General features: G+C 37.4%; 2 protein-coding genes across 2 annotated transcripts; both read left to right on the forward strand.

The window, feature by feature from the left end:
* Nucleotides 1-20,041: 20,041 nt before the first annotated feature.
* Nucleotides 20,042-35,813, forward strand: LOC125238928. The gene is made up of 8 exons (XM_048146423.1): nucleotides 20,042-20,189; nucleotides 28,163-28,267; nucleotides 28,696-28,936; nucleotides 29,392-29,534; nucleotides 30,600-30,744; nucleotides 32,507-32,633; nucleotides 34,442-34,570; nucleotides 35,637-35,813. The coding sequence occupies exons 1-8, from the start codon at nucleotides 20,042-20,044 to the stop codon at nucleotides 35,811-35,813; spliced, it is 1,215 nt and encodes a 404-aa protein (XP_048002380.1).
* Nucleotides 35,814-39,811: 3,998 nt separating this feature from the next.
* On the forward strand, nucleotides 39,812-46,338 carry LOC125238939 (UDP-glucosyltransferase 2-like). Its single transcript, XM_048146434.1, has 5 exons — nucleotides 39,812-40,627; nucleotides 41,541-41,760; nucleotides 42,451-42,534; nucleotides 43,134-43,269; nucleotides 46,041-46,338. The coding sequence occupies exons 1-5, from the start codon at nucleotides 39,812-39,814 to the stop codon at nucleotides 46,330-46,332; spliced, it is 1,548 nt and encodes a 515-aa protein (XP_048002391.1). The 3' UTR covers nucleotides 46,333-46,338.
* The last annotated feature ends 25,751 nt before the right edge of the window (nucleotides 46,339-72,089 follow it).

Genomic DNA, 72,089 nt, shown 5'->3' on the forward strand with positions numbered 1-72,089 from the left:
CAACGATAGCGGTGCGCCGGTCGAACGCTGGCGTTGCGCCCAGGGGACTCCGGCGGGAACTAACGAGCGCGGATTGCGAGCGGAATGCGCGCGCATTGCAAACAGAACACCAGCGTTCCGCCGGCGCACCGCTATCATTGCACTCCGCTACGCTCCGCTAACGCTACGCTATCAAAACGCTTTATGTGTGGCGGGGGCTTTAATGAATACCTAATGTAAAACAGCGGCTGCTCGAACGCATTCTTGGGTATAGTAATAGATATCCGTAAACCGAACTGAACTCAGGCATTGAGCCTATAATAACAAATAGATTCATAGCTGGCGTAGCCGAATGCCAATCGTCGACGCTAGACGCCGACTGAAATGCAGTCTGGCTCTAGTGTGTCGCGCCAATAAGCAAGAGCGATAGAGATAGCTACGAAATATTATCGTGAGCGTTTGTGCATTAGGCTACGTAAATATATTTTTGGAAAGAGCTGCAGGGGAAGCTTCAGGAGAAGTCATGTCGCGATTCCTACTACGTTATTGCTACGCCCTCATAACTACATACCCTGGAGCAACTGTCTTAAAATTGTTACAAGCTGTCCCGCTGTATTTTACATAATTTTATATCTTTATAGAGGAGTCTATCTAGCAAGCTCGATGTTGGTAGCAAGTGTAGCAACGGAGTAACATACATCCAATTATGACTAGCGTCCACCTTGAGCCCTAACAATAATGTGAACAAAGGATCGCTAGCGCCGAGGTTCGTAAGCAATTCGGCCACTAGAGGTTTCCTCAGGTAATACGAGCAATAGGTAACCGGCGCACAATAGTACTTAGTAGTAATAATACAAAGTTCATGACTATTGTATCCCCTTTTCCTTTGCAGAAATTTTCATAGTTATTATGTATAGGTACAGGGAAATGCAAGAACTTATCGGAATTAGGTTGAAAGAGAATAGGAATTAAACAACTTAGTTATATTTAGGTTTTTCTGCTTTTAAAATAAAACGGTAGTTTCGGTAACAATCACAAATAAAAATCGTTTCCTTTTGTGTTTTGGGCACTGGTCCCACCGCGAGCTAGTAGGCTATGAGCTATCGGCTATAAAAACGAACAAAAGATAAGAGATCAAATAAAAGATACACGGCGATAATGATAGCTCACCGCTTGGCGAGTAACTATAAACATCGCCGTGTCTCTTTTATTTACACGGGAGTGATTATCTTTTGTTCGTTTTTATAGCCGATAGCTCATACTTTACTAGCTCGTGGTGGGACCAGTGCCTTGTACTTTGAAATAATTAAGGTCCGACCGAGATTCTCGGCCGCGAATAAATTGTATGAAGTCTCGGCCGGTCGAGACCATTCGGCCGAGACTTCATAAAATCTCGGTCGGACCTTAGAAATAATATTTTAATGCTAAGTATTCTGGAGTCTCAATTGACATCTGAACTTTTATTTTAATGCCTTTCATAGTAAGTAGTTCATATGGATGATAACATCCATATGAACTATGTACTTACTTACAAAAATGTTATTAAAAAAACGCATTTTGTTTACCTAATAACAAATAAAATGTTAACTAATTATGATAATCCAGATGTATATTTTTGCACGGTTCCTATCTGAAACTTATATTGCAAAAGCTTAATGTAGTTGTGATCCAGTTACAGTTGTTCGTGCAATCTGCAAGCAGTTAAAATGCGATTATCTTGTTCAGTAGTTCCTGCCTATCACAAAGTTCGATGCACCTACATAGGTAGACCCCAAGATTTGCTTCACTCGTATGCAAGCCAAGGTCAACTATATGTTGGTTTTAGTGGCATTGCGCATCGTGAGGTGTGTAATAGCAGTCTAGACATTAGCCAGAGAACGTGCACGACGAAGGACTTTTGTCCTCATATTTGAACAGGATAAGGACGGTATTTTTTAAATACATACCTCCCTTCATAAGACTATCACTAGAACTACTAGAAATAAGCATAATCTCGCAGTCAGTAGAACTACAGACACTAGAAATTAGCATACGCTCGCAGTGCCCTTCACCCGACTTAATAAAATAAAAAAAACATTAATGGTTAAGTAATTGTGTAAGATTTTATAGCAAACTTCCTAATGCCATCAGAACTGTATTTTGATCGATTTAAACATCATATTAAGAATATACTAATTTCTAAATTAATATATAATTAACAATATATATTGTATTTTTTGAACTAATAAACTATAGTGAAATAAAATATTTTTTGAGATACCATCTTCCATTTCTCCACATGATAAAATGAATGACAGAACTACCGAACATACCGAGAAAACACTTTATGACAACGACCGATGAAAATGATACACGCAACATAGAAGAATCATTTTCATCAACATATATGAAAATGACTCTTCTATGTTCAGGCGACATCATGTCGCGCCAATCATTTGTTAGTCCTTTTGTTCAATACAAGCAATAAACGCGGTATTAACAAGAAACACTGACAGAGAGCAAATCGCGGAGCACGCACGGAATTTAATACGGGACTATTCGGGCGCCGCTTGACACGGAGATTAGAAAAATGTTTATTGGTACCGTCACCGGTATTCGTCACGGCGCGAATGTAAGACGCCATGAAACACCTATCAAATTACTGCGTTTTAATAATATCAAGATGAACATTATTCAACCTACGTAAAATTTGCTAGGTTATAAGTACGGTATTTAATAAATTGTCGGACATCCTCAAACTTGCTATGGTTACTACCTCTATAGTTATGTCAACCAGAAGCTTTGCGAATTTTGCGATTTTAGAAAAAAGTTTATTGACTCCGGGAGTAAGTATCCGTCACGGTGCGAATGTAAGACGCCATGAAAAATTCAACGGGAAATATTTTTGTATTAAATTACTGCCTTTTAGATGAAGATGAAGTTTATTAAACCTACGTAAAATTGACTTGGTTGGACGGCATTTAATAAGTTACCGGAACTATTGATTTTAACTGATATTATGACACGATTTTTGTTAATGGATTAATGTAAATGTTACGTAAATAAGTTCCGTTTCTAGTCAGAGCTATACCTGACAACTCGCCTCTTTAACCAATGTGACTTGCAGGGCGTTATGGTCGCAATTTTATCATTTATCGACGTGGATAAAGCATCCGTCACGTTCTAGCAATATGTCAGTGTGAGAGTGACAGATGTCTTATCCACGTTGATAAGTGATAAAATTGGAAGCATGATAGGCCGCCTGGGATGGGATAGTAAATTACGGTGCCGAGACATGCACTCTATCTATATTTTTATTGAAATATTGTAGAATCTTCGAATTTTGTCTAACGTAGAACGTTTGCATTTTGTCTTTGGCCAACAAAATAGTAGACATGTTTAAGCAAAACTTAATAGAAAATAATATTTCAGATAATTAACATATAAAATCTACCGATACATTTATTTGGAAATAAAAAATCTATATATTTTACCGGGCAATGTGAAAGTAGATATTGTAGGAGTATACGAGTAGGTACGACTACGAATTATGTTTAATTGAATATGTCGTCATGAAAGTTGTCATTTATTTATTTTGACACTGATATGTCCTGTCCTGTCCCATCTATAATTGTGTGGCTTATCTTCAAAACTGGCTAAATCCATTCTGCTATAAGGTTGAGTATTTTACGGGTCATATTATATTTTTTATATATTCAACTTTAAAGCAGTATGGATTTACCCAAGTTAAGCGGCACAATTATTAAGTAGGTAGTCTAAAAACAAAATGTATTTCGGTATTTGAGAAAACATGTCAGTTACAATAGTACATAACACTGGATTTACGTGGAAATAATATGCGCTAACAATATGAAAGTGGATCCTAACTTTAAATTATTTTTTTGTGAAAATATAATAATATTTGCTAATATTGGGAATTTAATCGACTTAGTAAAATTCCCCATATTAAATATGGACTACACCGACATTAGTGTTTGTACGCGCCGCGTTCCTGCGGATTGCATCGGCCAGTATCAAATACCAGGCAGCATTTATTATTCTTTAAATTATTATTTTTTCCGCAGGTGGAACTGCTGGATGGGCTGTTTTCTTGTGATTGAGTTTCTGTAGTTTTTTTTTTAAATATTTATAATTTAAGTTAGTATTAGTTTATTATTTATTATGTTTTAGGTACTTAAAATTATCAGTATCAATATTCAATCCTTTCTATAAATAATCAATTCATTTTTTTACATTAATCTTACCTAATAGCTAGAATAAATATGAAAAAGGTCATTGAGGCTTTAAATGTACCAGCCGGCGTACCATGCTTCCAATTTTATCACTTATCCACGTGGATAAGACATCTGTCACTCTCACACTGACATACTTGCCAAAGCGTGACAGAAGTCTTATCCACGTGGATAAGTGATAAAATTAGAAGCATGATACGCCGGCAGGGATGCTAGCGACATTGACTCACTGTATCGCAATGCTGATAATATACTATGATGTAAGTTATGCGAGGAACTTGGTTAAGTTACGTCAACCAGACGCTTCGCAATTTCTGTGAAAAAAACGTTTGCGCACTAGGACGTTATGGGGCCCATTTATCAAAACTGAAAGTTACAAGCGGAAGTCTCTTTCCAACTTGTCATATTAGACATTGACTACCGCTTGTAAATTGTAACTTGCAGCTTCTAGAATGGGTCCAAGGGCATAGTTTCGAGTCTGGAGACCCTGGAGTTTCGACGCCTACTATATTTATAATTTTAGTATCAGCAATTATTGTTGCCAATTGGCTAGCACGTAACGTCAAGACGGTACAGTCAGTCAGGTTCCAGAAGGGAAAATTGCAATAGCGACGTAATAACAATAATTGTCAATTACACCAAAAATCAGCCCCAATATAGCTAAACTCGAGAAGTGTTCAACCGACATTGCAATATAAATTAATGTCCCACGATGTGCTCTCACGTTGCAGCCTTACGTACCTATACACTACATATATACATAAACACAAGTCTGTATTCCTTAACGGGGTAGGCAGAACACATGAATCTGCACAAGTTTCAGTGCCACTCTTGGCAAAAGGTGTTGAAGAAACGAAATTGTGACATTGCAGTGCACGTTAGGGCTGTGTCGTTCACGAACTTAAGATCCCATCAGTGACCGAAAGGAACTGAATCTTTCCGTTCTCTGTGAATCGGTCTTTGCTCATTTAGTTCAGTATCGGATCAGCGAACGCGAGCGGTTCGGAACGAGAACGAACGAACGCTACTTAGCAGAGCAACACAAAAACGACAAGTTTTCATATTAAGCTTCGAGTACTTACAACCTTTCGGCCCGCAATATTGCTATCTGTGGACTATTCGTATCATTTTGACACTATTCGGTCTCATTCGTTCTTGATCTTTTCGATCGTAGTGGTCGCTGGTCTGACTGAACTAAACGATCAAAAGACCTAAAAGAGCGAATTCGGGGGAGCGATTGAACGAGATCGGAGCGCTCCGATCAACGAACGAAACGGCACAAGCCTAGTGCACGTCCCCACCACCATGGAATCTATATTCTCATCTACTACACTCATGGGAAGAATGTGGTGAAATTCTTAACCCGTCGCGGGCAACAGAACACGCATTCCACTAATTACATGAAACCGCCAAACGGTGCATTTACCCTACTTGCAATGCTACCATCGATTTAGGTCAACCGCTAATGAGATTCCAGTCTTCTGATCTAGTCTTTATTACTTCCAAACTACTAAGGGAATGTCATCCCTATCTCCGTACAAATAAAGTTTATCAGCACTTGATCTCCATGTCTTTGAATGGGGAAAAGTTGTCAAAGAATTTTGAACTATATTGAGTGAGGAGAAGAGTTTTGTTGGTCGGGAAAGGGGCTGCATTGTTAGTTGAATGATCAGGCGGTACAAAAGACATATTGTCTGGGAAATGCATGTGATGGTATGTTTAAGAGATGAATGATATTTTTCAGTTGCAATGATGAGCTGATTTGCATCAAAGAGAGTGTCTTGACTTGAACTCCGATGCATTCGACTTTTTCTGTCTATAAGTACGGAGATTACGGAGTTGCACATGTATTTGGTGTTATCAAAATATTTGTGATATTGATTTATTTTATTAATTTAGTTACTTGTTCTATAATATCGAGCGCTGGTAGCCTAGCGGTAAATACGTGCGACTTTCGTTCCGGAGATCGCGGGTTCGAACCCCAGCTCGCACCAATGAGATTTTCGGAATTTATGTGCGAATTGTCAGTCGCTTTTCGGTGATGGAAAACATTGTGAGGAAACTGGACTAATTCCAATAAAGTCTTGTTTACCCCTCGCGTTGGAAGGTCAAATGGCAGTCGCTTTCGTAAAAACTAGTGCCTACGCCAAATCTTGGGATTAGTTGTCAAAGCGAACCCCATGCTCCCATGAGCCGTGGCAAATGCCGGGATAACGAAAGTAGAATAGAATAGAAAAGACAGAAGTCCGTCATTATTTTAATTGTTTTTTCACCACACCAACTGATAAAGGCTTACTTTGCTATTCCAAAACAGATAGCAAATTTGCATTTTATCCACAAGAGTGGAAAGTAATTTCATACAAATTTTAACTTGACATCTTGAGCTGGCTGGTAGAATTTACCTATAGATGATGATTTTGAATCATAAATATTGAATAAATTGATAGATTTACTTTAGTTTGATGCTTTATAGTCACTAGTCAGTATTTTGTTCGTGTTGGTGTGGTGAAAATTTTTGTGTTTCACTCGGCGGCAAAGTTTGTTTAACCTTCGTGGCTTGAAACCCTCGCAACGCTCAAGATTCCACTTTTTGAACCACTCGCTAGGCTCGCGATTCAATATTGGCACGTGCGGTTAAACAACAACTTTGCCCCCTTGTAAAACAAATAACTATTGCACGGTCAATAATCGATCGCAAATACATACATGGAATAATGTCCAATTTTGTAGGTAAAAAAATAAATATGGTGGCTCGCCTAGGTTACCCGAAGCTCAGGCTGCGTTAGATGGCGTTAATTTGCAAATTACCGGTCTTATTTTTTTTGTGGAGTCGTACAGGCATTTATATACTTTCAATTATGCTTCGCGAACATTTAATATTAAAATTGACGTATTACAACATACATTCAACTTCTCATTGTAACGTTTATCCCCTTAATGTATATAAATTTACTATTTTACACTATTTTTAAGTACCACTCACACATACAAACAGTGTTTTTGTATTCCTTCTAGTCGATAATTTCACGCGGCGACAGCTTGTTTAAATAGCCTTGCGGTAAATACGTGTTATCGCATGATTTGCATGGAAGTACTGGGTTCGAATCCAGGACTTTTTTTTTAATACTACGTCGGTGGCAAACAAGCATACGGTCCGCCTGATGGAAAGCGGTCACCGTAACCTATGGACGCCTGCAACTCAAAGAGTGTCGCATGCGCGTTGCCGCCCCATTAGAAACTTGTACACTCCCCTTTGCTGTGTGTGCACAGCAAAAAGGAGTGTACAAGTTCAAAGGAGGGTTTGGGTTGCCGACGACTCAAAGGACAATAGACGGAATAAATTAGTTCCGTAAGTCCTCCCGTCGTCAGCACCCCGCACCCTCGTTGAGCTCTGGCAGCCTTGCTCACCGGCAGGAACACAACACTATGAGACACTATTTTTTGTTTTATTATTATACATAAATGTATATGTACTCGTACAGTAGTTACTGAGCATTTTCCACAAAAAAGATTAAAAACCTATTCTCTTACATGGTAATAATTTTTGGGTTCGTCGAACTCAGAATTTCTAACATAATTATCCTAATCTGATATTTTAAAAAATTCCAAAAAGTATAGATAAATTTTAGTTTCTAAAGTACGATTCGAATGATTTTTTTTGGAGGAGTAATTTCGAGAATATATTATATTTAGCGAGGGTATTAAAAGTTGTGTTTTATATCTCAACTTAATAATTAGAAAATCAAAATGACAATAAAAAAATCAATATGTTCTCTAAGATAAAATTGATACCTTCGGCTCTCCATTCTTGCTCGGTCAATAAAAAATACGAAATTTATATCCAAAAAAAATACAAAAAGTTTATAGAATCCCGGGATTCGAACGCAGTTTCACGGCGTGACAGGCGACTGTTCACCAACGACGCCATTACATAACACGCTGTTACCGACGAAATTAAGCTATACGTATATAATTTAAAATATAAATAATAATGTCAAATCCATACTAAAATTACAAATAAGAATGGATGTGTGTCTGTTTGTTTGTCCGTCTTTCACGGCCAAACGAAGCGACGGATTGACATGTTTTTTAAGTGGAGATAGTTGAAGGGATGGAGAGTGACATATGCTACTTTTGTCTCTTTCTAACGCAAGCGAAGCCGCGGGCAAAAGCTAGTACAGCACAGGTAGCATGGTCGCGCGATAGACTATAAAATATCAGGCCGTCCCTGTCGCACTATTAGTAAGTGCGATTATAGGGACGGCCAGATGTTTTATCATTTATCGCGCGACCATAATTGCCTGCCTGGACCAGATTATATTGATGATAATTATTATTTGTAACCATTTAGTTAATATTGTCTTCAGTTACCGCGATAGTTACTCATGAAATAAAAACTATGAAAACGGATTAAATCGTGTATAATGAATTTACAATTCATCCCGACGTTTCGAACACTACAGCGTTCGTGGTCTCTGAGCTCAACGGGTGACTGAGGAAAAATTACAATGTGCAAAAGCTACCCACATACCTACATACCTACATACATATTCATATATATAATTATTTAGTGGTTGAAGAAAAACATTCACACAACAATAACATAGGTCAACTAGCTCAGTAAATGTAAGGAAGTCAGCACATTATTAATACTATGCCCACACTATGACCTATGTACCTGACCTGACGTGTAATATTTTATTTTATCAACAAAGGCACAATAAAGATTGTATTGTATTTTTGTATGAAAATAAAAAATAGTAAGAGTCTTTTTAATAGAATATTTATTCTATTAAAAAATATAAAAAAAACTTAATAAATCCAAAAAAGTTCAAATGATTAAAAAAGACTCCGGAATGGAACTGGAGATCTTCTGCTTCATAGTCAATGCGTTTGACCGAGACGCCATTTCGATTTACACTAGCAGTGTCGAAATACACGATATGTATCTTTATTGACAAAATGCGTCATTATTTTTGAGTCTGCTTGAGTTAAGTAAACCAATATCTTTAAATAATTACTTGTCAAGAGCCAAGTGTCACTGATGACAATGTCAACTAAAAATGCGCGAAATATGACGGCTCTGTGTCTGTACACAAAATTTGGCACGCACATTTTCGTAAAATTAATAAAAAATTCACATGGATTTGTCCATGATTTCTGTATGAAACAATGTATTTCGTTCAATACTGCGACGATGGATAATGTATAGTAAATGTATGCGCATATTTTTATTTAGTTGTAGTGTGCGGTGACTAAATAAATGGTAGATGTTTTTTGTATGGAAAGCGAGCCACCTTAATAATTAAGCTGCAAAGACCTTTGTTTAACAACTGTGTTATTATACTTATTATAATTACATTATATATACCACTAGGTAAGAACTATCTTTCAAGCATGCTTGAAAAAAAAATTGACAAACGAAAAATAAAGTTTTACCCATTAGCTGACGTTTACCTAACAATGTAATTGTTAGGTAGTATTCTCTGTTATTTCCCAATTGTTCTTAACTATTAAGAAGTGCACATTTTTGATAACCTTCTTATGAAAGGATAAGAAAAAACAAGTGCTATGTAATTGTTTAGTTATAATACTTTTTTTATTCTTTGTAATGTTTTTTTTTTTAATGTTCTTATTTACTGTTTTTTTTTATTATTTAATTTCATGACGCATTGGATTTATCTGTAATGTCATTGAAATAATTATGTTTTCAAATAAATAAATGAATAAATGTATCTACTTATATTGACTAACAATACGAGTATCTCAAACACCGTTTGCTTGAAATCACACACACGTACGGCATTCGCGCATAAACAGTAGCAAGTTAGCAACAGCTGTTTGTGTGCAGTGAGTGTGCGAAGCGCGAGCAATGTATGTACGTTTGACGCGTTTACAACACAGTCGCCAAACTTGAATGGATAGGTACCCAACACGCTTACATGATCTTAATATTAGAGTCATGATCAGTTATGTTCGTGTAACTGTGTCTCAGTGCCTTCAAGCAAAAGTCAAAGTAACTTCTGATGTACTGGCGTATCGTATGGTTTCAACTATGGAGTGTAAAATGAAAAGAAGGAAAATCTGTCAAATAGAACTCAGTCGCAAAAGTGACCAGCCGGCGTATTATGATTCCAATTTTATCATTTATCCACGTGGATAAAGCATCCGTCACGCTTTGGCAAGTAGACATACTGTCACAAGTGTGAGAGTGACAGTTGTCTTATCCACGTGGACAAGTGATAAAATTGGAAGCATGATACGCCGGCGGCAGGCAATTATGGTCGCGCGATAAATGATAAAACATCTGGCCGTCCCTAACGCACTTACTAATAGTGCGATAGGGACGGCCTGATATTTTATCGTCTATCGCGCGACCATGCTACCCGTGCAGCTGTCAGCTATAAACTGTAAATAGGTACTTATTACAAATGTCTTCGTTAGCGCTAGGGTGCCAATAAGAGACTGACACGAAATTAAAAGTTATTGACGGAGTGATTGTACGCTGTCTGTGATATACGCAACAAAATAGAGTGCACGGGTCTGGTCGAAGAAGTGGTCCGACTATACGCGCCGAACGCGCGGTGCCGCCTGCGCTCAGCGCCGCTCCTGGCGCGCCCGCCCACGCGCACCGCGCTGCAGCAGCGCGCGCCGATCCCGACTGCGCTCTCGGTGCTCAACTCCGTACTTCACTCAGACACGCAATGTGTACCGAACTTCCGCACCCACTCACTTATTTACTTACTTGACTAAACATACTTATAACTAACCGTCCTTTAAAAATACCCTGTAGATTTGGCCTTGTGTTCGTCTAATGGTAGTAGAAGGACCCCTCGATATGAACCATAGCAACCCAAACTCTTTAATGCGAAGTAGATACGACTATTGGACTCATATGATTAATTATAACTTAACCCACTAATTAAAACTCAGCATAATTTTGTGAAAATTACGTTAACTTGGACGAATAGGCAAAAGACGTGGAGATTATGTTAAGGCTAAATAACGCCTGTGAAAGATGTGCGAGCAAAGTAACATACGAACTTGAACAGAAAAAAACCTATAGGCGCCAGACATTTTATTCATAATTTTGGTTTATAAATGGTAAATAATATAAAAAATATTTTAGTAATCATCCACTACGCCCTATTAGTAGTTTCAATTGGGCTCGAAGCTTGCGTTGTGGTTTGAAACTCCTCATCTCAACCAAACTGCTCTGTTGAGAATCCTATGCCAAACCAGAAGGGCTATCTATCTATGAACTAACCCCCCTTTTATTTTGTTTCATTTTCCCTAGCTAAACCCCCCTTTTCCCCAATACTGCTAATAGACCATAACTTCTCGACCCTTTCACTGTTTCAACGATACATCGAGTAAGAAGCTTCCAATTGAAAACCCAAGAAAAGTAAGCTTAATCACTCCTCGGAGTTTTTGGCTTCCCATCAGTGGACGGCGCCCGCATGCCACTGGTCCCTAAACAAACCCCAGCTAACACTCAATGATCGCTGTCACATGAAGAATCAGAAATTGCTACCACAATTACAAATTACACTTAGATGAATTAAACAGTAATAACTCAACACTTTGATAATAAATATGATATTGAAGTTTCATTATACCAAGAATAAACACACGATATTATTTATAAAATACCTTCTAACACCCAGTAATTTTGTTCACAATGATTTTAGATCTTGAATTTAATTTATTTTTACATAATTTATTTTTAGTTATTAGATAAGATAGGTTTTTATACAGATACAGAACTTTATTTATTTCCCTACCTGTCGATGTGTGTGATTCTACCCTACTAGACCGAAAGTTCCCTACTCTAAAACGATAAAAACTCTGTTCGTACTCACCATGGAACCAGAGTTTTAGGATATACGCGGTGTATACCTAAACTGACTACGCTAGAGTTCAGCAGACTAGACTGAAGAAAGCAAACCCTATAAGTCTGTGTATTTATCCCCCCCCCGATGCAGGCGTCCGTGGACAGGGAGGCAATCGGGTAGGATAGTTCCCTATTGTGTATATGATATATACTTATGACAATAAATATACAAGGCCTTCAAATACTGCCGCTTTGAACGAGCTTGGATTACTCCAAATGACACATATAATGTCCTCGCTCTAGGCTAACAGCTGGGCATTGAAGAACCAGGGAGGGAGAGATTTTTCATTTTTCTATGTTGGTAAAGAGAAAAATGCCAATTTAACCCTCTGTATTGGTAAAACTACGGACCTCCTTGCATCAATAGTTTAACAGCCGCTAGGTTAATCGATGCAAGGCTAAACAAACTGTCTGTCTGGGCAGCGATCTGGCTTTATAATTAAATATTCTTCACTTAATTTGAACTGATTAGGTATTATTTACTTTAACCATTAAATTTGATTATCACAATAACATTGAAACTGACAAGAAGAACCGAATCGTTAGCGGCTCACTTCACTCATATAAACTCCAACTCAATAGCACAAGACAATAAACCTGCACCACCGAATCGGAATCTACCATCCAAAATCAAGCTCTGAAAAGAACATATGTTCTCCACAAAACCAAACAATAGACGGCATGAATAAAATAAACACTCACTAACTTTCAATACTTCTAGTAAAACATAACTTAAACTTAGCAAAAATCACTACCCTTTAGTACCAGAGTTAAACAACTCTAAGCACTTATCCCAAATGCTGACTTTACGAGAATAAAACATAGATTTTATTCACAATAAAATCAAACACTTAGAAATTTGGGCAGAGGTTTCCCGCTATTTAAAACAATTTACACTTTAGGCCAGAGTCAACTGTCGGTCCCTGATGCTCGAAAAATAATGATCAAAACAATGCTCCCGGAGCTATTTAAAGGGTCCAGCCAGTGCGGACTGCGGCATCACCTGTGGCGGTCACAGATGTCATACACATCATAGACCACGCAAACGCATCCACCCAGCGTGCCAAACGCACTCAGCGAAATCCACCGAGCCGCCCATCCCCACTCGCAGCTTGCAGCCTTCGGGCGTCAACCCTTGCAATCTAAAGTCAACCAAAACATAAAAAATGCCCCGTTACGTGACATTCAAGAGCCCGAGACACATTTAAAATTACAGGCAAGAATCAACTTCAGCACAAAATCTGACACGCTCGGCCCCTACAAATATATGAATTTGTTTCCTCTATCTAAATTAAGCTCTGTGGTGGCGGCTTTGTTTGTCGTCTCTTCCTGGTAATGGGCACGCACCTGACAGGTGCAGAATCTTTGTTTATACCTAAATTACATAGCGAATCGTTCGGTTATGAATCGTAATAAAAACACTTTAAAGTTTACATTTTGTAGTAACTGAAAAACAGTCGGATACAATTTTCTTCCTGGAAGTGGACAAGCCTCGAAGACGCACCTGCAGGCGCTCTTGTTTGATGTGTCGTGCTCATATCAGAAAGATCATAAGTGCTTTGTTTACACCCATACGCTCTACACATTAAAGTTCACGTTTTCTCAGCAAAAGATTCCTTCCCCTCACACGTGTTTCCACATCTGACTTAGAGAGAGACAGATATATCATTGTTTATACCTAACTAAATTGCGCAATAGTTGAAATACACCGTGTACCACTTAACACTAAAAATATGAAAACCGCCTATTCAGAATCGAGAGTAGAATCGATTGAGCTATATCTTGATGGGAGTAATCATTCAAATCAACATGATTAATTATCTTTTTACAAGCCTATTCCACTGTACTTGCAACACAACAATGTACATATCGCATCGCTAGAGGTTGTTTACCTTTTTCAATATTTAGGGTTGTTAATACTGGCCGGTTACTTGGGCAACCATTCTTTCCAGCTACGAGCTTGATGTTGTTTGTCATTTTAATTTCAATGTTTATCATAAGTCACTACAAACTAAACTCGCATCTAATCACAACCTTTGTCACTCTTAATATTGGCTCAAACCCGCCTACTACAATTGCGAAATCCACCGTGACAAAACCTCAAAGTGCTTTACAATGATATCTTAGTTGTCTATTGATAATCCCTATGTCGCCGCAGTAACGCACACAAATAAACAGTTTTATAGTTCATGATGGCAATCAGCAATTATTTTATTAAATGTAGTGTGAGGTTTTGAGTAATGGCAAAAACACGTTGTATAAGATGTTTTGTTGAACATGCGCCATCTAGCGGAATCGTTTTACAATCGCTCGCCCGTTCAATAACTTCGCTCGCTATTCGCTATTCATGTACGTCTCTCAGTAGTTCTTAATGTTTAGTATTTGCTGAAAGATGGCGCTAATTTCAATAGACGATAACACGCTGATTATTTTTGTGTAACCATTTAATTCATTCGAATTCTGACATGCTTTTATATGAATAAATAGATACAAAGTTACATTTAATCATCAATTTAAACCATTTGTTACTTGTAATGTTTCTTATTTATAACTAGATGAAGTTGTTCAGTTACAAATGCGATCTGTTCCACTCTACATGGGATTTCCTAATTGAAAAATGTAAGAAAGTTATCGAAACATCTTAATATGTGTTAACTCCTAAATCACGATGTCTGATGATGTATTGTAAATTTGATAGTTTATTTCTTGGTTTGTTTATATGATCATATGTATAATTAATATTTGTAACGCTTTGGCATGTTAGCTGTAAGTTGCAGATGTAAATAAATAAATAAATAAATAAATAAATTTGAAATAGTGCGTATGTGAAAAGCGTCAAAAAATTGTTGAAATGATTTAAGATTTTCTGTTTTCACGTTTCCCTAACTTAGTAAGTCCCGGAGTCCCCTTTCCATACAGGTAAGGCGTAAGGCCACTGCCTTTTCTGCTTTGCCCTTAAAATAGGCACATTTTGTTAAACTTAATAATCATTTATTTCAAAAACTTTCAAACGAGCAATCCTTTTTTATATGTATGTGTATACATATATGGAGAAGTTTAGGCTATTAGGGATCAGAAATATCAGAATGGTTCCTTGAAGTCGATCCTGACCTGAAAAAAAAACACGTAACTTACACGAATACTTTTAAAATACGTACACGACTGTATCTAGTATCTAATATTGAATACTTACCTATACCTTTGTCATACGACAGTACTCTTTATTATACTGTGCCTTTGTGTAAAAGCGGCTACCCCCTTTCTTCTTAGTATTTCATTGTATATATAGTTTTGAAGCTTAACTAAAGTTCGTGTTTACTTTCGAGACTGGGGAAACGTGCTCATAGTTATATAATAGGTATAATTGAAAAGGGGATACTTGGAAATCTTCTCTACGTGTGAACAAAAGGGTATTTTGCTTTTCCAAATAGTTTACAACAAACAATAGTCGCACCTCGGAAAATGACGATCAAATATAATATGAAAGACACGCGTTCCTGCGCACACAGTCTAAGCTCGTTTAGGCGAACACGTAGTACACGTATCATGGTTGTATCAGTGTTGAGTACTCGACATACGCACGGGAGGAGACGCGCGGGCGGCGGGCGATCGCGACGTCATCGCGGCAGGCCTGCGAGCAGCGCGCGGCACACACACTCACCTTTACCTACCTCACCGGCAACGGACGAATACCGAATTAATTTTATAACTGTTTGGCCGGGATTTTAAGCTGTAATTAAGGCGGAATAAACCAGCCTATTTTGATACAGTCCGCGTTATTATTTATAAGTCCCAGTAGGACCCTAACATTGGTCCTTAAAACTCGGATCGTTGGTCCTTATAAAAGATCGGACTCTTCCACCCTTAGTATGGTCTCTAGGGCGCGTAACTCAGCTCTACCCAGGCAGTGACGGGATCAGCAGAGTGGCTGAAATAAGGACAAGGAGAGGAACTATTCGAAGGGCATACAATAACATCTGTCCCCTTCCAGATTCTTGAAGTCTTCTCTACTACTTCAACCCGGGCAGCATGTTGAGTACTCGACATACGCACGGGAGGAGACGCGCGGGCGGCGGGCGATCGCGACGTCATCGCGGCAGGCCTGCGAGCAGCGCGCGGCACACACACTCACCTTTACCTACCTCACCGGCAACGGACGAATACCGAATTAATTTTATAACTGTTTGGCCGGGATTTTAAGCTGTAATTAAGGCGGAATAAACCAGCCTATTTTGATACAGTCCGCGTTATTATTTATAAGTCCCAGTAGGACCCTAACAATCAGCGAGAAGATAGGTCGCGTTCTTAACAGGCGGCAAAGAGGATCGAGTATTATAGAGACTTACTGGCGAAGTAAAATGTATATTGTATAATCACAGTGCATAGACTGCCATCTCTTGACACAGGCGTAAAACTTTTGAACCTCAGGTTTTACAATTTGGCCCATATTCTTAGTTTGATATGTTTTAAAATGTCAAAAATTAATATTAGCGCCATCTAGCTGAGCGTACCCCAAAGGTGTAATGCCATCTAGGCCACCGTACCTTTTTCTGTATATTACTGAGGTACGTTTTTTTCTTAGACTTTATCTGTCTATACGGAGTTATATATGTCTTTGACAGGCGGCAACTGTGAGCAAAGAGGATCGAGTATTATAGAGAGTTCCTGAGTGACATAGACTGCCATCTCTCGACACAAACTTAAAACTTTTGAACCTCAGTTTTGACAATTTGGCCCATATTGTTAGCTTCAAAGATAATAAAATTTCACTAGACGCCATGACGTCGATTTGTTGTTATGTACTCTCTCTCCTCGAATGGTGCATAATGTTTTCGTTTACTTGTGTTGATTTATACTCAATAAAGATAATTATTTGTATATACATCAGTTTCAAGAGAAAAGGCCTGTGTGGTACGGAGTTTTAAAAAACCGAAATCAAATTTCCAAATAACAAAACAATCATTTGTCGTTTTACCGGTTAGCGATGTGCGATATTAATGTTTAATATGATAATTCTAGATATAACAGACTGGAAATCTTGTTCATTATTTATATCTGCGACCCACATATTTAACATAATGTCACAATATTGTGTATTTACTTAATTATTAGGCCTAGAATAATTTCTCACAGAAACTAGAGATTGACAAAATGACATATCGACATATCGATAAACAAAGTAAGTAAAAAGTGAATATAAAAGTAAAATAAAGAACATTTTAAGATACTTCACGGGAAATATTTGCTTTAACAAAGTTAGTTCTTTTGTGTAGGTATTGTTGGAAACGGTACATCCGTGTGTCGATATCTAACAGTAATGTGCATTATTATTTGATTTCCTCATACTCATTTCATTTATAAACAGGTTGTCATCCAGATTTAGAACTACTTCGTAAACAAAGGATTAAAAGGCCCCAAGAATGGAGTCTGCCGGCATACTCCAAAATATTTTCAGCACCCTTCGAAGAAAGCTCCTACCGGAAGGGACACAAGTACAGAACACTTTGAATCATACATTTGATGTACTTGATGTATTAGAGAGTAAATTATAGATCTACCTACTATTATTCATTAAAATACCAATAATGGGTGTCAACTTTTATTCACGATGAAGACTGCGCAACACTACTTGTCACTAGTACTAATGACATTATGTCTAGGTGTACTGTAGGTATTCACAAAAGTAGAAAAAGACTTTATGAACATTATGGTGAGAGAGAGCTAAACAAGAATTCAGAATTCCTGGACTATGTAAGAAACTACTCAAGAATCTTCAAGAAAGTGTGTTTAACTGCCAAGAAAAATTTTATTAGTTCTAAATTGAAAGTGTCGGACAACAAAGTGAAAACAACTTGGAGTATTATAAATAAAGAAGCTGGTAAATGTAAATCACGCGATTGTCAAGTCAACATTGTCTCAGATAATCAACAAATCGCCGTGTGCCTGCTATACGGCCACAATTCAAAATTTTTAATTTTCTGGATTATTGCAGATTCGTGTTCAAAATTGTTCAATTTACGAGAGCCATAGCAAAAAAGGTCCTTAAGAGCCTTTTTCTCACAAGTGGCCTTATGGAATTGACCATAAAGTGTCAGATGATTCCCTGCAAATACCGTCTTCCCGCGTGCCAAAAGATGCTCTATACGTCAATGAAAATTGCAGTCGAAGAAAGGTGTGATACCTAGTCAATATGCATATCTACATATAGATTCGTCTAGATCTAGAAATTTATTTATTATAGGATGTCGTTAGAATCCTTAGTTCCTTTTAGCTTGGATCTGATGTAAGGCAGAAGCTAATATTTAGTTTTACGTTTGTGTAGAAGCGGCTACCCATATCCTCTTAATAAGTATTTCTTTACCTTTCAGTCCATCCTGGATTTTCTACAATTTCTTGGAGATTGGGATAAAATAGAAAAAAAAAAAAAAAACAGTATAGAGAAGTAGGATAACCGGATTAAACGTAACATTGCGCGCAACGCTTGAAATTTTGGACATGCTTAATGCCACATGTAACTACAAATATTTGATGACAGCAAATCTTTCCCAAGATCCGTTGGAGGTAATTAATCCAAATAATATTATTAAGAAAATGTAACTAGTGTTACTTCCTGTACCTACACAGTTTAAACAATAAATATTTCTGATTTCTGAATGATTATGTGCTATATATTTAAAAATATTTTAAGCAGGTTACTCACGTATTAAGTCGATATAGCGTTGTATGCGTCGCGCTCTCAACATGTAAAGGCGGGGTCGCTACTCTTGAGAAAGATCCTCGAAAATTGGATCGAAACATGTCGAACGCTATATCGAGTGAGTAACCCGCCTAAAATATTTTTAAATATGTGTGAGTCTCACGGGAGTTTTGTAGTTAAGATTAGATGTGCTAGTTTGAAGCAAATTCAAAGTGGCGTGTGTTGTACCAAGCTTGTAAGCTATAAGGTGGGGTACTGCATGTTCTCTTTTGCAAGGAACAACAACCACAGTTTATATACTTACGCTTACGCCTATTCATCTCGTCAATATCTAAAGCTAAATTTAATTACGGAGCAAAACTAATCAAAATTTCGTTAAATTTTATTATAAATGCAAAAGTGTGTTTGTCCGTCTCTCACCTTCACGTTTAAACCTCTGGACGGGCTGGGCCGATTTCGATTAAATTCGGTATGAAAATAATCTGCGACCCGAGGTCGCGTAAGGTGTATAGGTATGGGATGCCTGTACTATTTTAATTGAATACACATTTTTACTTGTTTCAGAGATTTTTTTCTGTCATGAGATATTCATGTGGAGGAAATGATTTTTTATTTTTTATTTATTTTATTTCAAAACAAATTACACAGTATTACAGTGAGACACTAAGGCACTGTGCAATGCATAAAACATCATTACTATATTGTTAATACTTAGTGTAATAACGTTAACATAATAAACTTAATAACTAACTGAAGACACCCGATCATCTATCGCTTCGCATAACATCAGACATTCATCACATAAGACCTTCCATCTACTGGCAAAAACGTCACAGTCAGGTGCTGATTTGAGAAGCGCATTAAGGTACTTTAAAACGCGAACTAAGGGTGAGTTCCCCGTATGTACGCTACAGTGCGCGCTTTGGGAACTGCTAGCAAGTCAAGAGTACGCGGCCTAAAATTGAATAGCGTTTTAGACTGAGGGGGTACCAGAATACGAACCAGTTGCGAGACCAGCTGCGGACAGTCTGAATCTCCACGTATTATTCGGCATGCCCCGGTCACAAGATCCAAAATGATCACCCAGATCCAAAATTATTCGGACAAGTCTACCGATTAGCGTCTTGCTTTTCACTAGTAAAACCTCCGAAAGGGTGCAATGTTTCTGGAACGGATTTACTGAAAAGCATTCTCGATGCTAAGGATTTAGTCAATAATGGTTCAAACCAAGATAAACAAATGTGGCTCGAAAGCCTGGACAATTTACTGGACAATACCGAGCCTTTGGTTGACGGTTCCAGTACTGAAAAAGACCACGATTATAACGTATCTGTTACCAGTGACGCTGTACAATCGTACAGTGCTGGCTACATAGTACGAAAGTTGCGTAAGATCTTAAAGTGTACTAATTGTGTTAAACTCTTACAAATGAGACCAAGTGAGGGTAAACTCTTGGTACGGAGCGATGTCATATACAAGATGGACCTATACGGAGGATTAATTTTTCCTAAGTAGTGATGAATTATTTAATCTGACTAAGATAATAGAACAAAGTGTATTGAGAGCAATAAGCAAAACTTTGACCAATATGGAGACGATCAGTCAAATCACTGTCGAACTGCAAAAGGAGACCTTTGTTAAAGTGGGTTGTGTTGAGCATTGCAAAAATTTGTCAAAAAAATTTATTGATATGTATGTGGTTATGCGAGCCCACTTTCTCGCAAAATACGAGAACAAGCGCTACGATGCAGCTAAAACTAAAACAAAAATGAACCGAAAAAATGCAAAATTACTGTCATGAAGTATTAGTATCTTCAGCTCAAGTACGCCTCCCATATATCAATCTTGTTTTTCACTGATAAGCCCTCCAAATGGATGCAATTATTCCGGCAAAGATTTGCTCAAAAACATACTAATTCATATTTGTTCAAACGAGGATAAACAAGCATGGATTGAAAATCTGGAGAATTTACTGGACAATGCTGACTGACTGGGCACTACTGATAAAGGATAAAGGCCGCCACGATTATATCGAATCGGCGAAGAAAAGCAAAACTTTGACCAATCCGGTAACAATCAGTCAGGTTACTGTTGTACTACCAAAGGAGTCCTTGATAAGTTGGTTGTGTTGGCCATTCTAAACACATAGCAAAAAAATAAGTATGTGGTTATCCGAGCCCACTTTCTTGCGAAATATGAAAATAAGTGCTACGATACAGCCAAAACCAGTAAAATAAACAGAAAATGAATGCTGAGTCATACATACATACAATTACGCCTGTATCCCACAAAGGGGTAGGTATAGATCACATGAAACTATTTAGTTTTCAGTGCCACTTTTGGCAAACAAGGGGTTTACAGAAAACGAAAGCTAAGTTATAGAACTGTGGTCTCGATTTCCTACAGGGCGCGTAGCGTAGACATGGTGCCAATCGTTCACGCTTCTTGGCGTACCATAGTTGTCCACGGCCGATGGAGAAGATACAGGGTGAACAGAGTGATAGTGGTGAGAGGAGCATAGCTGAAGTTGCAGCGCGAGCGGGAGCGGCAGCTCGGAGCCAGGCGAGGAGCTCACGAGGGGCCAGAGCCTCGAGCTGCTGCAGGAGCTTTGTGAGAACTATAGCCTCTTTAAAGTGTTCTTGAAAGACTTGAAAGCCCTTTAAAGACGCTTATATGGAAAAGCTTATGAAATACTTGCATAAATTTGTACAAAATGAAGAATAGAGAGAAAAAACCTGAAAGTTTTTTGATCATGAACGAATTCATTTCACATCCTTTTGTAATTTTCAATGAGCCAATCGTTCACGTTCCAGTCGAAGTGAAAATATACCTTGACTATTATTCCTTCAAAAACATTACATAATACGCTGTTAATTAAATATAGCAGATATATGCCACTCACTACGTAATTCGAAATTTCATTTCATTTAATAACTATATTACATTGTATGTAAGTGTTACTAATACTCGTGCTGTGTCGCACTACTCGCACTACGTGCACCGTGCACCTGTGTTGGGTATTTTCATATTTTATGTTATTGTGTGTTTATTATATTAAATTCATATACTTATATGAATAAAAAACTAAGCTGAAGTTCGTGTATCATATTATTTTTAACCGACTTCAAAAAAAGGAGGAGGTTCTCAATTCGACTGAATGTTTTTTTTTTTTTGTATGTATGTTATTCGATATCTCCGAGAATCGTGGACCGATTTTCAAAATTTTTGTTTCAATCGATCAGGTATAACCCCGAGATGGTCCCATTGGCACCAAGTCGGGATCTGATGATGGGATCTTAGAGAAATCGAGGGAACTCTTCAAATGTTATAGGCACATGTAATGTGTTTAGTGTATTTTTTAAAGGTACACCAGTATTTACGCCTGATGGTAATAATTTTATGTGGCTGAGCTGATGATGGAAGGTCAACTCCTCAATGGATAGGAGTTAAAGGATAATTCTTTCACTACTTTACATAATATATTCGGGCTGATACATATAATATCAATAGGAACCACTAAAAATCAACAAATAAATAAACTTTTTAAGAAAAAATAAAACCGCCTTCAAATAAGCGCGTTACAAAACACGGAGAAACTAAAAAGCAAAAAAATAATAAACCTTTGAATCTAGATTTCTTATCGGATTGCAATAATCTAAACATCCAAATTATAAATAAATCAATTATTTTTGGAGTCGGGGCCAGCCTGCCTATGGTTGGGTGGGGCAAACAGGAAATAGCAAGGCGACGAACAGGTCTGATACCGACTACAATAGTTATTTGTTTTACAAGGGGGGCAAAGTAGTTGTTTAACCGCACGTGCCAATATTGATACCAGAGCAAGCGAAAGATTCCAATATTAAACCGCGAGCGTAGCGAGTGGTTCAAAACGTGGAATCTTGAGCGTTGCGAGGGTATCAAGGCACGAAGGTTAAACAAACTTTGCCACCGAGTGAAACACAAATTTTTTACCACACCAACACGAACAAAATACTGACCATAAAACATCAAAATAAATGAAATCCATCAATTTATTCAATATTAATGATTCAAAATCATCATTTATAGGTAAAATCTGGCAGCCAGATTTAAGACATCGAGTTAAAATTTGTATGAAATTACTTCGCCCCCTTGTGGATAAAATACAATTTTGCTACCTGTTTTCGAATAGCAATGAAAGCCTTTACCAGTTGGTGTGGTGAAAAAATAATTGATTTGTTTATAATTTGGATGTTTAGATTATTGCAATCCGATAAGAAATCTGAATTCAAAGGTTTATTATTTTTTTCTTTTTAGTTTCTCCGTGTTTTGTAACGCGCTTATTTTTAAAGGCGGTTTTATTAGAGATCGACACGACATAGGTACAAATAAAAGACAAGAATAATATAGAATATTTGTAATATATTACACTCATGTTAACGTACCTACAGATCTTACAATATATATATACCCTAGAAAAGTATTGCAATTATACATTAGCTAAAATAGGAATACATACCTAAATATTTCCAATTGGCCTAACATAATATTCTTATTTGTTATACCTAAGTGAAAAATATTTAGTAATAGTTTTAGACAAAGCACTAGATGATGAGGTTTATAATTACATATTAATACATAACTCAGGAAAATATCTAGAGAAAAAAAAAACTAAATATCTTTACAAAAAAAATCCTCCTCTCCGGATTTGAACCTTAAGGTGGCTCGCCTAGGTTACCCGAAGCTCAGGCTGCGTTAGATGGCGTTAATCTGCAAATTACCAGTCTTATTTTTTTTGTGGAGTCGTACAGGCATTTATATACTTTCAATTATGCTTCGCGAACATTTAATATTAAAATTGACGTATTACAACAAACATTCAACTTCATTGTAACGTTAATCCCCTTAATGTAAATAAATTTACTATTTTACACTATTTTTAAGTACCACTCACACATACAAACAGTGTTTTTGTATTCCTTCTAGTCGATAATTTCACGCGGCGACAGCTTGTTTAAATAGCCTTGCGGTAAATACGTGCCATCGCATGATTTGCATGGAAGTACTGGGTTCGAATCCAGGACTTTTTCTCTTTTTTTTTTTTTAATACTACGTCGGTGGCAAACAAGCATACGGTCCGCCTGATGGAAAGCGGTCACCGTAACCTATGGACGCCTGCAACTCGAAGAGTGTCGTATGCGCGTTGCCGCCCCATTAGAAACTTGTACACTCCCCTTTGCTGCGTATGCACAGCAAAAAGGAGTGTACAAGTTCAAAGGAGGGTTTGGGTTGCCGACGACTCAAAGGACAATAGACGGAACAAATTAGTTCCGTAAGTCCTCCCGTCGTCAGCACCCCGCACCCTCGTTGAGCTCTGGCAGCCTTACTCACCGCAGGAACACAACACTATGTGACACTATTTTTTGTTTTATTATTATACATAAATGTATATGTACTCGTACAGTAGTTACTGAGCGTTTTCCACAAAAAAGATTAAAAACCTATTATCTTACATGGTAATAATTTTTGGGTTCGTCGAACTCAGAATTTCTAACATAATTATCCTAATCTGATATTTTAAAAAATTCCAAAAAGTATAGATAAATTTTAGTTTCTAAACTACGATCCGAATGATTTTTTTTTCTAATTGTTTATTTTGGATGGAGCAAGGGTATTCAAATCGCTTTTGAAATCTTAAATTAGTAAATGAAAATGCAATAGTTAACTGAGTAACGTAATGCTTTAAAAACTCAAGTGGACTTTTTTTATCTAAGGAGTGATTTCGATAAAATATTATATTTAGCGAGGGTATTAAAAGTTGTGTTTTATATCTCAACTTAATAAATAGAAAATCAAAATGACAATAAAAAAATCAATATGTTCTCTAAGATAAAATTGATACCTTCGGCTCTCCATTCTTGCTCGGTCAATAAAAAAAACGAAATTTATATCCAAAAAAATACAAAAAGTTTATAGAATCCTGGGAATCGAACGCACCTTCACGGCGTGACAGACGATTGTTCCCCAACGACGCCATTACATAACACGCTGTTACCGACGAAATTGGGCTATACATATATAATTATTTAAATATAAATAATAATGTCAAATCCATACTAATATTACAAATGGGAAAGGGTGTGTGTCTGTTTGTTTGTCCGTCTTTCACGGCAAAACCGGAGCGACGAATTGACGTGATTATTTAAGGGGATTTAGTTGAAGGGATGGAGAGTGACATAGGCTACTTTTTGTCTCTTTCTTACGCGAGCGAAGCCGCGGTCAAAAGCTAGTTTATTATAAATGGGAAAAGCTGGTTACTCTATAATCTGAAGTGGAAGAATTCGTTGTTTCACCAAAGATAATGTGTGTTTGTTTGTTTGTCCGTCTTTCACGGCCAAACGGAGCGACGGATTGACATGTTTTTTAAGTGGAGATAGTTGAAGGGATGGAGAGTGACATATGCTACTTTTGTCTCTTTCTAACGCAAGCGAAGCCGCGGGCTAAAGCTAGTACAGCACGGGAAGCATGGTCGCGCGATAGACGATAAAATATCAGGCCGTCCCTGTCGCACTATTAGTAAGTGCGATTATAGGGACGGCCAGATGTTTTATCATTTATCGCGTGACCATAATTGCCTGCCTGGACCAGATTATATTGATGATAATTTGATGATAATTATTATTTGTAACCATTTAGTTAATATTGTCTTCAGTTACCGCGATAGTTACTCATGAAATAAAAACTATGAAAACGGATTAAATCGCGTATAATGAGTTTAAAATTCATCCCGATGTTTCGAACACTTTTACAGCGTTCGTGGTCAACGGGTGACTGAGGAAAAATTACAATGTGCAAAAGCTACCCATATTCTTGTATATAACCATTTAGTTGTTGAAGAAAAACATTCACACAACAATAACATAGGTCAACCAGCTCAGTAAATGCAATACATTACTAATACTATGCCCACACTTTGACCTATGTATAATGTATTATACCAGACGTGTAATATTTTATTTTATCAACAAAGGCATAATAAAGGATTGTATTGTATTTTTGTATGAAAATAAAAAATAGGAAAGCAATATAGTAATAGTCAAATATTCCATTTAAAAAATATATAAAAAAAAAATCCAAAAAAAGTTCAAATGATTAAAAAAAACTGCGGGATGGAACTCAGAATCACCTGCTTCATAATCGGTGCATTTGACCAAGACGCCATTTCGATTTACATTAGCAGTGCCGAAATATACGATATGTATCTTTATTGACAAAATGCGTCATTATTTCTGAGTCTGCTTGAGTTAACTAAACCAATATCTTTAATAATTACTTGTCAAGAGCCAAGTGTCACTGATGACAATGTCAATTAAAAATGCGCGAAATATGACGGCTCTGTGTCTGTACACAAAATTTGGCACGCACATTTACGTAAAATTAATAAAAAATTCACATGGATTTGTCCATGATTTCTGTATGAAACAATGTATTTCATTCACTACCGCGACGACGGATAATGTATAGTAGATGTATGCGCATATTTTTATTTAGTTGTAGTGTGCGGTGACTAAATAAATGGTAGATGTTTTTTGTATGGAAAGCGAGCCACCTTAATCAGTATCAATTATATGCTCAGTTAACAGTTACTGTGAGTGTTTTAGCCTATATTTTAGCATCTTTATCACCATTACAATAATAGTAGGTACATTACTAGTGCGCAAAAATTGAAGTTCGAAACGAGTGGCGATAAATCGAAACACGACCGAAGGGAGTGTCTTAAATCGACACTTGTGTAGTACAGATGGCGCTCCAAAGTTTCGACCTGACACGAAATAAGCTACTTCTCGCACTAGTGCGTAAAAAAAGGAACATCTGTACTGAAAAAACAGATTTTCTGCTTAAAGCCATCGAATATAAGGCTGAGTGAATAATGAATTCAATGTGAATTTGCGGAAGTTTTAGAGTTTAATGCAAACCACCGGAACTTTGCTTTTAAAATTCTAGTGTTTTTAGTTTGGCGAGTTTGTGCTTTTAGCAGGAGTCTTTGTACGATATATTTTTATCATATTGTCCCATTTTTTCACATAATATACCTATACATTATAGGTACCAAAATTAGTACATTGTGAACGCAGAAGTGTTATCCGCGACGGCTTGCCGGAGCAATTTAAAGACGAGATTTCAATATTATTATGCCCCTTGTTACTTGCAACAAAAATAAAGTATGAAAAACTCGTAACTCGTAGAATAGTTATTTCGTCACTACTTTGAAGAAAACCCGTATCTTCTTCTGTCAGTGAAAAGACCAATATAGTAACTATGTAGGGGGTGCATATAGAGTTACTACGTTTCAACTTTGAGTAGGTACCAGTGTGAAATACGAGATTTTTTCAAAGTAGCGACGATTTGTTATACAAGGGGGCAACCGGGGGTTGTTGTTTTACCACACGTTCCAATATTGCAATTTTGCCATTTTATTACTTTGCACTCTTGCGGATAAAATGCATTTCGAATAGCAAAGAGAGTTTTTATCATTTGGTGTGGTGAAAAGATTTTTGTGTACCGCCCGCTATGACTTTGTGCAATTTCACACTTACTGAGCGAGTGAGATAAAAAATAGTTTGGTTTTGTAATACGTATCTAATTTTGAATAGAAATGTAGGTATGGAGTCTTTTTTGTTGAAATGGAATAGGATAAATTTATGATCATCACTCATTTGACTATGTCTCTATCGAGGCATTGGTATCGGATGATAGGGACAGAATGAAATGGGTATTAATTAGGGTGGATCGAAAAAACACTTTTCTGGGATTAGCAAACCTAACAGTTAAATATCAATCAATGACCCTTTGTGCAAATTTTCAGCTTTTTAAATCAACATCTTCAGAATTCATTTTGAAAATTCAACATTCAGATAAAAAAAAATCGGTAGTATTATGTTAATTGATACAATACATACATACAATCACGCCTATATCCCATGAAGGGGTAGGCAGAGCACATGAAACTACTAAAGTTTCAGTGCCACTCTTGGCAAATAAGGGGTTGACAGAAAACGAAATTGTGACATTGCAGTGACAGGTTGCCAGCCTCTCGCCTACGCCACAATTTAACCCATATCCCACAGTCGCCTTCTACGACACTCACGGGAAGAAAGGGGGTGGTGAAATGTTAATTGATAGATATCATTTTATAAGAAACTACCAAAATTTGCACAAAGGCTTCGTAGACTAAGGTCATTGATTGATAACTACCTCTAGGTATTAGGTTTGTTAATCCAGGAAAGTGTTTTCTCGACCCACCCTAATGGGTCTACATAACATATGTAGATAGATACTAGTTTGATAGAATAGACATCAATGTAATGTAATTAATTTCAGACGACTATGATGTTGATGACGCGTTGTTTTCAGACACTAATGACTATGATCAAAATACACCGAGGCAGTTCATAGAGAAACTCAATGAACTAGATTCTAATGAAGGTATTTTTCAGTTTTATCCTATAAATTATACATAATATGTATCGTATTTATGAAAGAAATTTAGAATGTGAAGCCAAAATACTATTGCTTAGGTCTTTCAATATCTCAAATTTTATCTCCCATGAACATATATTATGTTTTTTTATAGACTTCTTATAAGCAGTGACGCTTGCACCTTAAGTACCAGAGCCTAAGGTATAAAAACAAACAAAAGATAAGCACTCCCGTGCAAATAAAAGAGACACGGCGAGATTGATGTTTCCTAATGTTTTCGTCATTAAATATATTTGCGGTCACAGGTTTGCCACCTGCCGTAAAAACTGTGGACGCTGGTTCGATTCCGGCCGTTGGCAACTAGCGGCCTTGGTCACTTTTGCATAGTAAATTGCATTTATTTAAGGTTAATTTTTAATTCTCTTATATCACAGATGAGCCCGAGCCAATCAATCCCTTTCAACAATTCGTAATTTTGCCTCAAAACACTACAAATTTCACTACCCTAAAGCCACTGCGGCCCGAGAGAACATCCATGTCAATACCACTTGAGAACAAGAATATTCTGTGCGAAGACTTTGAGGAGTACGCAGGAAATTGTTCTTTACAAGCTAGGAAGATTTATGAGTCAACTATAATCCTGCCTTTACCTGCTGAACTAAAAAAATGGTGCAAGTAAGTATCTATGTAATTAACTAATATATCTATGATGATTTGATGATATAACTACATCAGTGGTGTGCTCACATATTCACAATAATACCACTTGAAAGCAGTCGCCGTGGAGTTGTTATTATTATCATGAGGACCGCATTCATAGATTTTTATGAAGTAAGAGATAAAATGAGCATATGCTTAGCCTGATTTTTTGTGGATACCTTTTCGGGAAACAAGTGTACGCGGTGTTTCTTAAATAAGTGTGAAGTCATCAATATTTTACGGGAAAAGTATAAAAATTATACTGAACAGCTTTTGGTTTCAGTGTCATATTTTTTTTCTGTCAGACCTTGTAATTTTTTACTTGAGATATTTGTTTTCTCCTACGAGTAATTAAATGACCCAGTATATCATTTTCATTTATGCCTAGTTAGATTCACCATATAGGTAGGTATAATGTACTTTTTTTTCAGAGCACTGAAGCAGCTTGCAACCTGTGAGTACGATTGGAATACTGATTGCCGAGACGTAACGGAGAAGAATTTCAACGAGTTCCTAATCCAGGGCCAACTGCACGTCATTGACAAAGTATGTCACGACGACTGGTTCGTAACACGTAAGGGTTTTACCTCATTTATACTTCTTCTTATTCTTCAACTTAGCGTTTTCCCGGCCTAGCGCCAGGGTCCGCTTTCCTGCTCAATCTTCTCCACCTCGCCCGGTCTTCGGCGTCCTGAGGTGTGAGATTGTTCTGTTGCATTGCATGTCCGCTGTGACGACGTTCAGCCAGCGCTTCTTAGGCCTACCGCGGCCGCGTGACCTAGGGCCTTGGACATATCTTCTTACAAAAAAATGTATTTTTTTAACTGGACCAATGTAAGGCGACTAAAGAGGTATCTTGAGGAGACAGTCTACAGCCCACATTGGCTGGAATGGCTGTACAAACCAATGGCTGATCGTCATTTTCCCTTGTTCCTCGTAGATAACCAAGTTTGATAACTGATTTTGTATGAGGAAAAATAATTCTTCTTAGCTAACTGGGTTATGAAAGAGGATTTTTTATTTCTTCGTAGAAAACCATATTTTTTGCAGTTTTCTACGAAGAATTGTTTTTCTTCTTTGTTTACCCGGTTATGAAATGAGATTTTTTTTCCTCGTAGAAAACCATTATTATTTTCAGGTTTCTATTTTAAGCTTAGAGGAAAAACAAATCTTCGTAGAAAACTGCTAAAAATAATGGTTTTCTTTAAGGAAAAAAATCCCATTTCAAAACCGGGTAAGCCAAGAAGAAAAAAAAATCTTTATAGAAAATTGCAAAAAATAATGGTTTTCTACGAAGAAATAAAAAATCCTCTTTCATAACCCAGTTAGCTAAGAAGAATTATTTTTCCTCAGAATACAAAACCAGTTATCAAACTTGGTTATCTACGAGGAACAAGGGGTCTTTTTATGATATTGATAAAACATTTGTTTTCAAACGAGAATGAAAGTCTGTATGTAAGGTAAAAGTACAAGTACTCGACACTCTATTACCCAATAGATAACTCCCTGCTGCCACATTAATTGATTGAAGTACCTTATACCTGTACACTGTCATTTTCCTACTTGCATTGGTCAACTTGAAACTTATAGGAAATTTGAAATCAATCGACATTTAATTATAATTTATTTATTTTATCAGACTACGACATGGCTCTGGAAAACTGCATCATGGCGGTATCAAAAGACTGGACAGCTTGTTTCTTGAGCTTGAAATTCAACACAGACATACATAAGAATGCCACAAGTAACTGGGCGCATTATGAGACTCACTTCTACTTGTGCTGGTAAGGAGCAAGTATAGACATATTGCATCGCAACTTGCATGGGAACTGAGAAGGAACGGTTACGTTGAGGTCCGTCTGGATCAGCCCTAAAGCCAAATTGAACAGTGTATTCCTCGTCACAATTAAAATTTCTAGATTTCACCTTGTTTCAGACTAGAATCCAATTAAAAAAAAAAAAACAATCGATATTTTTATTTCTACCGAGTTCAATAAAATTTTGGTAGCGATGTTGTCACTATTGATGGGTAAAACGAATAACATTGTAAAGCATTTGAATCTGCAAAACAACACTTTAAGTGGAAACGGAATATACCTACCCCTTTTGAGAATACAGGCGGGAGTTTAATGTATGTACATACATACATACATACATACATACAATCACGCCTGTTTCCCAGAGGGGTAGGCAGAGATCACGGATTTCCATTTACTACGATCCTGACAAACCACTTTCGCTTCACACACTTTCATAACGTTTCTCATACACGCTCGTCGGTTTCGAGTACTTCTGACCTGGCCTTTTTGCAATATTTCCCCGATTTGATCGAGAAAAGTTCGCCTAGGTCTTCCACTACCAACTGACCCTTCCACCCCTTTTTCATATACTTTCTTCGTTAATCTCCTCTCATCCATCCTCTCTACATGCCCAAACCACCTTAACATACCCATCTCAATCTTTGTCACCACATCTACATCCACTCCACACTTCTCTCTTATCACGCTATTTCTGATCCTATCACTCAACTTTACACCAGCCATGCTTCTTAACGCTCTCATTTCCATTTTTTCATTTTTTCTTTATTTTTTTTAATGTATGTATGTGGTGATATAGGTACAAAAGGATGCATAAATTAAATAAAAATAACAAAAGTACTTTTCTGCGCGTGCGAAGCCGCGGGCAAAAGCTAGTCTCTTATAACACTTGAACATAAGGTGCCATTTTTAGGGTTCCGTAGCCAAAATGGCAAAAACGGAACCCTTATAGTTTCGTCATGTCCGTCTGTCCGTCTGTCCGTCTGTCCGTCTGTCCGTCTGTCACAGCCGATTTACTCGGAAACTATAAGTACTACAGTGATGAAATTTGATGGGAATATGTGTTGTATGAACCGCTACAAAATTATGACACTAAATAGTAAAAAAGAATTGGGGGTGGGGCCCCCATACATGTAACTGAGGGATGAAAATTTTTTTTTTCGATGTACATACCACGTGTGGGGTATCAATGGAAAGGTCTTTTAAAATGATATAAAGTTTTCTAAAAAACATTTTTCTTAAAGTGAACGGTTTTTGAGATATCAGCTCTCAAAGTCGTAAAAAAACTATGTCCCCCCCCCCTATTTTTATAACTACGGGGTATAAAATTCTAAAAAAAAAGAGGTGATGCATGCTAATTAACTCTTTCAACGATTTTTGGTTTGATCAAAGTATCTCTTATAGTTTTTGAGATAGGTTGATTTAACTGTAATTTTGGTTAAGTTATTGGTTTATTATATTTGCTGCTACGGAACCCTTTGTGCGCGAGCCCGACTCGCACTTGGCCGGTTTTTTTATCATTCAAAGAAGGGAAGAAAAGTCCCCTTTCCGAATAGGTGATGTGATAAATATATTTGTTTATTTTCCTTTTCTCAGACATGCGTTAAAATCTTTCGACTTCCTCATGTGCAGTTACCGTACACGTGCAATTCAATACCTTTAGCTCGTCAGCGATTCTCAAACAAACTTTTGAAACGTTTAGTTCGTTATAAAGGCAGGTTTGTTGCAGCGAAAAGACCCGGTTCCGTCGCTGCACTTTAGAGGTCCTGTTGAATTTTCCGCACAGTTGCACTTCTCAGCAGTCTATTGTGCTTCAGAAATTTGCGACTATTATATCAGAGGGTGAAGTTTATCAGGTATTGTACCTATTCTTTATTAATTAACACAGTCATACGTGAGTATGTTTAGTAAAACGTCCCACTTTGTCGGTTAACATAAAGATGAGATTTGCTTGTATTGTATTTATAGGAATAAACCGACAAAGCGGCTGTATAGCAATCGACAAAGTGAGACGTTTTACTAAAGACATAAGAAATCAATCATGCTTTTTATAAGTATTCGGCGAAATTAGGGCTTTAATGTTTAATTTTGAAGAGTACATCGATTCATGGTTATTTATTTGTTTATTTCTTTAATTTTATTTGGAGAAGCAACAGCTTACAATTCAGAATAATGCTGCATCATAAGTTACAAACAGCCGATTATAGGTTCCCACCAGTAGCAACAGGTTATCAAACAATCGGTGGCTAGTATTAAATTACTATCTACGTGTAAGTGTATCCCTCTAACACATGCTTAGTGTCATTAAACTCATATTGACCAGGATAGCAAAGTCAATACAGTCAGTACGGTTAAGGTCAATACGGATAAATGTGTCATAAGGCGAAGTGTGTCTGCTCTTCACATTTTGCGTATTTAAACCAATGAGCAGTGTTTATTAAGAGTTCATACGTTTACCTATACCACTAACCTTGAGTATATAGCTAGTAGCAAAAGTATGAACTGTGACTGAGTGTGTAAAAAGGTCAAAGTGGAGGCCAGACACACTTCCCCTTTTGACACACTTATCCGTATTGACCTCACCTTATTTGTTTATCCTTACTTTTGAAATCTTATTTAACAACCTACATAGTATTTTTATTCATGATATTCCGAAGCACTGCTGCGTGCACGCACTCAACTCTCAAGGGGCTTGTTAGCATACTCCTTTGAGATTCTAGTTTATTAGGGTGCCTTCAATTTCTTCTGAGGAGTTGCGTGTTATTTTGAACCTTATAATACAATTTTAAAAGTCATTTTTTAAGAATTGACAGATAGTTTCTTATAAAATTTAATAAGGTCGTGGTAATACACGTTTTATTTATATTTCACATTTCGTTTGACTAATTAAGAAATGCAACTTTGAAAATTGAGTTTTATTTTTAGGATGTCAATTATTTGAAACATAAAAAATTATGCAACAGAGAAAAATCTAGCACAGAAAAGTGTCACTTTGAGCCCTCGAGCGGGCAAGATAATTTCCCTTTCCAAATAAAGGACTCCCCAAACCCATCTACGCGGCATCGGCTTTCGACGACCAAAATTGTTCGTATGAACTATGAACGTGCGTACAGTCAACCAATTGGAACCCTAGGCCACTGTAGAACTATGTCATAGTAACGTTATAAATCAGATTGTAAGTAATCTCTTACTGCTTGTCATTTTGACATCGTTGTAGAGTGGGCTAGGGTTCCAATTGGTTGACTGTACATTGCGCATGCATGCATGCGATCAGCAACGACGGGTCGGTTAGAGCCGATACCGCATCGATTGGTGTGGGGAAACCCTCGGCCCAGCCACGACATTGGTCTAAGCGCGACAGCAGTGAGCGGCAGCCATACGTGTGAATGAAAAGTCCCATCGCTGTGTCTCGCTCCAATGTATGGCCGCCGCTCACCGCTGTCGCGCTTACGCCGTGGCTTGCGTGTGCGACGGTCGCGCGATGGTCGCGCGATGGCGATGCGACGTATACGAAATCAAACCTTATCGATATGGAAGTAGACGATGCGATGAGACGCGACGGCGGTCGCGCGACCTTCGCCCACGCAAGACACGGCGTTAGACCAATGTCTTGGCTGAGCCATAAGTGATATGATGTGAAAACTCTAAAATACTTACATTTCAGGATTGTAACTTCAACATGGTGTACCCAAGCTGCCCAAACGGCGACCCGCGACCACCAGCCGCTCTAGTCTCCAGGCTCATGAATGAGGAGCTTCCATCCGTTCAGAAAGTAGCCAAGACTAGCGCAACGGTTCGGTTAACAATGGGGTCACTACAATTGATAACCTTGTACTGTTATTACATTTTTAAATAATTCATAATATGAAGGTATTTAATTTCTGCGACGCAACCGGAAACTGATGGGAGTTTTCACAAAAATGTGTACCCAATTAACGCGCTTTGATACAAGTTAATCAGTTTAATCACTGTTGGTTTGTGACAATAATTAAGCATGAAATTTCAATAATAAATTGGTTTTCCTGTTTGTTTTATACATTTTTAGCAATATTGCAAAGTAAAAAAGGAAAAACGTTGAATTCTATAAAGGTTGCTTCTTAATCTTCTTATCACAAAACCAACAGCGCATTAACTTCACAATTCGGCACAGTAGTTTTTGGAAATTCTCTTATACCGAAATCCGATGAAAAAATCGCAACAAATAACTACTAACATAATTTCCATGTTGAAAGCAATGATTGCGTTATTTTTCCCCTCTTCAAATATTGTGCTTCGAATATGCATATTCTTATCACCAGTGCCATATCGCGACTTCTTCGAGTTCTTCGTCAAATTGGTGTAAGCCGATACTCTACAGAGTGGGGCCTGTAACAAAGGCGAAAAATTGAACTGTAGGCTATTCTCCTTATACTGATCAACATTTGTTCAGTGACTTTTAAAAATTAAGAAGTCTTTAAATTTTTAATTTTTCATACAAAATAAATATTAGCTTCAATGTACGCCATTATTATTGTCATTGACGTTGTCTGTCACACTTTAGACTTAACAGAATTCGCAATACATTGTAGTGTAGTGTGACAACCCTGATGATATATAACTCATCTCATACAGAGCGACAACCCTATGCTCATGCAGCTGTGTGTTATGGATCATTGAGTTTTACGATGTAATTATAAATAATCATAAAGTTTATGGTATAATTAAAGTAATGATTATTGGTCATAAAATATACAATAAAATGTAATGTTAAAACAGATGGGAATGACTATTGACCGTGACCAGGATAGTATATAAGCACGATTTTTATTGAATAAAAAAAGAGTATTGACTCGACTTCTGAGTTATCATTACACCCGAAGCACCCCACACTTCATGGCGACCCTGCCAGTCGGGCTGCTCGAGCACTAACCATCTGCTCGAGGCAGCCCACCCCGCCCGCGCACTCCGAACTACAACCGCGCCAGCTCAGCCTCCACGGCGCACGATCTGAGACTGTATCACCCAGCTACCACGTCGCCCCAGCCGACCATGCGTAAGCCGAGCGCCGCTAAGTCACCAAGCCACGCTAAGCCTCGCCGCAGCTAGTATACCAGCAGCACCGACAACAAGGCGGCCGACGACAAGTGATTATGCGTGCCGAGCCAGTCCACCGCAGCATCGTCGACCCACGTCCCGCAGCGCAGCACCGCGCACCGTACCCGCTCCAGCCATGGACCACACGGTATAATATAATCTGTATTATTACGTCACCAGCGTACAATTTACACTAACAATGTTTCTTTTTTTTTCTCCTTATTAAGTTTTCTATATACTTTTTTAATAAGTTTTTATATTTAAATAAAAGTTTAAAGTTTAACTGCAAAAAAAAAAAAACTATATTTATATATTATTATAATCTTAGTTAAGACCCTTTGAGTTATTTCAATTTAATGTCATGAAAAAATCGTTTCTTGGCATAACAATGTTCAGATTTTTTTTTCTAAGTTCAAATTGATTTAATATAATGCCATCCAGATTAAATTACCTACTTAGTGTTTTGTAAACTAAGACAGACAGGATTTCCAAGAACGCTTAGCCTGATCCACTTTAAGTTTCTGAAATCTTCTTGTATATGGATGTTTTTGAATTAGGTATTTGTTTATGAAAGGAAAAAATGAAGGTAATTGATTAAAAATAGGTATGTCTATCACACCATCGGTAGCCCGAGAGGCTTTGGGCGATACATAGCCAGGGTACGCCAGAATACAAGCAGGTATGAAATCCTTGACGGCTGACCATGATTCGATCGAGAATCAATCGTGGAGACTCTTGGACACAAAAAATAGTGTGATGCTTAAAAGCAATGCCTGAATGTATGAACAATACTAAAAGTATAATTGTAATCGCCAGTAGTAAAAAAAAAAAAAAAAAAAACTCCTCTAACAAGTTTAGTAAGCAGGTTTTATCTGCGGAAAAGAGGTGTAGGTACTAAAAACAAATACTTTTACCCCAAACAAAATTGATATCACAAAACGACATAGGTATAAAAATTTATTAAAATAGGAATACAAATCTAAAAAAAAAAACACCTTAAAAAAAAAGAGGGGATAAGAATATGAAAAATAAAAATAACCAATCGCTATACGTACAACAATTTTTTTTTAACTCAAATCACAAGTCAGAATTACTGCATACACAACTCACAAAAGTAACTAGAATACAAATATCATATAATATATAATTATTATAACCTCAAAATTAGAAAGTTCAAATAAACTAACTAATTTATTATATTTTATCTCGAGCAAAAAAAAAAATCTGAACTACCAAATAAATTAACATCTCTTGGCATTTTCTTGTTAAAAAAAAATACTATAGCGTGATTACGCTATACAAAATAGTTTAAATCATCTATAAAAATACCACAAATAATCAGACCTTACTAAAATAAAATGACAAAAATATACATAACTCGAGTACAACTCACGTACAAACACGTTAACAAAAAAAAAACAACCAACTTAATACAAGTAAAAAGCAGCCAAAAATAAATTTCAAATTAATCGGTATCAAAAATTCAAAATAAAAAAAAATAAAAAAATTAGAAGTCGAACTATTTTCACCACAATATAAATACCCAAAACCAAAAGTGTAATTTCACGCAACTACATCCTTTCTTTTATAGCGTGTAGTAGTAAAACTAAAATCACAAACACAACGCAGTTAGACAAAAAAAAATGAATAGAAAATACTTCAAAAAAATACCTAAAGCATAACGCGAAACAAACACGAAATTATTAGTGAAATTGTGTGATGCTTTAAAAGTGATGCCACAATATATGAAATATTATATAATATGTTGTAATTGCCAGTGTGAGCGATAATTTTTTTTTCTTGTATCCTGAGCAAATAAATATGTATTGAGCTGAGTAATAGCCATAAATGAAAATGCGTTGTGTACCCTTACCGTTTGTGATGCATTTAGTCTGCACACAAAAATAAGGTTAAAATTGTTTTTATCCTTTTCAAATAAATACAGAAGTCAATATGACAGGCAAACAGATCTAATGGAAGATTGTAAAGTGTTTATGAATAATGTCATTAGTAAAATTTAAACATATTATGATCCGATGACACCATCCAAGTAAGGAATTGCTAAAAAAAAAAAGCAATCTCCAATTGCACAAGATAGCATCTAGATTATTTAGCAATAAGAACAATTTATATCCTTTACCACATAAGGACCAACTAATGTATCCCAGTAGAAATAAGTAAAAAAAAAAAAAAAGCCAAAAACAGTTGTCATGTATAATCCAACTATTTTTGACTCAAAAAAAAAGGGGAAAGCTGTAGTGTAGTGTGACAACCCTGATGATATATAACTCATCTCATACAGAGCGACAACCCTATGCTCATGCAGCTGTGTGTTATGGATCATTGAGTTTTACGATGTAATTATAAATAATCATAAAGTTTATGGTATAATAAAATTAAAGTAATGATTATTGGTCATAAAATATACAATAAAATGTAATGTTAAAACAGATGGGAATGACTATTGACCGTGACCAGGATAGTATATAAGCACGATTTTTATTGAATAAAAAAAGAGTATTGACTCGACTTCTCAACATTACCTCTTAGAAAAAACTTTCAAGGGTGATAAAAATCAAAATACAAGTTATTTTTAAAAGTCGCCGAACAAATGTTGATCAGTATAAGAAGAATAGCCTAGAGTTCAATTCTTCGCCTTTGTTACAGGCCCCACTCTGTATATTTACTTAAGGTCAAGTGACTCCGGGCGCTATGTATCTATATACTCAAATACTCACGCTTATGCATTCGGTCCGTCGAAAATGAGGAACGAGCAGCCGGGTTAACTTGCTCAGTTGAGGCCACCTAGTGAAGGTTATTTTCACCTTACTAGCGTGCACGTCATCGCGCTAAATGTATGGACTAGCGCGCAAGAAGGCCAGTGGCGCTAGACCGTCTGAGGTTCCTTAGGCCGATAGTCCACTATCATATGTATATCATAGAAATATGAGCAAAGGCATCATGCCGTCGCATGAAAAAGGGAGGCATACAGACCTGTGATCATATTTCTATGATAAAAATATGATAGTGGACTGCCTTAGGACAACAAGAACAACCTATGAACTGGACGTAGTTACGCAATAACGTTCCAATCCACATGAAATTGTCATTAAGCTTTAGACCTTGTATGAAAAACAAAAGTCTTTCATTTCAATGACAATTTCAAATGGATTGGGACGTTATTGCGTAACTACGTACTATAGTCGCTGTTGCGTAGGTTAGTAATATGTATATATGTTTGTTAAAATGTGTTTTATCTACGATTAGGCTACATTGCTGTCAAGTGCCAGTTGGCTTGATGCTCCTAGGATTCTGTACTTAGATTATTTATTTTACGAATCATGTCTATTCCGAGGTACGTGTTTTTCTTAAACTTTATCTGTCTATACAGAGTTACAGTCTTTGATTTCATTCGTCTCTATAAAAGGGGCCATTTTTTTTTTAAAGTTGTCTACCCCACTTTTTTGTAACATGGGTATTTTTTACGCGATTCATACTCAGTCTTTCGATCCTAATAGGAGAAAATAAAATTCCTAAGATTTCCATACATTTTTCAAACCTTCCATTACCGCCATACATAATGTATGAAAAAATGGTAACAGACTGGAAAAAACCTTGAGACACTTTCTTTCTCCTATTAGGATTTAAAGAGCTCGCGATTCTTAGTGGAAACCACATAAAGTTTTCCAAATCCAAAAAAAAGTTGGGGTCCCAATTTTTACAAGGAAAGAATTTGCCCCTGTCAACCGAGAAGGTCAGACGGTACATAATTGTTATGAATTCTGTTTATTAGTTGTTATCAGTACGGAACCCTAAGTAAAAATTGACGTGATATATTAATAACCGGTAATAGGCTAGTGGCTGATACTCATATCAAGGTGTTATCAATAAAATGTAACATTAGGCTAGTTCTGAAATCATTCATTCGGTAATATTTGTTATCTTAATATCATTAATGAAAATGTCGAAATTTATAACGTTAGCTTTAATGTTTTGTGTTGTTAATACCATTCACTGTGCCAGAATACTTTGCGTTTTTCCGGCGCCGTCTTTGAGTCATGCAGCGGTGTTTCGTATTTTGACTGAAGAATTAGCAAACCGAGGACATGAATTGGTTGTTATAACACCAGATCCAGCCTATAAGGGGAAAAAATCACCAGCCAATTTCACGGAAATTGACGTACATGATGTGTCTTACAAAGTGTGGAACAATATGGTTGAAAGTGCAAATGGAGCATCTTTATATAAACAATTGACAGCGACGATGCAGGTTTTGGCAGATTTAGTAAAAGTTCAACAAGAAACTCCACAAGTCAAGGAATTCATGGCAAAAAATCAAAAGTTTGATCTTGTTTTAACAGAAGCAAGTATTGTGGCAGCTCTAGGGTACGCTCATAAATTCAAGGCCCCGGTCATACAAGTTAGTTCATTTTATGGAATAACCAGCAATTTCGAAGGCATTGGTGCTCCAACACATTTATTCTTATATCCTGCGGCTTTTAGAAAAAAGTTGATGAATCTGACAATGAAAGACAAAATAAAAGACGTACTTATAACTCTGGTGTTGAATGTCGCCTACATTGGTTATGAGAGAGAAGTAAATGGGATTCTAAAGACTTACTTTGGTGAGGATACGCCTGATTTGCGCGAGTTGGAAAGTAACGTCGATATGTTATTTGTGAATACAAATCCTGTTTGGGAAGGAAATAGACCGGTGCCTTCCAGTGTTGTGTATTTGGGACAGTTTCATATTCCACCTGTAAAAGATCTTCCACAAGTAAGTACATAATGTTATATTTTGTAACATTATTAACAATCGTAAAGCGGTGGAAGCAAAATTAAATATTTACAGTAAGATATTATTGGAAATATTTTTACACAACTCGATGTATTTTAGCCAGGGCCATGCCCGTTTGACTTACAGAAATTTTATATTAGGTATTGTAAATAAATAAATATTATAGGACATTCTTACACAGATTGACTGGCCCACGGTAAGCTCAAGAAGGCTTATGTGTTGTGGGTACTCAGACAACGATATACATAATATATAAATAGTTATATACATAGAGATATACTATACTTATATACATAGAAAACATCCATGACTCAGGAACAAATATCTGTGCTCATCACACAAATAAATGCCCTTACCGGGATTCGAACCCGGGACCGCGGCGTAGCAGGCAGAGTCATTACCGACTGCGCCAGACCGGTCGTCGCAAATATAAAGAGCGGAATATTTTAAATGTTCATAAATCTAAAACAAAACAATCATAAAGGCTAGTTATGACTAAAATTAATCGAATTGTGTAAGATTACTTCCAAGTTTTTCAACATCCAGTGAGGAAATGAGGACTATGTTTGTATAAATAACCTAACCTAACTTAACCACAAAATTAAAATTTTGAAATAACCCCCGACCGCGACATAGTGGACCGATTCTCATGAAACATGGCTAAGAACACTCCCGACTAACTCAGCTTTCAGACAAAAAAAAACTAAATCTATCTAAATCGGTTCATCCGTTCGGGAGCTACGATGCCACAGACACACACACACACACACACAGACAGACAGACAAACAGACAGACAGACAGACAGATACGTCAAACTTATAACACCCCGTCGTTTTTGCGTCGGGGGTTAAAAACCGTTGTTAAACATAACATGTTATTATTTGCTTTCAGGACCTCAAGTCATATCTCGATTCGTCGAGCGGAGTAATTTATGTTAGTTATGGTTCCAACTTTAGCCCGTCGTCTCTCTCTGAAGACAAAATTAGTTTGTTGCTAACAGTATTTTCGAAATTGCCATATGACGTTTTATGCAAATGGGATACTGAAGATTTGCCTGCACTGCCGAGTAACGTGAAAGTAAGAAAGTGGCTGCCGCAAAACGATCTTTTGAGTAAGAATTATTATTTTTCTTCTATTCTCCTCTCTGTAAAAAAGAGAGAAGATTAAAATGCACATCATTATTACTCCTCTTTATTTCTTTCAAATCTTAAGCTAGGCTATTTATAATACGAATATAAAAGTAAAATACACGTGTAATATTTATAATATTATTAATAAAATGTCTATGTCTATGTCTATGTCTACAAAACCACTTACAAAACAATAAAAAAAATATAAACATATTATAAAAAACCTAACCTAGGGTGCCGCCAGCAGCGGGGCAGGGCCCAAGCTGCCGGTGGTTAGGGCTGCAGAGAGAGGAACCGTCGGACTATCCGCGCCGTGTCCAAGATCACCGCCTTCTGCATCTGACCCTTGATCCAACCACCTAGCGAGAGTCTCTCGAGATGTTGGTCGAGACTCTTCGCTATGAGACCGTTCGCTGAAACGACTATCGGGACAATAATCGTCGAATCAACATCCCACATGGCGGTTATCTCGTAAGCCAAGTCTAGGTACTTACTGGATTTGTCCTTCTCGGCTTTCGCGAGATTCTCATCATGGGGGATGGTGATGTCGACGAGCACGGCCCGGATCGTTATTAATATTATTATGTTCGATGCAAAATTGCGACATTCATATCTGATTACCTTATAAAGAAAAACATTTATCACCAATACGTTTCCGCATATTTTTCCAGGACATCCGAAAATAAAACTGTTCATTACTCAAGGAGGAATGCAGTCAACAGACGAGGCAATCGTTGCTGGAGTGCCATTGATAGGTAAATAATATATACATTTAATGGTAGATTGTGTCATAAGGAACTATAAATTTTATAATTAAGGCGGTAACAGACGCACCCAAAAAGAGTAGAAATTAAAAAGTGGCATCATAGTACTCGTCCCGTTTTCTCACACATATTGATTTGAAAGGGATGACAATATAATGTTGCCACTTTATAATTTCTACTCTTTTTGGTCAGACTGTATATCGGAGCAAAGTGCTCTCATATATATGGAAACACGCGTTAAAATTAACGCTTTGGTAACAAAGGCGTGCCGTAATCCGATATTTGTGAATACCTACTTACTTATGAACCAAAAAACATTGTATGCAAAAAACACAATCTCTTAGCTGTGTGCGCAGCCGAATGCCCTGGAACGCTTCACGATTCGCTCACGTTTCGTGAGAGTTTCGTGAGAGTTTCGTGAAGCGTTTGTGCATTCGGCTACGCACACTGGGAAAGAAAAGTGTCATTTGGATCCCTCCTAGTTAAGAAGAAAAAAAAACTCTTTTCGAATAGGTGGTGTGAAAAATGATTTTCTATTTGTTTTTTTATACTGTAACATAAGCTCACTTTATTTTTCTCTTTGTTCCTAGGTATGCCGTTACGTGCAGATCAGTTTTTCAATGCCGAGAAGTACGTACAACACAAAATTGGTGAAAAACTGGACTGGAACACGTTAACAGAAGACGAGTTGTACAACACCATATTAAAAGTTGCGGGAGATGAAAGGTATTCTTAGAATTTCTCTCCTTGGTCGGTTGGCAACGCGCATATGATACTCCTTGAGTTGCAGGTGTCCATAGGTTATGATGACCGCTTTCCATCAGACGGACCGTATGCTTGTTTGCCACCGACATCATATATAAAAAAATAAAAACTGGCAGGCAAGCGTGGTCGCGCGATAAGTGATAAAACATCAGGCCGTCCCTATAGCACTATTTGTAAGTGCAATAGGGGTTCATTTCTTCGAAACTTCGGAGGGCCATCTGTACTGAAAAACGTCGTACGATACACGTGCGAAAAGGTAATTCGAAACGAGTGGCGACACGACATTAAAATGTGCTATTGCATGCAGTCGGAGTGGGAGTTAACAGTACAGTGGGGAAAATCTCGATTGGGGGGGGGGGGGAATTGTAACTAATCCATTTTTTCCATTATTACACTATGATGTTGAGTTCTACATGTATCCACGGAACACGCCTACCATGTATAACCGGTAGACACTCTATTTAATTTTAATAATGCAAACATTGTAAAACATGTAAAAATGGACCCTTGCCCCAAGTCGAGATTTGCCCCGCAGTACCTTATAGAGAAATCTTGATTTTTAACGAATATATTTTTTTTTTGCAAGTGTGATGAAAAACATTTTGTGTAAGAATATTGCAAACTTGAGTCTTTAAATCACTCCGGCAAGCAAAATTTACTCTAGTTATATATTATCAACTTCCGCTCCGCGTTGCACAATGTACTATTTGTAGAAGCATCTCTATAGTTAAACCAAGCTAAAATAGCAACGATTTGAATACCATAAATTGCGTTAGAGTCATTTTGAACGTCCTTGAATGTGACTCATTCTGTCAAATTTACTTGATTTTTGAAATGTACTTGATTTTTTTAAATTTTATTACAGGATTTTATTTAAAATTTCTTTAGGTTGCGCGAGTTTACGTTTTGTGGACGCTGTCATGTGTCAAAAAGAAGTTCTTATTCTTACAGCTCTGGGATAATACCACAATACCAGCGCCGATTTGAAAGTTAACTAACTTGTGATATTACAGTGACAGCGTGCTAGTCTAGCCTCGTGGCGCCCAATGTACTTTTTAAAGTACATAATGGTTTCAATGAAATTTTAACACTTTCGCTACCAAGAACCCGACTGTCGGGTACACCGCTCGTAGAAGCGTAGCCGATTACATGGATTTCCCCGTAAAGCGCCGCGTATTTCGAAAGTGTTAACTTTCATGTAAACAAATAAAATATAAGTTCTTTTGTTTCTAAAAATTTTCGAACAAATGAAATTGAATTCAATCTCAAGTACAATAACTAACTATTGTGGCTCAGTGATCCAAAGTGAATCTTGGCCTCCGAAACGAGAGATCGCCATGTCCCGATCCTGCGCAGCCTCTTGCCAGTCACTGACTTGAAGCCGACGCAGATCCTCCACCACACTGTCCTCCCAGCGGTACCTGGGTCGACCCGCCGGGCGGCCACCAGCCGGTCGACCCAAGAACGCTATCTTGACAGCCCGATCGTCTCCCATTCTGAGTAAGTGACCAAACCAGCGAAGTCTGTGGGCTTTCGTTTCGCCGATGATATTGGGTTCGGCCACTAACTCCTCGATCTCAGCATTTTTCCGGACCCTCCAGGTGCCATCGTCTCTCTGAATAGGTCCCAGGATCTTGCGAAAAATCTTTCTCTCCGCTACCAGGAGCTGACTTTCTTCTTTCAGTGTTAGTGACCAGGCCTCACAGCCATACATAAGGATAGGCCGTATGACGGTTTTATATATCCGTAGCTTGGTATGTTTGCTGAGAAGCCTGGACACTAACACTTTATGAAGGGCTGCACTGCACCGCAAGGAGTTTTGGATACGTATTTGGATTTCCTCCTCTCAAGTACAATAAGAATCAAAATTCCCTAGCAAAAAATTTGTATGGTGGGCGCTACGAGGCTATGCTTCCGAATAGAAAAAAATAGAAAAAAAATGTTTTGGTTTATTTAATGTGTTTTTTTTTCAGATTAGCAAATAATTTCTTATGTAAAATTGCAAACGGGACTGAATCGCCTATTATTATATTTTTAACATTGACCTCCGACGTATCAAGGACGACATTGTCCCCGTCTGCTTATCATCATGTCGTCGTCTGCTGATTGTCGATTCGAGACCACGGGGACAATGTCGTCAGTCTGCTTTGAGACCACGGGGATATGTCAGTGTTAAAAAACTTAGTAATACGCGATTAAGTCCCGTTTGCAATTTTAAATATGTGTAAAAATCGTGTAAGTTTAAATCAGTGTAACAATAATAACGGTTTTTCGTGAGTTGTAACGATTTATATATTCGATAACAATAACGTACCTACATTTTAATTCGATTAACATTCAGTATAAAATAGTACATTTCGATACAAGTGCGAAAAAGAGGAAGTTCGAAACGAGTGGCGATAAATTAAACCACGACCGAAGGGAGTGTTTTAAATCGACACGAGTTACGAATTTCCTTTTCGCACGTGTATCGAACGACGTTTTTCAGTACAGATGGACCTCCGAAGTTTCGACCTGACATATAATGAACCACTTCTCGAACTAGTGCGTAAAAAAGCGACCATCTGTACTGAAAACGTTTATTTTGGACTTTAGAAAAAAAAACCTGTTCATTTCACGGTTTTTTTCATGTTTTTTTTTAAGCCAGAAAAAAAACCGTTTTTTTGCAACCCTATCGCCCACGACACAATGGAATCTATATCCAATATTTAACTTGGAACATTTATTTTCAGCTACCGTCAAAACGTGTTAAAACTGCAAACATTAATGGCGGACCAGCCGATGTCTGCGTTGGAGCGCGCGGTGTGGTGGACGGAACACGTGCTTCGCCACGGCGGCGCGCGCCATCTACGGGCGCCCGCGGCAGGCGTGGGCTGGGCTGACTATTACGAACTCAAACTAGTCGCAGTCCTATTATCTATGTCACTTGTAACTGTAATGTTGCTTATAGGATTCATATACGTGTTAGGAAAATTTGTCAGTAAAATTAAGAAAGTATTTGTAAGAAAAATTAAAAATGAGTAAAGTGCTTCTCGTTAGCTGCTTAAAGTTTTTATTCGTACCAGTGGACACCCATAATGTCGCGGAGGTGTCTAAGATGGAAGCAATCTAAAGACCGAATATGCTTACGATAAAGTTTCAGAGGCAAAGAGCGTGCACTTTAGTGCGCGCTTTAAGCCGAGCTAAGTTAAATGTACCGCCCATCCGTATTGGCTATTGCAATAGCGAATACGGATGCCATCAGAAGAAGTTTGTAGTGCTTCCCGAACTGCTACTGCGAAGTACAAAACAAATAGATTTGCCACAAGCACACACCCCTGCTTCACGCCACAACTTACAGAGAAAAACTTAGATCGTTCGCTCTTGACACTTACACAGCACTGCATGTTGTCATGCAACAGCCGGTACATCCTAACAAACTTTTCCGTGCATCCCAGTTTCGCCAAAACCGATAAAGCTTCGGGAGGCACACTGTCGAAAGCTTTTTTTGGGTCAACAAAACAAAGAAACATTGGTTGACCTTGTAATATAATATTCAATTTATTCAACTCACTATTTAGTACCAAAATGTGCATTGCTATTCCTTAGAGTATATTTAAGTTTTACTGTTTTCATGAAAGCCCTATGATACCTAGTAAACATAAAACTCAGGTTACATTTTCTCATCCCTACAAGCCGTGTTGTTTTCAAAGTTAATTCATTAGAGGGCGAACAGATGGCGCCTCTGGGAAAAACGATCCCTTGTTTTATGTTGTAACTTTTGTGTCACCGTCAAAGGACAACCCTTCCACGCTCGTACTTGTTGTAATCACAACTCAAAACCCTAGAAAACAAGGGTATCTAGTGGAATCGGTGGGAATCGGCAGTTTAACAATATTTTGTTAGGAAATATTTTAAGCTGTAATAGGAAGCTTAATTAGGGTTGTCAAATCTGTACGCGCTGGCAAAGTAGGGCTTTTAAAGAGAATTTTCGAGACAGGCGTTAAAGAAAGTTAAGGAGTTAACTGAGTTAACTTTAATAATGAATAAGTCGGAATGTCGAATGAGATATACGGTTTTGTTTGAAGTTTCGGAGTTTGGTTTAGGTAGCTGAAGTTTTTCTGTAGCAAAATTTTAATATTTTGCCTTAAGTTGATGATGTCACTCTTGGGACAGGTTAAGAAACAAATTGCCTCTTTGTGGTGACGTTGTTTGGTTAATCAAAAAAGTAAACCAAAAAAAAGTTTTAATTATAATAACATAAGAAAAACAATCTGCAAAAAAGTCTAGAAATTAATTTAAAAAGTGGCAACATCATAGTCTCGATCCGTATAGGGTTAAAATCAACATATTTATGGTATGAAAACACGACGAGCGAAAGTAAGACGTTGCCACTTTTTAATTTCTTCTTTTTGGCAGTCTGTATTTTAGTGAACAACACGGGTGAAAATACCTACATTACCGGATGTTTGTTTACTCAAAGGTAATCCTATCACAGAATATCCATCTGCGTCTAACCCACAATGAAATCTGTTTATTTCAATCTTACCATTATAAACATAAACAGCTCCATTTCCGTACAAGAATTATTGTAACAGCCCTAGTTTATGGATAAATATGGTATCCTTTACATTTTATTGCCAACGTTATTGTACTTTTACTCCATTTTCGTTGTTCTGCGAGGGATAAAGGAATCAGTGGTATATAAACTCATAACACGTGTAAGGCTTAAAACTGACGAAATGACTTACGTTACGATTATAAATTTGTCTTTGTTGAGATTGAGTCTTGAAATCAGACGTCATCAATTTTCTTCATTGAATACTTGAATAACGTAAAGTAAACTTATTATCAAATTGCCCAAGGATCACATAGCATTATCATAATGACCGGGCAATGTGATAAAAATAGCCTTTAGACAAACTTGTTAAACTTATTACGAAATTGCCCAACTATCACGTAGCATTTTTTTTGTTTTAGTTTATTCATTTTTTTTAGCATTATCATAATGACCGGGCAATGTGATAAATTTTTTTTATTATAATTTGCGTTTAAAAAAACCTGTTAAACTTATTATCAAATTGCCCAACGATTACGTAGCTGTATCATAATGACCGGGCAATGTAATAAAAATTACATGTAGGGGGTACCCAAATAAAACATTTTTTCCATTTTTTATTTTTGCACTTAGTTGGCGTGATGAATTGTAAAATGTCGGGTAGACCTACAATAAAGTCAGTTAGTATCCAGCCTGCGTTTTACTTAATACTTTCCATTGGCGCAGTCGGTAGGATGAGTTCTATCACATTCAAATGCAATCTAGAGGTAATGATCCTTATTTTGTTGACATGGAAGTCGAGGGGTTAAAGATAGAAATGGAAATAGACACAGGTAGTAAAATATCGGCAATTAGTGAGCAATTTTATAAACGGTTTTTTAAGAATAAAGAATTGTTAACTAATCATTCACGATTTCATAGTTACAATAACTCACGAATCGATCCTCTCGGATTTCTCTCGGTCGAAGTATGCTATCAAGGCATGAAAATGCAGAACCAATCTTTGTACGTAATTGAAAATGGTGGTAGGCCGCTACTAGGTCGCGATTGGATAAGGGCGTTCGGTGTTAAAGAGATTAAACTGAACCAAATAGTGGAGGATCCATTCGTGAAACAATTGTGCAAAGAATACCCAGAAGTGTTTACTGACCAGTTAGGTACGTGTAAAAAAACTCTTAACTTAGAAGTGAGTGATTGCTCGGGTGTGTATATGCGGGCGCGACCGGTGCCGCTGGCGCTGCGCGCGGGCGTGGAGCGCGAGCTGGCGCGCCTGGAGCGCGACGGGACCATATACAGGGTGAGTCATTCTGATTTTGGAACTCCCATTGTGCCCGTCATTAAAACAAACGGAGAACTTAGGTTGTGCGGCGATTATAAAATAACAATTAACCCCAAGTTAAAGCGGGACTATTATCCTTTACCGCGTATTGAGGAGTTATTTGCCAACTTAAGTAACGGACAGGAGTTCACGAAAATAGACCTGAGGCACGCATATGAGCAGGTAATGTTAACTGAAAATTCACAGAAATACACCACCATTACCACACATATAGGTACTTTTTCTTACCGCCGCACACCCTATGGTCTTTCATGTGTGCCGGAAAAGTTTCAAAAGTTAATGGAGGAGACGTTACGGGGGGTACCGGGCACAGTGGTATTCCTAGACGATATTTGCGTCACGGGACCGGACCGCCATACACACCTCCGCAACCTCAGGATGGTACTTGAGAGGCTTAGGGAAATGGGGTTAACTGTAAAAATGGAAAAATGTAAATTCCTTCAAGAAAAAGTGCATTACTTAGGATTTATTATAGACAAAACCGGTTTACACCCGGACCCCGCTAAGCTTGAGGCCATCACAAGTTTACCGACGCCTACGGACGTCACGCAATTAAAGAGTTTTTTAGGTCTCTTAAATTATTACGGTAAATTTATTCCGAACCTTAGTACCATATTACACCCCCTACATGCACTCTTAAAAAAAAATGTTAACTGGTCATGGAACAGTGATTGTGAACAGGCTTTTAACCGCGCGAAAAATATATTGATTAGTGATCGCGTTTTGGCGCACTATGAGGAGGGGCGGGCGCTCGTGTTATCAGTGGACAGCAGCGCGTATGGCGTCGGCGCCGTGCTGGCGCATCGGTACGCGGACGGCAGCGAGCGGCCCGTCAGCTGCGCCTCGCGTACGCTCAACGACGCGGAGAAGAACTACAGCCAACTCGATAAAGAAGCCTTGGCCATATTTTATGGCGTGACTAAGCATCACCAATATTTGTTTGGGAGGCAGTTCTTACTTCGCACGGATCACAAACCGCTTTTGTATATTTTTGGTGGAAAGAAAGGCATCCCTCAGACGGCGGCCAGTAGATTGCAGCGCTGGGCAGCGCGGCTGGCGGGCTATGATTACAAAGTCGAATTTGTTAGGTCCGCGGACAACGGTCCGGCGGACGGTCTGTCTAGGCTTCCATTGTCTCACGAGAGCCGCCCCGCCTTAGAAGCGTCAGATTTTAATATGTTAGAGTCAATGCCAATTAATTTTAAAGATGTTGCTAGTGAAACAAAAAAAGATCCATTGTTATGTAAGATTCTAGGATATATAATGTTTGGTTGGCCATTTTCCCTAATTCTGAGGAAGAAAAACCCTTTTTTATTCGTAAAGACGAATTGTACGCCGACTTAGGGTGCATTTTATTCAAATATAGGATCGTGGTTCCCGCGAAATTACGGGCGGATATACTAAGGGAAATCCACACGGGTCATTTAGGCACTAACAAAATGAAAAGCCTAGCTCGAAATTATATTTATTGGCCGAAGATGGATGCAGATATAGAGGAGACGGCGCGCGCGTGCGCCGCATGTCGTGCCGTGCGCGACGCGCCCGCGCACGCGCCGCTCCATCCTTGGGAGTTTCCTTTGTATCCGTGGAGGCGACTGCATGCCGATTTTTTTGATTGTTCAAATAAACGATTTCTTATTGTGATCGATGCTCATTCCAAATGGGTAGAGGTGTTGCCTATGTCAGGAACGACAGCAGGGGCGACAATAAAAGCTTTCCGTTCTATATTTGCGAGGTTCGGGTTGCCCTCACAATTAGTCACGGATAATGGCCCACCATTTTCCTCAGAGGAATTTAATAATTATTGCGCAAGAAATTCCATAAGACACACCACATCGGCGCCATACAGACCGCAGGGAAATGGAGAAGCGGAAAATGCGGTGAAAACCGTAAAAAAAGCTGTCAAACGGGCAGTTATCGAGGGGGTAGATATTATAGAAGCGTTGAGCCGGTTTCTGTTCCAATATAGAAACAGCGAGCACGCCACCACGGGCGTGGCACCGGCCGTAGCGCTGCTCGGGCGGCGGCTGCGCGGCCGCCTCGACGCGCTGCGCCCCGACCCCGCGGCCGCGGCGCGCGCGGCGCAGAGCAAGCAGGCCGCGGCGGCCGGCGGCCACTACCGCCGGTTCCACGTAGGACAGTCTGTTTTAGCTCGGGATTATACACAAAGGGGTCAAAAATGGGCTGAGGGTCAGATAACAGCGACCACAGGTCCAGTGTCGTACAAAGTGGACGTTGGAAACGGTTCTATTTGGCGGCGTCATCAAGATCAAATTATTTCGTTAGGGGGTAATAATCCTGCTAGGTACTCATTATCGCGCGCGAGCACTCTACCAGCGGACACCAACTCTGGTGATACTGATGGCGCCGGTGGGGAATCGAGTACGGAGGTGGCTGTGAAACCCGCGGGGGTAGTTGACGAGGCCAATAGGTATGGCGCGGCCGACTGCACTGAGGCAGTTGAAGGGTCAGATGCGGAGTCTGACTACGAGTACGGGAACGCGGCAGATATTGACAGGTCACCGGGGAACGACCTGAACGAGCCTCTCGCGAGCCCCACAGCCACATCCGCTCGCAGCATTCGAGCCCAGCGTAGGGCTAATAAGAAACTGACCGTATTTAACTAGATGTAATAAGAATAAATTAAAAAAAAACTACCTATGTAAAACTCGTTTGGTAGTAAATGAAGCTGAATGAATTATTACACCAGTGTGTAATTATTCATCATGTATTACTTATATTTGTTGTGCCTTCAAATTAGTGATGGGAGGGATATATGTATAGGGTTATTAGTAATTGCTTTAATTGTCATTGTAGATATGTGCAAGAGGCAAAATTTTGGGAATTGCAAAACCTATAGACCTTCACTTTGTTATTGTTTTCAAACGATGTCTTGATTTGGTGGTGGGATGTGCAGGGTATGCCAACAATTGTAAAATGTCGGGTAGACCTACAATAAAGTCAGTTAGTATCCAGCCTGCGTTTTACTTAATACTTTCCAGTCTTTGTTGAGATTGAGTCTTGAAATCAGACGTCATCAATTTTCTTCATTGAATACTTGAATAACGTAAAGTAAACTTATTATCAAATTGCCCAAGGATCACATAGCATTATCATAATGACCGGGCAATGTGATAAAAATAGCCTTTAGACAAACTTGTTAAACTTATTACGAAATTGCCCAACTATCACGTAGCATTTTTTTTTGTTTTAGTTTATTCATTTTTTTTAGCATTATCATAATGACCGGGCAATGTGATAATTTTTTTTTATTATAACTTGCGTTTAAACAAACCTGTTAAACTTATTATCAAATTGCCCAACGATTACGTAGCTGTATCATAATGACCGGGCAATGTAATAAAAACCGGCCAAGAGCGTGTCGGGCCACGCTCAGTGTAGGGTTCCGTAGTTTTCAGTATTTTTCTCAAAAACTACTGAACCTATCAAGTTCAAAACGATTTTCCTAGAAAGTCTTTATAAAGTTCTGCTTTTGTGATTTTTTTCATATTTTTTAAACATATGGTTCAAAAGTTAGAGGGGGGGGGACGCACTTTTTTTTCCTTTAGGAGCGATTATTTCCGAAAATATTAATATTATCAAAAAACGATCTTAGTAAACCCTTATTCATTTTTAAATACCTATCCAACAATATATCACATATTGGGGTTGGAATGAAAAAAAATATCAGCCCCCACTTTACATGTAGGGGGGTACCCAAATAAAACATTTTTTCCATTTTTTATTTTTGCACTTAGTTGGCGTGATTGATATACATATTGGTACCAAATTTCAGCTTTCTAGTGCTAACGGTTACTGAGATTATCCGCGGACGGACGGACGGACGGACGGACGGACAGACAGACATGGCGAAACTATAAGGGTTCCTAGTTGACTACGGAACCCTAAAAATGGCGTCTAGAGCTAGACAATGATTAATCAATTTGCCCAATACAGCTAGGCATTATTCATAATATGCATACACACCTTAATGTCCAGGCAATAAAGTTCTGTATACATATTTATCTGTACAGGCACAGCTGTGTGTTGTTGACTGTAGGTACCTATTTGTTTTTCGTCCTAAATATGTCTTGTTATTTATTATACAGTAAATTATTTACTGTAGAATACCATCATGACCATCAAAAGACAGTCAGGAATAAAAGAGGAAGGATATAGCGAGGACAGAAAGTCCCAGCTGTCAAGAAGGCACATCGGCGAAATATCGATGCGAGTTGCTCCTGACGTTGAATTATTAACCTCTAAAACTGCGGTGGCCCATTACATAGGCGGAAATAAGTTTTCACTACACCAACTGGTAAAGGCTCTCTTTAATATTTGAAAACCGATAGCAAAATTGCATTTTATCCACAAGAGTGCAAAAGATTTCATACAAATTTTAACTTGTCTTAATCTGGCGGGTATAGTTTACCTATAAATGTTGATTTTGAATCATAAATATTCAGTCAGTAGGTACGAGTATCTTATTCATGTTGGTGTGGTAAAATAGTTATTTGTTATACAAGGGGGCAAAGTTGTATTTTAACGCCGAGTGTGGAATTGAAAAACGAGCAAGTGAAAGGATTCTATTTATTTATTTATTTATTTATTTATTAGTAAAACATGTTTACATGACCTTACAGTAAAACCAATGCGTCACGAAACTTAGATAACAAAAAACACAGAAAATAAAGAAAACAAAATTAAAAATAAAATTAAACAATTGATTTGGGCGATGACGTCACAGCGTGGCTCCGTTGCGTCGTTTGCCCCGGTGTGGGATTTGGCAGGTTGCCCCGGAACCGCCGAAAAACCACACCTTTCGGCCAGAAGTCTGCGCTCGCGATGGTGTCCTGCAGCGGCCGCGGCACGCGCACAACGAACGAGCTGAAGTGCACGTAGTGACGCGACTGCAGCTGTTGCACCCTCAGCGTGTAGCCAGTCTTCCGGCGAACGTAGTCCACCACCTCGTCGGACATGGCGGAGTAATGCAGGCGAGACACGTAGAGCGCCCTACTCGGTGTGGCAATCCGTAGACCAGAATTCACCGGTTCCGCAGAGCCACACATAGTCTTGCGAGCCGCTCTGCGCGCCTTGCTCTTCTTTTCCACCAATGTGAACCCCTCTTCATCCACATTGGTGCGGGAAGTATTTTCCTTGGCAGGTGCCCGTACTTCACATCCCTTTGTAGTTGGTGCATTGACCCGGCTAGTTGCAGTAGACCGGCCGGCAGTGAGTCTATAGTTGAACCACGAGCGAAGCGAGTGGTTCGAGAATAGAATCCTGAACTTGCGAGTTTTTTAACACACGAGAAGTAAAATACATTTGCACCCGAGTGTAACACAAAACCTTTCCCCTCACTATAGCGAGGAAACTACAACACAAAAAAATGCATTTATGACTGCTTCCAGTAGTCCCACAGGTGGTAAATCATCTTAATTACTGGAATCACCTACTTTTATCAATTTTAAAGCAGTTAATTTGACTTTATTCAAGGTCAAATTACTTTACCCACTAGTGGATAAAATGCGTTTTTACCCGCTGGTATTAAAGGACAAAACACGTGTTTCCGAGCTAGTGAGGGGAAAAATTTTGTATTTCACTCGGAGGCAAAGTTTGTTTAACCTTCGTGCCTTGAAACCATCGCAACGCTCAAGATTCCACATTTTGAACCACTCACTACGCTCGCGGTTCAATATTGGAATCTTTCGTTTATCAATATTGGCATGTGCGGTTAAACAACAACTTTGCCCCCTTGTTTTGTAAAGCAAATTACTATTTTAGTTTCAGTGAGTTTTCCCCAGCGAAGAAACCTTTGTGGAGACGTTCGGTCACGGACTTTAATTGTTGATCCACTTCTAGCTCATTTCATACTGGATATCTCATAGTTAGGCATAATTAAGCTAAGAAGTGACTGTACGCCAATCGGATGTTGTTTTTGCCTGTGTCATGAAATGTAGGTACACTGCAAAGATTATTTATATAGGATTTACATACTTCACACTTACAGAATCGTACCTCGATTTTTTAGCGCCACCTATTAAATACTATCATAACTACACTGATGATGCCAACAATTTGGCCAAGGCCCATATATTTCAGGGGTACCCTTTTTAGGGTTCCGTAGTCGACTAGGAACCCTTATAGTTTCGCCATGTCTGTCTGTCCGTCCGTCCGTCCGTCCGTCTGCGGGTAATCTCAGTAACCGTAAGCACTAGAAAGCTGAAATTTGATTTTTATTAGGGTTGGGGGCTGAATTTTTTTTCATTCCAACCCCATTGTGTGATATATTGTTGGATAGGTATTTAAAAATAAATACGGGTTTACTAAGATCGTTTTTTGATAATATTAATATTTTCAGAAATAATCGCTCCTAAAGGAAAAAAAAGTGCGTCCGTCTAACTTTTGAACCATAAATGTTTAAAAAATATGAAAAAAATCACAAAAGTAGAACTTTATAAAGACTTTCTAGGAAAATTGTTTTGAAATTGATAGGTTCAGTAGTTTTGAGAAAAATACGAAAAACTACGGAACCCTACACTGAGCGTGGCCCGACACGCTCTTGGCCGGTTTTTTGTATAGGCTTTGACAGTCTAGTATTAAATGGTTCTTGGTATGTACACAGAAACAGCACCCGTGAAGTCCTTTATTCGATTTTATTATATAAGAATTATTTTAGCTCTATATTATATATATATCTTACGTTTTTGATATATTTTTAAATATATCAAAAACGTATTGAACAGGGAGCCGAGCGGGATGTTTCGGAAACGATTATTTAAAAAAAAATCGAAAACCTTTCGCAAGTTTACCCAGGGGCTCAGAAATCACACAAAAACGTTATTGTAATGTTAAAGTAATTGCCATGTTTACAAGAAAGGTGCAAACGATTTCACCACATCGTAAATCGTTTTTGACCTAGTATCGGGCTGAAAACGGAATTTTGAATTAGGTTTGAAGTTGAACTCAATTCTTGTGAAACTATTCCGCCATAAGTTTCTCTCTTAAGATATTCACGCCGACTACAAAAGGCGGTGTTTGCCGCCTTTTATCCAAATCCCCTTCATTCAGGCGTCAAATTCTCTATGCCGACTGGAAACTTTGACGTGGAGCGTTTATCGCGAACAGCATTATGCTTGGATCCACATCGTCGGTAGGATGTAATAAAACGAGATCTGACGAAGCAAAAGTATTTTTTTTGTAAACGCTTATATTTATCTATTGTAGTGGAATTGCGCTTTCCTGTCATTTCATTTTGTCATTAGTCACTGAATGTTGTCGATTTGCTTCCATAAATTCAAAATGTACAAAAGTGTATGGTATAACTAAAGCCTGACCAGACTCTTTAGCACAACTTAAGCGCGATTTCAAGTATGGACTCGCGCGTGACAAGACAAGTTGTGCTAGAGGGGCTGAAATATATGAATAGTAGCTTTTGCCCACGGCTTCGCACGCGTAGAAAGAGACTATCTCCACTTAAAAAATCACGTCAATTCGTCGCTCCGTTTGGCCGTGAAAGACGGACAAACAAACAGACACACACACTTTCCCATTTATAATATTTATATCGATTGTCAGGAGGGCGCTAATTTTCTGATGTATGCGGTGATAGTTCAGTTTAATATGAAGAAAATAGTTGTCATGAAATTCACAACATGGCGCGTAGTCATATATTAAAAAAATATTAACCAAGAGAATTTGTTTAAAATACAGTATGCAATTAATCGACGACCCCCACACTAGGCTAAGCCTGTTTCGTGGAAGTCAGCTACATTTCATTCCACAGTAAGGACTCATTACGGTATTTGATTGATCTACTAATTTGTGTGATTATAACCTCAATAGTGGGCTTATAATTCATGCGAGTACGCGCGCCATCTAAATGAGCCTAAATGACAAATACCTTTACTAATGAGATAATTACTCTTTACAAATTATAGTTATAACGATTAACAGTACGTTATAATGATATAATCAGGGCTCGACGATGACGACGTATACAGTAGGTTACCTATACCACAGATGTCATATATACCTACCATAGATCAAGCAAACGTATCTACTTAGCGTGTCAAATTAACTCAGTAAAATCCACTGAGTTGTCCGTTTTTAATCGCAGCTTGTAGCTTTCGGGTGTCAATTTTTGTAAGTTGAAGTCATCAAAAACATTAAAAATGACTCGTTACGTGATATTTATTTGCAACAACAAAAAATTATGAACACTCAAGGGCCTGAGACATATTTAAAATCACAGGCAAGTAACACTACTTCAGTAGAAAATCAGACACGCTCGGCCTTCATACAAATAGATGAACTTGTTTCTTCTATCTAAATTTAATTCTTTGACCTACATATATCCAGAATTCCCTTTCCCTTCGGCTTTTGTGTAATCCATACTATCCATATCCATACTTCCATACTTACTTACTTACTATACTTACTATACTTACTATACTTACTTACTTACTAATATTATAAATGCGAAAGTAACTCTGTCTGTCTGTCTGTCTGTCTGTCTGTCTGTCTGTTACGCTTTCCCGCTTAAACCACGCAACCGATTTTGATGAAATTTAGAACAGACAATCTTTAGACCCTGAGACAGAACATAGGCTACTTTTTATTTCGAAAAAAAGGGATGAAGGGGTTGAAAAAGAGGTTGAAAGTTTGTATGGGATTTCTTAATTTTAAATGATAAAACCATGAAACTTTATATTTTAGCACTTGATAAGAAATCATTAAACATATATTAAAGTCACATACAGGTCGAACGCGATTAATTAACATTATTTTTACCTTTAAAATAAACATGGTGGGAAATAAACATTAACTAAAAGCGGGTAGATTATATTTATTTGTCTACCCCGAACATTTATATAAATTAATATGGGGTAGTTTTGTGTTGTTTACATCTCCGGTGACATTTTGCTGGGACGTCAGTCTTCCGCGACCACGGCCAGTGCAACCTGGCCGAAACGTTGGGAAAAAAGGTAAAAATAATGTTAATTAATCGCGTTCGACCTGTATGTGACTTTAAATATGTGTACAAAGCGCGAGAACTTAAAGTGTTATATCATTAAACATCTTGATAAGGGATAGGGATAGGGATAGCGATAGGGATAGCGATAGGGAAAGCGATAGGGAAAGCGATAGGGATAGCGATAGGGATAGCGATAGGGATAGTGATAGGGATAGGGATAGCGATAGCGATACGGATACGGATAATATGGGTATCGTTAGCGGGATACGGATAATCGGTCGGCGGTCTCTTACAATCAATGTGCTCTAAGACGATCGTTGTTTGCTTGCTTGAAGATTACGTTTGCGATAAGTATAAGCAAAATGTAAAAAATTGTAAGGGATAATAGAAAAAAAGTACTTTTTACCCACCGATCATAGTGTCGAAATACGGGCTATGTGGGATGTTTATAAAGGTTTCCCCAGCGTATATAGAATTACCTACGCTGTGGTCCATGTGTAATATTTCTACAATCATTGCAAGCAAAAGTATTATGTGCAATCGAAATAATCGCAGATAAATATACCTACAGAGAAACCTACGGTCCCTACGGATCCAAATGAAAATCTTAATGAATACTTTTATTACGCGGGCGAAGCCGCGGGTAAAAGCTAATCGATTATAATGCTATTCACGACTAATAAGACAAATAGATATCCGTCTCCCTTGGCAAATACTGCTATTATGTCTATTTGATTAACGCGAAGTAGATGTGCCAGGTACCTTTGTGCCAGGAGACTGTCACAGTTTAATATGATATCGAAGTAAATGGCTTTAACAGGTAAGTGATTAATATTGTCTTCGGTTACCGCGATAGTTACTCATGAAATAAAACTATGGAAACGGATGTGGGACAGACGAAACGAAGCATTTCCACACGGGTGAAGGAACACATAGCGGATGTCAAGCACCGTCGGCAAAGGTCTGCAGTCTCTGAACATGTCATGGATAAAGTCAATCATGCTATAAAGTTTGACAAGCCTCTGGTTCTCGCTAAGGAGAAGCGATATATACCCAGAATGTTGCGAGAGGCCATTGAGATCAAGAAATATCCAAACTTTAATAGAGAGGATGGCTTTACTTTACCACCGGCTTGGGATCCAGTAGTACATCTGATAATGGAACAAGCATGACGAAGGCTGTGAGGCATTTGTGTTGTATGGTGTTGGACATTTGCAGTTTGTTTCTTTGTCAATTTTGTGTAGATTAATTGGTTAATTATTTTTTAACAGAGTAATGGTAAAATTTTTTAATATTGTATAACTGGCTTTATTAATAGTGTGTGAACCTGCCTTAGAAATCTATATTATTTGTGGTCATGGTTCGTTAATATTTCTTGTAAGTGGGTAGCTTTTGCACATTTTAATTTTTCCTCAGTCACCCGTTGACCACGAACGCTGTAAAGAGTTCGAAACGTCGGGATGTATTTTAAATTCATTATACGCGATTTAATCCGTTTCCATAGTTTTATTTCATAGGTAAGTGATTGTTTAGTTGGTTATGTAATGTAATATAATGTACCTAATGCCTATATTGTGTCCTTGAAATGTTTGTAGGTTTCTGATCTTATATGTATTTACTAACACTTTGCCTTAGTCTTTTTGCGGGAATATCTCGTATTCCGCAATTTCGTATTAAGCATAATTATTCATATTCATTAATGTACCTACCTTGTAATATTTAGCTACGCACTAGGTTGGCCTTATCAGATGTTTAACGTGAATAGTGTTTTTAATATCAAATTTAATATGGGTCGTTTTTACCACGTTTTAGGTTGTCGATAAGGTTGATTTCGAGTAAAATAGCTGTGACATACGGACACGACGAACATAAAGGGACCGATTTTGACATTTTGGCTACGGAACCCAAAAATCCGGCCTTTCTTAACAACTTGCGCTAATTGGATGGGACATATTTTCTATAAACTCTCAAACTGCGCGCGCGCACCGGCCTACTGCGCGAGGCGCCGTGGACGAGAGCCGTGCGTACGCTCAACCGAGTTGCTACCCGGATAGATCTGTTCCATTGCTCTGAGAATGACTTCACTAAAGCTACTTTGTTTGTATTGTGTTATGTTAATTAGGATAATTGTAAAATATAGTTAGGTTAAGATTGCTACACTATCGTATTAGGTAACTGTAATGGTAGTTGTATCGTTGTTGTAAATAAATAAAATAAAAACCGAACTTACTACCAGCTGATATTCTGCGTCTGCTCCTGATGAAGCTCTTAGGTATTATAAAGCAAGACATGTACCTACTCGTACAATTGTTTTTCTGCCGAGAAACAAAATAGTTTTTCACTCAATGCCCAGGCAGGCAAGTATGGTCGCGCAAATTGGAAAGTATGTATTTGTAAATGCGATAGGGACGGCCAGATGTTTTGTCATTTAATGCGCGACCATACTTGCCTTTCAGAATTTAAAAATAAGTCCCGAATAGTAGTAATTGGATACTTGGATGGAATTTAACTAGAACCTTAGCTATCAGTTATACTATAGAGTACTTGTTAGATAATAGATATCTCTTGTAAGTTCAACTGAGATACGCTGTCTTCTGCAGGGATGTATTCATGCATGATGTTACATGTACGGTCAAGTAATTCGATTTATCTACATTGTCACTGCAACTGTAATACGTGTTCATGGCCAGAGAATTCTATTTGATTATCATACTACTGTAACAAGGCACAGAAGTTAATATTTCTTTGGCTGTATTTGCAGTAAGGAACGCAGTGATATAAGTAAAGGACGCCATTGAGAGAGATTCATTCTTTCTTGATGTGAAGTTCTATAAGTTTTTTGTCATACTATAAATCTTAACCTATATTGATGGATGCCAATGTTTCCGTTGGGTTGTAGTCAAACTTCAAATTTTTTGGAAAACTTATGTTTAATCGATGTATCCTTAGATGTTTCTGTTCTTTGAACATGAAACTTTTCAGGTAATCTTAAGATCGTTAAATGGTGTATATGAGTGTCCAGCTTAGAGTCTCTCGTTCGGTGGTAAATAGGTACTTAGTGCACTAAGAATAAAAATATTTTTATTTTCTATATTTTTACTTAAAGTAGTAAAGTCACCCACAACATTCAACAAACAATATGCTCACTCCAGCATAAACTCTGCCACTAATAAACGCAAGCTAACATATTTAATCCTGGGAACAAAGACTAGGTCCAGTCGTTCATTTGCAAAGTAAAGCAAGTAAAGTAAGTTACTTCTCGTATGGCTGCACATGTAGGTTTCCACGTATAAATCATAGCAACTTTACTAATATGCACTGAGCACTAACATTATGCGAACAAAGTGAGTGTTATTTTAAGGGACCATTTTATGCAACACGCTACCCACCGCTATTTTATTGAGATAAAACTGCTCTTTTTCGGAGTAAAAAATAAGGTGATGGGTATCTGAAATAAATAAAATTCTAAAAAATATAATAAAATTAAAAAAACACGTTTTTGCTTTACTCTCGCATACGAGTAAAAGGTTATGTTATTTGGATATAATATAACAGTAAATCTCATTGTCGATGCATGTATGTTCACCGATGAGATAGAATAACCACTGTGACAAAATTCAACCTTGTCGCACTCCTAGTTCGGATTTGAAAGATCACAAATCTTAATGACCTTATCACGATCTACATTTATTTTGAGGATGATTTACCATTTTGAAATAAAGTCATAGACTAAGTTAAATGAAATGGTTGCAATTTATCTAACAATTAAAACCATTAAAATTAAACGTTAAAAGTTTCTTTAATTGGCAAACAACGAGTCACTTAAGCAATTAGTAAAGATTTAAAAAATAGCGTATCAGCCATTAGAAATAGTCGTTTCGAAATAAATTCTATCTCTATTTCACTTAAGTCGCCAATGCCTGGCTTAAAATTGATTGTCATACATTTAGAAAGAGAGTCCTCTTCAATTAGTCTCTTTTTAAATTCGAATTTCGTGCTATCTGTAATTTATTTTCTTTTCAAGTCCCGTAGTTAACACTTTTCTCTCAAACGTTACTTAATTTATGCTAACCTTCGGAAGGTGAAAAGGGATTTTATTATAGCTCTAGTTGACTAACGTTTCGAGGCCTAGCTTTTATTACTGTCGCAATACCCATTTGACGGATGAAATGACTTAAAATGTTTTAAGTGTGATAAATTAATGAAGTAGTTGAAAATTAAAAGCTATGTTAAATGTCATTCAAAAGTGAACTTCTTAGGCAATCATTCTTAATTATAATAATTAGAGTCGAAACTAGTTTACTATGCATAAACTTTGTTGTGTCAAAATGATGAATTGCCATCATTAATTTATAAAAATATTTAACCCCCGACGCAAAAACGACGGGGTGTTATAAGTTTGACGTGTCTGTCTGTCTGTTTGTCTGTCTGTGTGTGTGTCTGTCTGTGGCACCGTAGCTCCCGAACGGGTGAACTGATTTCGATTTAGTTTTTTTTGTTTGAAAGCTGAGTTAGTCGGGAGTGTTTTTAGCCATGGTACATGAAAATCGGTCTACTATGTCGCGGTCGGGGGTTTTTTCAAAATTTTAGTTTTGTGGTTAGGTTATTAATAAATTACATAACAGCATATTATGACGTTTACTTAATTCCAACTGTTTGTGCAAAAAATTCTAAATTTTAAAAACACAAATTGTTAAGATTTGATGCCTAAGCAGCCTAAGTAAATACTTTAGTAGAAGAGAGATTATTTATCTTTCGCTTAGTCAAATAATTATTGAAATAAATCTGCATAATATTTAGCAATATTTTCTGCAAAATGACTTGGAAGATTGAGATAAATTTTCGCGGAAATAATCTTCGCCAAATTGTCGGTAACGTGAACTCATAAATACGCATTTTGCGATCGTTCATTTTAAACGGAGTTTGGGGCTATATTTTATTTTCTTCACTGTTTATTTATGCGATTCTTGTCATAATTTTAGGCTACGATTAATGTTCAATAAATTTAGGAAATTATGGGAGGGCTTTATTATAAATGAACAACTTCAGGTCAAGGTTTGTCAACGATTTTGCCTGTTATATCAAAATAAAATTATTGATTGCGATTTAATTTTGTTATTAAAACTTCTATTACATAAGTTTATATAGGTACTAATTGAAAATTGTTTGAAAACTCACACACAGGGATTCAAGTTCAGATAAAATCTACTTTTCAAAATCTATAACCAAAGATGCGTTATTTTCTGAAGAACTTTTTTCTGACTGTATACGAGTAATACGACAATAAAATCTTCGTCATAATAATAAATAATGTACCAATTCGAATAAAATTGTAATAAAAGTTACAGCTCTCGGAATAAACATAAAAATAATAATTCTCACGCATTTCGTTATTACTGTAGATACAGTTCGCGTGAAATATATTACAAAGGATAATAAACTGTGTTCACCGCGGCAGTAACTATTTGTAGCTTGTATTTTCTTTTTTGTTTGTTGTATTTGAAATACTGAGCCACATCTGTATATTATGTATGTATGTATGTATGTATAAGCTTTATTGTACATAAAGGAAACAAAAGAGACACAGTTACATAGTTAGTAATATACAATGTAGGCGGACTTATCCCTTAATGGGATCTCTTCCAGTCAACCTTTGAGGAACCTTTAAGGATATTATAATATTCTCGGCGCTATTCGAACTTTAAAGAGTTGTTAAGATACCTGAGATATCTCAGATATTATAAGTTTGGTTGCTTCGGAAAATAACGTTACTTTTAACACTGACATATCCATAACGTATAACTCTATTGTTATGAGAATATCATTAGAGATGACAGGTTGACTTACATAGTTCAAAGTTTGTATGAAGTGACACCTACCTCAATCTAAAAGTACACAATCGCAGTTCCTAAGATACCTTTAAATTTAATAAGCAGTATTATATCTGTATAGGTATATATTTTAGAGATTCCGTAAATGGCTCTAATAATTTTAACGAAAATTACTGTATGGGGTTTTTGAGGGCGACAAATAACCGCTAATAAATTATTTAGTTAAAAAAACGTCTTGTCTCAGGAAAAACACGCATTTTTTCTATGATTGCTTGAGCATAGCTTGGTATTGTAGATATTTGGGCCGAGAGCCGCATCTTTCAATATATTCGTAATTATAACCAAACAGTGACGTGAACGTGACACGTATATTTATTAGGCAGAAGTATAATTAAGTAATATAGATAACATTCGGCGGAATCCAGTAATTTCATCAAAGTGACGAGGAAGATTTGTAGAGGTATACCGGGAGGCTTCGTTCATAACTGTCGTCTTATCTTAAGTATTTTGATTTCGCAACTTCAAGTAAATATTTTGACGTGTTTGTCTGTCTGTCTGTGGCATCGCAGCTTCCGAGCGGATGGACTGATTTAGATTTTTCTTTGTTTGAAAGCTGAATTAGTCGGGAGAGTTCTTAGCCATGTTTCATGAAAATCGGTCCACTATGTCGGGCTTTTTTCTAAATTTTTATTTTGTGGTCAGGTCATGTATACTAGAATGCGTCTTATTTATGTAGTACCAACCTTACTACCATACATCGTATCCTTCATAATATGTAATTTCAAGTATTTTTTATACCACAGTGGCAAAAAAATGTGTATTCTAATGTACAGAAACTCTAATAACACGTTTTTATGGGCGCCGTTATTATTACTATCAATAAATAACATAGTAAAATATAAGACATTATTTATGTGAGTCTATTGAAACAGAAGCTCCATGTAAATGAAACTTTTCCTTTTCAATATAACTTCAGCGCTGTGCTTTCAAACCTTTCACTAAAATAAGTGTTCCATTTACACTTGTTTTGCACCAACGCCAACGTGCAAATAAGCCTAAAGCAAAGCGTGCTATTAAAGGGATTACTCCAGTCAGTCCCGTTCATATAATATGGCACGGCGCCTCTTCAATGTACAGAATTGCATTACATACATACCCATGAAGGGGTAGGCAGAGCACATGAAACTACTCAGGTTTCAGTGCCACTCTTGGCAAATAAGGGGTTGAAAGAAAACGAAACTGTGACATTGCAGTGACAGGTTGCCAGCCTCTCGCCTACGCCACAATTTAACCCATATCCCACAGTCGCCTTCTGCGACACCGAGAATTGCATTTTGCTTACAAATTGCTGTTTAAACTAATTTGATGTAGGTACCTAATTAGAACTCCATTTTAGCGAAAATTGTTTCTGGCTTTCGTATAATGCTCGATGCGTTCTTATATAATTATGTACCTCTACCCGTCTAATAATTTATACAGTATTTCTGGACCGATTCGACCTTCGAGCCTCCAACCCTTCTGCTGTTTCGGGTATCCATGGTCGGCAGTGATCTTTTGCCATCAAGCGACCTGTCTGATCGTTTATCGTTTCATAAAAAAACACTGGCATCAATATTTTTGTGTAATCGATTCGAAAACAAACAAACCCCCAAATAACATTTATACTTACTCACACTGGCTTATTTGGAGATAGATTGAAATAAATATGGATGCCGGGTTATTTGATAAAAAGGAACCCCCGGCCGGGTATACACTTATGAGGGTGTGGCGTTAGTGTAAGCGATAATGTTATAAGGACCGATTTGTATCTTAAATATCCTACTACCTTCGTCAAATGACGTTTAAGTTTTTAAAAAATACATTTCGCTGTGTCACTTACTATCCTCATATCATAATTATCAAAAGAAGGTTCGTTAGATCAAATCAAATACAAATCATTTCTTTAAGAATCTAGTCCTAGTTCTTACTCTTACTGAGTTATTAAAAAATAATTAAATGACTGCCCAAGTGAATCACAACATTTTCTACTTTTTTATGTTATTTTTATTTTACTAAGCATTTGCCCGCGGCTTCGCTCGCGTTAGAAAGAGACAAAAAGTAGCCTATGTCTCTCCATTTCTTCAACTATCTCCACTTAAAAAATCACGTCAATTTGCCGCTCCGTTTTGCCGTGAAAGACGGACAAACAAACAGACACATACACTTTCCCATTTATAATATTAGTATGGATGGCCGTCAGATACTTCACGTTATTTTTTATATTACTCGTATGTTTAAGATACTTCGCTTATTATAAAACAAAAAAAAAAAAAAAACATTTTAAGAAAAACTAATACTGAAACTGTTAATAAACCTAGCGGCCTGTCGCACTTAGCGAAAATAAAAACAATAAAACATCATGTAGAACTTATTCTTTAAAAACTATCGTTGGACATTCTGTTTCTATGAATGAGGTATACTTGTCCGTAATACTACGGATTAAATATTTTGTTTCCATTTAATATACAAATAAATGACTTTAAAAACTGCTGACACTGTCGCCCGAAGTCATGGGATGGAAGGTCAGTATTACCCCAAATGTAACCAATATCTCTGTGAAAAATGACTCTTTCGCATCTACTAATGCGCTCATATCGGCGAACGTCCGTCCGTTACGTTTTTCGAGGGCCATTTGGTAAAATAAAATCTTTTTATGTAAATTCAGTTAGGGAGATGTTATCAGACCTGTTTTGGTGTAAACGCGAGGGCTGCTGTAGCTGGGGATAAATCAAATTTACTTTTCCGCTTCTCTTATATTTACCTAGTAAATATTTACGCAACCGCAAAATAAAATGTTTTATGGGAGGGAGTTCTCTTAAAGAATGAATCTTTAACAAAAACTTTTTACAAAAAAATACAACCGACTTCAAAAAGAACAATCATCATCATTTATGAAAGTGCTAGTATAAATAAATAAATAAATATGCCTTTAAAATTTGAGGAGTTCCCTCAACTCTCCATGGATCCCATCATTAGAACAGCTTCAGATTAATTTGGGACAATCTTTCAGGTAACTCCATTCAAACAAAAAATAGCTATTTGTTATACAAGGGGGCAAAGTTGTATTTTAACGCCGAGTGTGGCATTGAAAAACGAGCAAGTGAAAGGATTCTATAGTTGAACCACGAGCGAAGCGAGTGGTTCGAGAATAGAATCCTGAACTTGCGAGTTTTTTAACACACGAGAAGTAAAATACATTTGCACCCGAGTGTAACACAAAACTTTTCCCCTCACTACAGCGAGGAAACTACAACGCAAAAAATGCGTTTATCACTGCTTCCAGTAGTTCCACAGGTGGTAAATCATCTTTATTACTAGATTCACCTACTTTTATCAATTTTAAAGCAGTTAATTTGACTTTATTCAAGGTCAAATTACTTTACCCACTAGTGGATAAAATGCGTTTTTACCCGCTGGTATTAAAGGACAAAACACGTGTTTCCGAGCTAGTGAGGGGAAAAATAATTATTGAAATCGGGCCACGGGTCTCGGAGTAATCAGGTAACATACATAAAATGAACCCGAATATTATAACCTCCTTCTTTATTTTCAGTAAAGAAGTCGGTTAAAAAGTAATAAGTTCTAAAAGTATGTATCATTTTGCGATGCGTGTTGTTTAGATTATTTATTTAACATGTTGGTGATGAAGACAAAATAAATGATCCAAAATCCATTGTATTGTTTGTACGTAGGTATTAAGTTGATAATACAGTGGAATCTTCAATGCAAAAAAATCGAGTTGACGAGTTTTCGACTTAACAAGAACTTCGAGGTACAGTGATTTAATTGCTAGAATTTCGATTAGTAGACTTAGTTTTATATGTATATACTATTTACAAGATATTAGATACAGTGTGACAAAGTTTTTTTACATGGATATCTAAAGAAAATTTATTTATTTATTTATTTAATCTTTATTGCACGAAAGAAAAATCTTGCAGTACAAAAAGGCGGAATTCAATATTAATTCAGCTAAGATAAAAAAAAGTACCTACTGTAGTTACAAAGTGGGTGTAAAAGCAGCCAAGCTCAAGTGGGATTGAGCAGGACACATTGGACATGTCGGATGCATCCAGTTCCAGACAGACGAATTGAGAACCACCTTCCTTGAGATTTGGGTGCGGCGGTTAAAAATGCATGACTGTAAAAGACATGACATGTTAGTGAATATTTTAATATTCTTTTGAGAACTAAAGATCTTTAAACCTAAAAATGCAATAATATACACCTTTTAAATGTACAGTCGACTACAAAGAGATGTATCCATTTTTTCACCTCATTGCATTGTAATAAGGTGAAAAAGTGTATATGTTATGGACCAAGTGATTAATAAGGGCATTATGTATAATGCCCGGACATTATGAATAATGCCTAGCTGTATTGGACAAAGTGATTACTCATCGTGTAGACGCCATTTTTTATTACATTGCCCGGTCATTATGATACTGCTACGTGATCGTTGGGCAATTTGATAATAAGTTTAACAGGTTTGTTTAAACGCCATTTTATATCATATTGCCCGGTCATTATGATAATGCTACGTGATCGCTGGGCACTTTGATAATAAGTCTTAACAAGTTTGTCTAAACGCCATTTTTTATCACATTGCCCGGTCATTATGATACTGCTACGTGATCCTTGGGCAATTCAATTATTATCAAACTGCCCACTCACAATGGGCATTATTCATAATGCCCGGGCATTATGTATAGTGCCCGATTTATCACTTGGTCCATAACATATACATCTCTTTGTAGTCGACTGTACTCACATAACCTTCTTATTAGATTCTATCGTTGTTTTAGTTCAATGTATAGATAGCATAAAACATCATGCAAAATGTCATATGGCGCGCGTATTCAACTTTTTATTAAAACTGTCTAGACTGAGAAATTGGCACACCATTTCAACTACAGTGAAACCTGATTAAGTGACACATCAAGGGATCTGCAAATTTGTTTGAATAATGTAGAAGTCTTCTACTTATTCAGTGTTTCAGGTGCTAAAGCGTTGGGACCTCAGCATGAGTGCCAGCGTTCCAGTTACCAATAGAGGATTCTCACTTATCCGGGTCTCACTTATCGGATCTCACTTATCCCGGTCTCACCTAAGATTTACTGTAAATAATATAGAAAGAAAAATCTATTTTAAAGCTTTGTATTTTTTACCTCGTTTTACTCGTAACGAAGAAATGCTAGTCTAGTTGCTTCACCACGCAATGGATTTGTTGTGTTCTCCATTTATTGTAACTGGCACGACCACTACTGCACACAGTAGAACGAGAAAAGATAAATATTTACGCACGAACTGTATACAATATAGTTACTAAGTACCTAGGTACCTAACGGGGTAGATATTTTATGAAACTAGCCTTAAAAGAAATTAATAATATTAACTAACAATGTCAGTATAACTCTAATGCCTTTAACCACCATTTTATGCTTCAACGTAACTCGATTTTTGCTTACAGATTCACTTACCTATCTGTTAAATCTGGCGCACCTAGTATCAAGCTGTAGATAGATAGATAGATAGATAAAAACTTTATTCATTTCCACAACATACATGGTTTAAATTACAAAACAATTAAGTACATGCAACTTAAAATTAAGAAAAAACAATCTATTCTAAAAAATCTAAACTAATAATGATACGACCATGTGTCGTGGCAGAGAATTGGCGCTGGCTCAGCATGATGATGCGGCAAGCCCATGGCAAGCCACATCGCTGATATTCTGCCAGAACCTTTTATAAAAGTTTGTGCAACGCTTTATTATAAGTACGTTCATGTAAGTGTCTGTGTACATGTTATGTTAGTGTGAGCAAGTCTCTATGTGTATGTATCTGTATGACAGTCGCAGCAAATATATAAATTTTTCAATAGTGTTATTTGTATTTTAAAAACATAGTGGCAGAAGTACGCAATGCAACCAAAACGAAGAAATATATATATACATTTAAAAAGAAAGAGGAGTTTCAGCCTTTTTCTTTTTGCTCCTTTAAAAGGTGTAATCGATAGGTACTTATGCTTGAAATTTAGTTTGGTTCTTAAACGACGAATGGGTGGAGGAATATTGTTCCAGCATTTACTTGCACGGTACCGAAAACTCCCCCTAAAAGCAGCAGAACTGTGTCTGGTAGGGGTCACAAAACCGTAAGTATTTTCGAAAACCGGGTTTACGGTTTTCGTATAGCAGCAAAACCGGTTTTCCGGTTTTTTCAGTGATTTTTCGGTTTTACATATAAAATGTAAGAAAACTGCAAATTATAAGTTCAAACTTTAATAGAGATTCATTTAACGACATACTAGGCATTTCTTATGAATCTAATAAGAACTTATCAAGTCTAGCAACGAAATAAACACTGTAAAAACAAAACATTCCTCTTCTGGAAATAATACTGCATTGCAGAATTTGCAGATTTGTTACCCAGTAAAGTAACCATAGAATAGAAACAAAACGTAATGTTAAACTTTAAAGAATATTAATTGAGATCAGTAATCATTATTTCTAAATTAGAGATCAAGAAAGTTATTATATTCCCAAGAAAGTTATAAGATTTTAAAAATCTCAATTTTTCTTGAGAGGTGTATATTGAGATCGTAGCATCGAGAGAACGTCTAAAGTATCATCACTCAGCGAGGTTCTCAGATGATGGCATAATAAACCTGCTGACGAAAACACTCTCTCACACTCTACGCTCGTGGGAGGAACATTTAACAAAGTGTTGTACACTTGTAAAAGGTACTTGCCCTTGACACCTCCGTTCTCATACAGAGTCATCTCCACTTTGATCACTGAAATCAAATCATCTTCAAATTCTGAGTCTAAAACTGATATCCTGCTCGACTGGGGTTTAGACATAGACTTATCTATTGCCTCTTGCAGTTCCTCCGCCATTGTCTTCAACGATGTCAGCGTAGTGGCTGTAGTGCCTGTAGTTGATGAAGATGAAGGTATTGCAACATTAACCTCGTCTCTTGCTTGAAGTCATGGTAAAATTATAAAACATGATGTAAAACAATACTAAACTAAGTTAAGTCCAAATTCAGTAAACTGATTAAAATGGGCATGTTTCTGTGTCAGTTGCCCGTGAACACCGAAACTGGCCTACTACCGTGAAGTACTTTGATTTGATCGTTCGTTCGTCTATCTGCCTCTTTATCGCTCGCATATCTAAGAGTGATAGAGAGGCAGACAGGACAGACAAACAGACGGTCGAAGTGCTTCGCGGTAGTAGGCCTGAAAAGGTTTCGAAACGTCCGGTTTGAACTAATTAAATCATAACGCGAGTGTATTAAATAATTATATTTTAATACATTTACCTGATTTACCCAATTACACGCTAGATGTTGCTGTACAGGGCACAAACAAATCGTACATACAACGCGGTGTTAAATTTTTCCTGAGATAAGGACCCAAAAAAATATTGAAATAATTTTATGCTATATTTGTATAAATATTAAAATATTGATAATAAATACATTAAATACAATAAAGATCTGTCTAATACATATATTGTCTTCAAAAAATTGCTATCTAATCTACGTGCGGCCACATATTATCTTATTCAGAGTCTGAATTAAGATCTTCAATTCTTCATCGTTCGTAAATGTATGAAACTGACAGTCGATAGATGACAGCTATCAACTGTCAGTTTCATACATCCACGATCTTAATTCAGAATAAGATAATTTGTGGCCGCACTAAGGATTGGATTGAGAGGATAGATTGATGTAGATGACCAACTCAACGATTTATATATGTACAAGTCTAAAACCGAAAAACTCGAAAAACCGGTTTCCCTAATTTGAAAGCCGGTTTTGAAAATCGGCCGCCAAACCCGGGTTTTCCGGTTTTTTCGGTTTCGGTGAAACCGGTTTTGTGACCCCTAGTGTCTGGGTACCCGTAGTACGGCCGCTCTTGACGATCGAGGTTGATGGTGGGTATTAGAGTGCCATACAAGTTTTTTAAAGAGATACGAGGGCTGTTTCGTTTGGACGGTATCGAATAGCAAGCATGCAAACATAAGTTCTTGTCGAGCAGCCATTTTTAACAT

The sequence above is a fragment of the Leguminivora glycinivorella genome, chromosome 2 (genome assembly GCF_023078275.1).
Source record: "Leguminivora glycinivorella isolate SPB_JAAS2020 chromosome 2, LegGlyc_1.1, whole genome shotgun sequence".
Taxonomy (NCBI): Eukaryota; Metazoa; Arthropoda; class Insecta; order Lepidoptera; family Tortricidae; genus Leguminivora; species Leguminivora glycinivorella.

What these genes read in the sequence shown, in the direction of transcription:
- LOC125238928 (XM_048146423.1), top strand. Translation starts at nt 20,042, where the DNA reads ATGTGGCTCGAAAGCCTGGACAATTTACTGGACAATACCGAGCCTTTG. An exon ending in CGACGACTGGTTCGTAACAC is followed by an intron (nt 29,535 to 30,599) that starts GTAAGGGTTTTA and finishes TTATTTTATCAG; the next exon opens with ACTACGACATGGCTCTGGAA. An exon ending in CAGAGGGTGAAGTTTATCAG is followed by an intron (nt 32,634 to 34,441) that starts GTATTGTACCTA and finishes CTTACATTTCAG; the next exon opens with GATTGTAACTTCAACATGGT.
- LOC125238939 (XM_048146434.1), top strand. Translation starts at nt 39,812, where the DNA reads ATGTCGAAATTTATAACGTTAGCTTTAATGTTTTGTGTTGTTAATACC. An exon ending in CTGTAAAAGATCTTCCACAA is followed by an intron (nt 40,628 to 41,540) that starts GTAAGTACATAA and finishes ATTTGCTTTCAG; the next exon opens with GACCTCAAGTCATATCTCGA. An exon ending in GCCGCAAAACGATCTTTTGA is followed by an intron (nt 41,761 to 42,450) that starts GTAAGAATTATT and finishes ATATTTTTCCAG; the next exon opens with GACATCCGAAAATAAAACTG.